This window comes from Pyrus communis, chromosome 13, assembly GCF_041283825.1.
Source record: "Pyrus communis isolate YQ-2024b chromosome 13, ASM4128382v1, whole genome shotgun sequence".
Lineage (NCBI taxonomy): Eukaryota > Viridiplantae > Streptophyta > Magnoliopsida > Rosales > Rosaceae > Pyrus > Pyrus communis.
The window spans coordinates 26,865,042-26,921,082 of record NC_142577.1 but is presented as its reverse complement, the minus strand read 5'-3'; the positions used below and the strand labels follow the sequence as shown (position 1 = coordinate 26,921,082).

General features: G+C 35.8%; 6 protein-coding genes and 1 long non-coding RNA gene across 11 annotated transcripts; 4 read left to right on the top strand and 3 right to left on the bottom strand.

The window, feature by feature from the left end:
• The first annotated feature begins 3,261 nt into the window (after positions 1–3,261).
• LOC137737084 (homeobox-leucine zipper protein ATHB-13-like) lies at positions 3,262–5,375 on the top strand. Its single transcript, XM_068476445.2, has 3 exons — positions 3,262–3,809; positions 3,941–4,317; positions 4,797–5,375. The coding sequence occupies exons 1-3, from the start codon at positions 3,680–3,682 to the stop codon at positions 5,157–5,159; spliced, it is 870 nt and encodes a 289-aa protein (XP_068332546.1). The 5' UTR covers positions 3,262–3,679; the 3' UTR covers positions 5,160–5,375.
• A 4,405-nt stretch (positions 5,376–9,780) lies between these two features.
• LOC137737085 (uncharacterized) lies at positions 9,781–10,608 on the top strand. Its single transcript, XM_068476446.2, has one exon. It carries the CDS (start codon positions 9,892–9,894, stop codon positions 10,504–10,506), a length of 615 nt encoding a protein of 204 aa, XP_068332547.2. The 5' UTR covers positions 9,781–9,891; the 3' UTR covers positions 10,507–10,608.
• A 12,634-nt stretch (positions 10,609–23,242) lies between these two features.
• LOC137737081 (transcription factor MYB124) lies at positions 23,243–28,024 on the top strand. Of its 4 annotated transcripts, none has more exons than XR_011068814.2 (13): positions 23,253–23,924; positions 24,063–24,109; positions 24,236–24,292; positions 24,434–24,506; positions 24,867–24,922; positions 25,011–25,190; positions 25,276–25,445; positions 25,673–25,821; positions 26,088–26,230; positions 26,308–26,528; positions 26,653–26,798; positions 27,245–27,481; positions 27,585–28,024. XR_011068814.2 is itself a non-coding variant. In XM_068476443.2 (12 exons), the coding sequence occupies exons 1-12, from the start codon at positions 23,868–23,870 to the stop codon at positions 27,353–27,355; spliced, it is 1,410 nt and encodes a 469-aa protein (XP_068332544.1). In that variant the 5' UTR covers positions 23,243–23,867; the 3' UTR covers positions 27,356–28,024. The 4 variants fall into 4 exon arrangements, 2 of the variants coding, with proteins under 2 accessions (XP_068332544.1, XP_068332545.1); XR_015954875.1 differs by having other exon boundaries at positions 23,337–23,924; positions 26,317–26,528; XM_068476443.2 differs by having other exon boundaries at positions 23,243–23,924; positions 27,245–28,024.
• Positions 26,874–28,513, bottom strand: LOC137737083 (uncharacterized). The gene is made up of 2 exons (XR_011068815.2): positions 28,373–28,513; positions 26,874–28,265 (listed from the first exon to the last, which is right to left on the bottom strand). It is a non-coding gene; the product is annotated as an uncharacterized LOC137737083 (long non-coding RNA).
• A 4,324-nt stretch (positions 28,514–32,837) lies between these two features.
• On the bottom strand, positions 32,838–35,635 carry LOC137737712 (UDP-galactose/UDP-glucose transporter 3). Its single transcript, XM_068477258.2, has 7 exons — positions 35,230–35,635; positions 34,972–35,069; positions 34,733–34,863; positions 34,310–34,340; positions 34,042–34,145; positions 33,764–33,885; positions 32,838–33,472 (listed from the first exon to the last, which is right to left on the bottom strand). The coding sequence occupies exons 1-7, from the start codon at positions 35,331–35,333 to the stop codon at positions 33,064–33,066; spliced, it is 999 nt and encodes a 332-aa protein (XP_068333359.1). The 5' UTR covers positions 35,334–35,635; the 3' UTR covers positions 32,838–33,063.
• A 4,217-nt stretch (positions 35,636–39,852) lies between these two features.
• LOC137737222 (putative serine/threonine-protein kinase PBL3) lies at positions 39,853–44,318 on the top strand. 2 transcript variants are annotated; one of them, XM_068476645.2, is made up of 6 exons: positions 39,853–40,425; positions 41,498–41,844; positions 41,932–42,067; positions 42,269–42,405; positions 42,502–42,625; positions 43,539–44,318. In XM_068476645.2, exons 1-6 carry the CDS (start codon positions 40,362–40,364, stop codon positions 43,988–43,990), a joined length of 1,260 nt encoding a protein of 419 aa, XP_068332746.1. In that variant the 5' UTR covers positions 39,853–40,361; the 3' UTR covers positions 43,991–44,318. The 2 variants fall into 2 exon arrangements, with proteins under 2 accessions (XP_068332746.1, XP_068332747.1); XM_068476646.2 differs by having other exon boundaries at positions 40,059–40,425; positions 41,504–41,844.
• Positions 44,319–44,402: 84 nt separating this feature from the next.
• Positions 44,403–47,569, bottom strand: LOC137736309 (putative serine/threonine-protein kinase PBL11). The gene is made up of 6 exons (XM_088682459.1): positions 47,497–47,569; positions 47,285–47,380; positions 46,688–47,007; positions 45,373–45,645; positions 44,992–45,115; positions 44,403–44,803 (listed from the first exon to the last, which is right to left on the bottom strand). The coding sequence occupies exons 1-6, from the start codon at positions 47,567–47,569 to the stop codon at positions 44,403–44,405; spliced, it is 1,287 nt and encodes a 428-aa protein (XP_088538585.1).
• Between the last annotated feature and the right edge of the window lie 8,472 nt (positions 47,570–56,041).

The window sequence follows — 56,041 nt, the reverse complement described above, 5'->3', positions numbered from 1 at the left end:
ATAAATTATGTTTGGCCCTTTGGCCCCCTCGGTTGGAGATGATTTTTTGTTACAAGGCTATGTTTAGCCTATAACCCTTTGGCCCCTCGATTGGAAATGGTAAGAAATACGGCATGACACTGTTTATTAAAATATTAATTTCTTGGAGGATAATAGGGCTAAAACAAACCCTCTAGCTCTCATTCGATTGAAGATGGCCTAACTCTCTAGTAAAGTGCGACGGAGAAAAGAAAGACCAAAAAAATCTATAATGCTTGTAATTGAAAAAAGAAAAGAAAAGAAAAGTCATAGGCAGCAGAACTCTCATATAAAAAGAGAAAAATCACATCCTATGAGTATGAGGCTATCTCAAGGGGGTGGGAAACAAAAAAACCTCAAATTTTGGGTCAATATCTCTTCAAGGAATGTATTTTGGGTGTGAAAATTTTGGGATTTTCAGTTTGAGGGTAAGAATCTGGGACTGCAACCCATCCCGGATGGATAAGGAAAGCAAGTGGTGGCATGGCCCCCAACTTGCTTGTACACAACACATGAAGAGGGAAAAGGCGGTCTCGCGCAGAAGATGTAACATGGCAGATTGATTGTCTACGGGCGAGTGCACTAGTAGTAGCCTTTTTACGGCTGAGACGCATTCCTAGGTTATGATCTAATGTGGCGTGCCCTACCCATTAGCTTCCAACAGGTCTTTATTGTGTGGCCCATACTTTTTTATCGTTGCAATCCAACGACCAATTTTGAATTTTTTTTTCAACTGTTATTTTTTCAAATCCAACGGTTCAAATCTAGTTTAAGAAATTTTAATGGTAAAGAAAACAATCCAATGACTCAAATTTAAATAACGGTCAAATTAATATTATTAATTAATCCAAATTAGATACAACACCAAAACTCCTCCAAAAAAATTATAAATACCCATACATTTGTTCACTAATCCATAAAATTAAAAAAAAAAAAAATCAATTTTCTCATACTTCACTACCAAATTTCTTCAATCATTCATTTCTCCTTTTAAATTTATCTCTTATGGCAGATAGAGAGCGCTAGAAATGCCAATTGGCTGCCTAGCTAGTGAAGATGTCGCCTTATGCTTAACTTGGGTGTTGATCGCCCAAGACGGTTTTGTTGATCGCTTTCAAACAATTGATACGATGTGGGGGCGTATTTACAAAAAGTTTCTCGCTAACAATCCAGGCATTGTAGGGGAAAACCTCAAATACAAGGATGGTGTAAACTTAGCTTCAAAACTCTCAACCCACAATGTCACTCTATGGAGTTCACCTTTAAGTGTTGTACATCGTAATCCAGCACGTGGTACCAACGTAGAAGATATGGTAAATTCACATCTTTAAATGTTACAATTTTAATTGTGTTAATATTTTTCATCTGATTAACTTTCCTTTACTATATGCGTAAGGGTGGAAAGCACACCAATTTTTTGAAGATGGAAATAAGTCATGCAACCATGCAAAATTCAAGTTGCAATGCTTGGGAGGTTGTAAACATTCTCCAAAGTGAGTTGAGCTTGGGGGGAGCAACGAACAAAGTCTTCTGACAGTTCCACATATGGTGTGGATTGGGGGAAGAGGTCTAGCTAGCTGTAACGCCACTCCCACGGCTAGATGGATACGATAAACAGAAGGAGGACAAGAAAAAAAATGATGGGGCTTCTTTTATTCAACAATCTGGTGAGTACTTGTGTTTAGTTCAACAAGGAGTAAAGATGAGAAACGACAGAAAAGCGAGGATGCAATTGCTTAAAGAAGAAAAAGAAAATAAATTATGAAAGGAGGTATTGGCAAACTAAACAAGATGCAATTATTGCACAAAACTCGTACCCGGATTCGAACACCGCATCCTATACTCCCAGTCCATAGATCTCGGAAAGTGATTAATTGGTGTCTTTGATTGTCGTCTTTAAGTATTCTTGTGCAATCCTTTTGTTGTTCTTGTAATGTTATTAATGTTATGTAATGTCAAGGAATTGTTTGTGTTTGCCATCACAATTTGTTTTTTAGAATTTGATTTTTTTTTTATATCAAAATGTTCGTAAAAATAAAACAACATAAATTATATAAAAACTAATTTCAAAACTATTAGCCAAAAAAATGTGACAAAATACAAAAGTTTAATAAATTATAAAGTTGGGAGTGGAAATTATAAGTCTCTTACTGTTGAAGAAAAAACTGTCTAACCTTATATGTATAAATAAATAGTTAAAAATACGGGGTTAAAATTTAAGGAAAACTAATGAAAAGTTAAAAAAAAAACTTTAGTTTTAATGAAAAAATGACAAATAAAGGTGTAGTGAATAGTACCTGGGAGAGGTTAAAATGTGGTTTTTTAGTAAAAGTGAACAGTACCATGAGTGTTTCATTAAAATTCCCTAAAATTTAAGATTTCTCACTATTGAGTTGGAGATAGCCTAAAAAAAAGTATATAAGAAGAGTCATTTTGGTTCCGGTTCCTAATCAATCTAATTGTTAGAATTAAACCTTATTTGTTTAAATAATTTGATCAAAGTCCTTGACATTATTTAATAAATTTAACTCCTACATTTATGCATTCAATATCTCACAAATTATAAAATTTAAGCAAATTTAAATAATATTTTTACAATATAACAATTACTTAAATATCAATAATAGAGTAATATTATGCTTCATATAGTTCTAGAAAAAAGATAATGTACCCGTGTAACTATTGATATATTTTGGGGTGTGCTATCCACACACCCCTTTTTACTTCTCACACACCCTTTGTTAATTTCTATCCGTTGATCTTCTTTAATTCATAGCACACCCCTTTTTACTTCTCACACACCCTTTGTTAATTTATGTCCGTTGATCTTCTTTAATTCATCAGATCCGACGATCGAAAATTAGAAGGGTGTGTGAGAAGTAAAAAGAGGTGTGTAGATATCACACCCCTATATTTTAAGAAATAACTATTAACATATTTAAAACACAAAATAAATACATATAATCAGCATGGGTACATTCACAAAAAAAAAAAATATGGGGTACAAATTAAATAAAAAATATGGGTACAAATCAAAATTCAAAATTATGGGTACAAATTAAAACTAAAAAGAATATTGGTACAAATTAAAAAAAAGGTATAAATTATAAATAGAAACATATGAAAATAAAATACTAAAAAGATATATTTGGAAATGATTAATAAGTTTTTCATTTTTAAAATTGACAAATGATGACTTGTAAATAATTTTGGTATTCAACCAGTGACATGAAAATTAGTCAAGGGACCTTAATCAAAAATAAAAAAGAAATAAGGTTTCAATTAATGAGAAGGAAAAATGAGGAATGAGAACCTAATTTATCCATATAAGAATCATGCACTCTCTGTCCTCTCCTACAGCTAGCCCTCAAAAACTAATGTGTGTGTGTGTGTATTTATATATAGAAAAATACATGAATTCCTAGAAGCTGCTGATGAGGTATACAAGCCACCCACTGCAACAATTTCTGCATCCCCTTCCATTTGAAGAAATTCATATTCCCTTGTGAATATTTCAGCAAAAAATCTATCATTTCCTTCTGTGATAAATCTACAAACCTATCTTTTCCTTCCCCAACAGTTAGATTCTGTGCCACTCTCTGAACATGACAGCTGCTAGATCATTAAGATTGGTGGCAAAAGCTTGATTAATCATCAAGCCATGACTACCAATGGGATGGCCTTCTTCTCTACAAATTTCATGCTTCAGACCCCCCATGGTCACGATGACTATCAACCTCCCACTTCTCTCAATCCAATGCTGCCTTCCTGCACACCTCAAGATTTCCATGGTACGTCTCTGAAACTTTAACATCAATTTGGTTTTTATCAATCAAGTTCATAAGTAGTAGTGGGCCGCTAATCCGTCTCGCTGGTCTGTCTTTTTGAAATCTTGACGTTAATATTTGTTGTGTTTATGCAGGAGTGGCATCGTTTCTAGGAAAGCGATCAGTGTCGTTTTCAGGGATTGAGTTGGGAGAAGACGCTCATGGGGAGGATGACTTATCAGATGATGGGTCACAGGTAGGGGAGAAGAAGAGGAGGCTGAGCATGGAGCAAGTGAAGACACTTGAAAAGAACTTTGAGTTGGGGAACAAGCTTGAGCCTGAGAGGAAAATGCAGCTGGCCAGGGCCCTTGGTTTGCAGCCAAGACAGATTGCTATATGGTTTCAGAACAGGAGGGCCAGGTGGAAGACAAAGCAGTTGGAGAAAGATTATGATCTCCTCAAGAGACAGTTTGATGCCATCAAAGCTGACAATGATGCTCTCCAATCTCAGAACCAAAAACTTCAAGCTGAGGTTAGTTCAATTCAAATAAAGTGATATATAAAAGTACGCATTAAACCAAATTCTTCTCGTAGTCAAGTTGGCTAAAGCAGTTTTGAAACTCTATTTATATAGTTTAAATTATACTAAAATATCGCTCAAATCAAGTTTTGCATATGATCGTGCTCTGGTTCTGTAGAATATGGTTTGGAACTTAATCATCTGCCTTTCATCACAATGATTTTTGCTTTTTTTACTTTAAAATTATTGTGTCATGATTTTAAGAACCTTTATAACTGTTGATCATTTGGGGTCCCTGAACCAATAAACTCTGGTTACATAAAGTTGCTTTTTCCAAGGTAGGTTAAACTTTTTTATGCACTGATTAATTGAACATGATTTGGGGGTTAAAAGGGTAACCATTAGAGATCTGTATTTTTTTCAAACATCTATGAATTAGTCCGGCTACGAAACAAACTTGAATTTTTTACTGATCAATTTAATGGGTGCAGATAATGGCATTAAAAAACAGAGAGCCAGCAGAATCCATCAACCTCAACAAAGACACGGAGGGATCCTGCAGCAACAGAAGTGAAAACAATTCCGATATAAAACTGGATATTTCGAGAACGCCGGCGATCGACAGCCCTCCATCTTCTCACCATCATCACCATCATCAAAATCCAACCCTTTTTTCGTCTTCAATAATTAGGCCTGCCCAGCTCTTCCAAAACACATCAAGGTCTGAAGCAATGCAATGCCAGAAGATCGATCAGATGGTCAAAGAAGAAAGCCTGACCAACATGTTCTGTGGCATCGACGATCAGTCTGCAGCAGGGTTTTGGCCTTGGTTGGAACAACATCAGTTCAATTAAGCAATGAAATAATCAAGAGGCAAAAAATCCAAATTACCATGTTAATTTCTATCAGTTTTTAATTAAAATATTCCATGCTTTTGGTGACTAGGTTAAAGTTAATGGGATGAAAAAAATATCTAAGTGAATTTGAATTGCATGGTAGCTAGTGACTGAGTGTGGCAGCAGCTCCTAGCTAGCATGGACCATGAAATAAAAAAAAGGATTACTCTCCTCCGTCCTTTTGTGTATTTTTTTAGTATATTGTCGATTTTTTCCCTAATTTTCTGTCAAAAAAGATTAACATGTTGTTCATTAAATGTTATTCTTATTTGTCCCTTTTACTTTCTTAATATTAAATTTATCAGATAAAATTGGACAACTATAAGTTTAGTGAAAAAATTAACCAAATAAAAGTTCTAGAGATTTTCCTTACTTTGGAATCATGCCATTGTACTGTCAAAGAAAATTTGCTCACAAGTGCTGTGAAAAAAAGTCCTTTTGCAAAGATTTGTTTGCTGATTTCATCAATCCAGTACAAAACGGAGAACAAAATCTACTACATTAAGTTTTTGCTTAAAAAATATACTTGAAGCTGAATTTATATAGAGAGGGAGAGTACTGAGAAGGGGAGAGTATCGAGCACACATTCCAAGAGGGAAATGAAGACAAGGAGATGGAAGAGAGTGGAAGAAAACAGAGTTGGAAAAAGGTCATACTCGTGAAGGGGACGTTGGCAAGTTTAATGTTCTGACAATCGAAGGGAATGGACAAAAACCCAACTATGCTGTGTCTCCACCACCTCTTTCACCACTCACCTATCTCTGTCTTTGTTAAGAAGACAATTTTGGACACGATATCGTCGATAAATTACACGACTCGATTCTTGTAGGAATATAAAATTCGACTAAAATACAATTAACATTTTTTTATTAACATTGTGCTAACTAGTAAGATTGTAGCTTTTCTCAAGTTTGAGACGAATAATATGAGTTATTATATTGTTACTTTCATATCCTTGAATTTACGAGTTAATACAATTACGATACAAATATAAATTGATAAACTTGAACGCGATTCATTGAAACCCTAAATTTAGTATATGGGGAAAAAAGAAAAGGGCAGTGTGTCATGTGAACTCACTATCACCCACTCTCTAAAGTCCCACAAGATCCTTTTTCAACTTGCTTTTAGAAAAATACATCTCCCTTCCCACACTTACCATCTCCTTTTTCTTTTCCATGATGTAATGCTTTACTTCCAAGTTCCAACACATGTCCATTTTCGAACAGTTATTTTCAAGTGACAGGAATTCATTCATCCTCATCCTCAATTCTGTCTCTTTTTTCCAAGATATTTTGAGCTCAAAAGCGGTATCTTTGACCTATATATGCAGTCGTTGATGCCTATAATTGGTTTTAACAGTAAGATTGACCTTATCGATCAAGAGATTGACCATTAGAAAATATATAACTATCTAACATTTTTTGTATTTACTTGTTCTTGGTATTGAAACATTCCGTCGTTCTGTAAAAAAAAAAAAAAAAAAAAAAAAAAAAAAAAAAAAAAAAAAAAAAAGAGGCCGGACAATCCTTCTAAAAAACCAGCTTAGCGTGACCGACCAGACTGACAAAGATTACTAGTGCATTAGTATTTACCCTGACATTGCATGCATGTCGATGTTTAGGTCGGACAACACTTTTAAACCAGCTTAGCGTGACTGACCAAGTCGTCAAACCCTACGTTGCATGCATGCATGCAGAACGAGAGTGCATTCCAGAGCTCAACAGAACAAGTTTCGGATCAAATACATGAAGATTGTCATCAAAATTCTTAATGTAATCATGAGCATCTCTAGGATGTAGATTTTACAGTTGTTGCTAGCAACTGTCACAACATAATTAACGGGATCTATTAGCCACTAATGGCAACCCAGTTCATTAAAACTAGCCAGTAATTAAAAGGACAAATCAACAAATTAAATGTGACAGAATCTGCATAACCTTCTCCATATCTGCATATCAAAATAAGTTGACGCAAAATATATTATTTGTATTTTTTAAAATTTGTAATTCGTGGGATCATGTGATGAAGCCATAAATAATTTTTGGCCGCCATGGCTGGAAACTTCGGCATTTTGCAGACACTTTGAGATGCCAACTTATATTACACATAAAAATATTGTTAGTGGCAAAATTAACAATTCCAGTTAACAAAAACTCGCTAAGTGGCCACGTGCCCTTGTGGCTTCACATTCACACCTCAACTAAATAAATATACTAAACCAAATAATTTATTTGTTTGAGAATATTAGAGTATTGTCCTTGAACTTCAGTTTAATTAGAGCTTTGGATTTTAAATTAAAAATTTGTGGGTAGTATTTATTGAACTCTTTATTTTGTGAAGCAACAATCATTTTGGATAACATTGATAAAACTCTCTGTCTGAAATAAATATTTTAAAGAATCAAATAAGAGAAGAAAATTTTAATGTAGTTACCCAAAATGATCATTATTTCTCACTGTGACAAGTTGAATAACCTATACTCAATATTTAGTTCAAGGCAGTAGATGACGCTTTACCATAGGCAGAAAACAATAGTGCCTATCTACCCTGATGCATATTCGATCTCCACTAATGCTATCATTTATATATATATATATATAATAACATTTAGTTTAAGGCAAAGCTTAATTGGATATTGAATGAAAATTCAAGGACCAATTAATAATCAAATTTTCTCCATGTGTTAAGCTAAATATTTGTTATTAGAAGAGAATAAGAGCAACCCAGAAGCATGTTTGCCATTTTTGAGACCAAAACATGTGCAGGGTTATATATATTCAAAAAGAATTATGCATTATTGCGTTTTAAAATATGTTTGGAAATGCTTTGTGTATCCATTTATGTTGAGATTTACCATGGATTTGAAGCTCTGTCAACGGGTAGCATAATATTTTTGCAGTGACTTTTTTGGAAGACGACTTAAATATTCTAATTTCTGGGAGGACTACGTATTACCATTCCACGTGGAACAATCATTTTTTTCTTATCTCGAAGTTGATCCTAGCCATTTGAAAAATCAACAAATTGAAAAATTAAAGAGAGACAAAAGTGAAGTATACATTCAACATATGATTCATATGTTGCTTCCGAGCAAGAAAATTAGGTTTGGGCCTAAGTCTAGTACCGTGATGTTATACAAGTTTGGGCTTTTGCCCGTTTGTAGTCGAATTTGTATTCAAGTTTGGTCCAACTGTATTTTTAATTTTTACTTTTTAATTTTCGGACGAGCCCAAATAAGGCTACAAAAAGCACGTGTCTTGTTTGTGTGCGTCAATCTATGGTTGATAAATATGATTCTCGTTGTTTTATATCTCATAGTCCAAAGTAAATTGTAGTTATTCACCGTTTTAATTCAACGGTGGAAGAGAAAATACTTTCTTACTAGTACAATAACAAAAATTAAATGAACTCTTACTGTTGAATTAAGACCAAAAAGTGAGAGACTAAAACCTTTTTAGGAGAACAAGACCAATAAAGACGTAGAACAACATAAAAACAATAATATATAATAAATGTAATATAATTTGAGTAGTATTTATTGTGTTTTTGTAAGAACCCACATTGCCTATGGGTGAGAATTCTGTAAGTCTTATATGTATATTCCTATCTCTACCTAGCACAAGGCCTTTTGAGAACTCACTAGCTTCGGGTTCCATTGGAACTCCGAAGTTAAGCGAGTTCGCACGAGAGCAATCCCAGGTTGGGTGACCCACTAGGAAGTTCTCGTGTGAGTGTCCAGAAACAAAATCGTGAGAGTGTGGTCGGGGCCCAAAGCGAACAATATCATATTACGGTCGAGTCGAGTCTGGATGTGGTGGGGCCCGGGCCAGGATGTGACAATTTGGTATCAGAGCCAATCCTGGCCGGATGTGTGCCGACGAGGACGTCGGGCCTCTAAGGGGGTGGATTGTAAGATCCTACATCGCCCAGGGGTGAGGATCTTGTAAGCCTTATATGTATATTCTCATTTGTACTTAACATGAGGCCTTTTGGAGACTCACTGGCTTCGGGTTCCATCGGAAATCTGAAGTTAAGCGAGTTCGCACGAGAGCAATCGCAAGTTGAGTGACCCATTGAGAAGTTCTCGTGTGAGTTCCCAGAAACAAAACCGTGAGGGTGTGGTCAGGGCCCATATGGGACAATATCATGCTACGTTGGAGTCGAATCCGGGATGTGGTGGGGATCCGGGATGGGATGTGACAGTTTTAATTGTGACACATAGGGTCTTATATTCGGGTGAATTTTTGTGTTGGTATTAAAATTTAGACGGTAAAATTTTGAAATTTTAACGGTTAATATGTTTGTGGAAGGGCATAGTTTAAATTTAGTCAATTAAACTGAACTTTTATTTCAAAGTTATTGTTTAATTACTTATGTGTACAATACACACTTAACTTCAACAAAATATTAATATTTTATTTTATATAAGTGATTAAATGGTTTCTAAATTGAATAATTTTTTTTTAGCATAAATAAGATTTTTAAATGATAACAAAAAAAAATAAACGATTGTAGTTTTAACTTTTGTCCAATAAAATGAGGTCAAAGCTGTCTCAACTGTAGCCAATAGAAACCCAGGGAAATATGGAACACACAATTTCAGCTACCAACCCAATCCTTATGCGACACTCCTTCCCTTTCTCTCTATCTTCTCTCGCAAATTTTCTAACTTGTAACTGATAGCCCAATGGCCTCCACCCCAATCCTCTCCCCCACCACAACCACCACCACTTCCTCCTTAGTCCACCACCACCACCAATCTCTACACTTCTGTAAATTACCCTTTCCCAACTCCCTCATCAAACCCAGCACTCTCAATTCCAACAGACCACTTACCAGACTTCACGTGTCCACCCCAACAAACAAACCCAGCAACACCACCGCCACATCGACCTCCACCTCCAAGAAACCCACGACGGAGACCATCTACTTCGACGGCGGAGCTCACTATGGCGACCTCCTGGCCAACCTTATCCTGGGTTTCACTCTTCTCTGGCTGGCCTTGACTTTAGCTGCGGTCTTCAGGGCCTTCTTTTTGAGGTACAGGTTCACCAACCTGCGTGTGACGGTAATCTCGGGACTGACAGGTCAGGACAGGAGCGACTTCTCGTACAAGGTGATCAAGGATGTCCAGGTGGTGCCGCGATTCATCGGCGAATGGGGTGATATTATCATCACCCTCAAAGACGGCACCAAGGTTGACCTGAGGAGTGTGCCCAAGTTCAGGGAGATTGCCAAGTATTGCCTCTCTTTGGCGGAAAAGCCGGCCGTATTGAAGGAAACGGGAACCAAAGGCTTTTAATTTAATTATTACAAGGTTTAATTTCATGCAAAAACATTGATGGTGTTTTTTTTTCTTGTATAAGAATTCTCAGAGGTATGCTAAATCAATTTTTGTACATAATTAACTAGTTCTCGCACTTTGAAGATTGAGATTACTATACTATTAAGAATCTAAATTATCTCTTTCTCCAATTAGTAATGGTACAATACTTGAACCGATGTCTTCGAAATTGAATGATTTCCCATGTTTTCTTAAAAAATAAAAATAAACTATGAAATTTGAATGGAAATGTATTTTGGTTGTGTAGAACTTCAGTGTAATACTAAGTTTTTTTATACCAGCAGTATTTTACTTTTAACGAGTCTCAACTGCAATCGATGAGGAGAATTCGAATTCAAGTGAGGAGCATATTTGTTCTAGCTAATATTGCTACAACCACCTCTACCAGTGACACTGTCAGTGTGAGTTAACCTTGTATGGTGGTCTATAGGCGATTATAAGGTGTCTAGGCAAAATTTTAGGGTTTTTCATATAATCACCCTATTTGGGAATGGACTGAAAATGGGCCCCGACGCAACATTAAACTTAGGCCCAATATGTGGCCCAATCCCACACCGGTTATGATTTTCACTCTCATATGATAATGATCGTTGTGTGAAAATTATTTCCTTCACAATATTATTTAGAAGCGGCACACTTTTTTTCTCATATGATGAAAACATCACATGCATGTAGATAGGGATGAGTTCACATAAACACCTGTTCAATCGTAAATTCACATAAACATTTGTTACATATTCATGGTATGTGACAAATGTTGGATCTACGATTGATGGGGGCTAGTGATTTAACACCTGTTATTCTTTGAGACCTGCAAACAGAAAAATCAAGAAAAATTAAAAAAAAAAAATCCAAATTGTTAGGTAGCTTGGAGCATCCAGGCCAGTTATGGGCCTTTGAATCGTGGCAAGGCCCGGTATGTCGGACTTTAATTTTTGTCCTGGCCCACCCAAATACAGGCGTGGAGGTGCTACTGTGGTTTTTATATACACAGCCTGAGCCATTGGCCATTAATTGTCTGCAAATGAAAACGCAGAAGCAGAAAAATGGCCCCAATATCATTTATCTTCGGCTAATTTCAAACTGTTGATGGGTCACCATTTATAGTCATTAGGTTTCACGTCCTATCACTTCAATATTTATTTTTTCTCGTTTTAACTTCTTTTATATATAAAAAATAAAGCTTCTTTACTCTCAACTCTCAGATATATATTATATAAACTATAACATATATATCCAATATTGATCACAAGAATGAATTCTATATGAAACACGTTCATCGCCTTTCCCACCTGGTTCATGAAAGTTGCTCTTCTTTTATCACAGGATCAAGTAGTAGACGTGCTATTCAGATTTTGAGCCGTTGAGATAAGTTAAATCATAGCAGTTAATTAAGTACAGCTGATTACAGCATGATTAACTTGTGATTTTCACTTCTGGTAAACATGCACTTGGTTCAAAGTTGGCTTTGAGTTGGCTGCTTGTTGACACGCATGGCCTACGCATTGCTGGTAAGTGGAGACCGAATAGTCTGTTCATAAACACGGACTGGATGTCAATATCTCATAGTTCACATGCATTTTATAGCCTTTGGCTGTGGGGGGACGTTTGCTTTTGTTTGCCTCATATTTTCTGTGCTATATATGTTTTCGTTTTTCTTACTTGTTTTCTTCTTTCTATAGACCCCAAAAATGTATGAAGAGCATGTGACACTTTGTTCACTAATGTTACGTCTTAGTTCTTTAATATGTTAATTTTGTTGTCTACTCATATTATAACACGTGAATTAGTAACATCTAGTGGCTATGCAACGGTGAAACTCTAAAATTTGTACTAAATTTGATCCCCTGACTGGCTCAATAGATGCTTAATTGGTTTTGATTTCAAAGACAATGAGAACCAAAAGTCCATCTCTGCAATCTTCATAGTAATTGGGTGAAGAAAAGAGACATCAAACATGAGCTTGCAACTTGATTTTGTGACTCGGTTAGTGCCCCATGGGGGCCCAACGGGAACTTTGTAAGGAATCATTGATTTACACAGACATAATCTTCAGTTAAAAATACTTTTAAAATCCTCAATCAAATAAACCAACTGGCCTGTCAATTACATATGTGTATGTGGGAGCAGCTATGAAATTTCACAGGCTCTGACAAAAACTCATAAAAAGTTGACACGGTGAAAAGTGAGCAATCATCCAACACAACCAGCAGCCGTACTTAGAGTTTAGTCCTACAATCCCCTTCCTTGTTTGAACTTGCCTGTCAGCAGTGACCACCAGCATCTTTACCTCAACTTTTAATATTCCCTCATCCACCAGGAATAATAGTGACACGAATCGAGTGGGGTTGAGGAAGTACGATCTTTGGAGACCTTCTCTGAAGTTTCTCTAATATGTTCAAGGATTAATCCTCAGTAGCTAGCCCTAATTAAACCTTATGTTTTGGACGAGATCGCCACCCATATGCATGCCAGCATCAATTAGACTAGCATCCATGCATGTATCGTATTTAAAACATACGTAACCAAGGTGCACCAGCATATGGACATGCCATGCCGACTAAGCCAGAAATATACGAATCACATGACAAGCAATATATATGTAAGCATTTTTGTCATTAAGTAAAACAATTCTTTTGAAAAAGTGTTGTTAATGTAGCTTTAAAAAATATACTGTAAGTGAGAACATGACAAAGGATTTTCAATTTGAAATATTGTGACAGTGGATTGGAGGTGTGCATCACTCTTCACTCAATGTCGTTGGTCTACCAATTGAGGTCCTAATCCATGGCTACCAAACACATTATGGTCCCTAGTAATAATAATCGACCCTTCCTGATCTAATCTTTCAAGAAAAATAATCGATAGTACTCCTAGTAGGGTTTTGTAGGACGGCTGACACATTTTGTAAGTTCGATTTATTTAAGTTTGTATATACTTGAAATACTTCTACGTTATGTTATTAGTTTATTTAAATTATAACATGTATATTTAAATTTTTATTAATATATTCTAGAGACATATTAATAATATTATTCATACATATTATAACACGTTAATGAGATATAAAATACAAAAGGAAAATAGAATAGTATTATAACAATATTTTTCATCCATATTATAACACCATGTCATATCCCTACGTGCTCGGGCAGAGAAAAAGAAAAGGAGAAAAATGGACCGACCTCGAGTCACAAAGGGGAACTGATCATGAAGCTAGGGTTACTACTGCTCCATTGGAAACCTTTTGACCATATAGAGATTGCAGTTTCTTCTTTTTTTCCTGCCATTTTTCTTGATTTGGTTTCCTCAGAAAAGCAAACACATGTATTAGTGTGGGTTTGGGGGGAATGATCAGAAAGAATGAAAGAGTAGTGGAAGGTGATGTCAAGTCACGAGGCAGAAGGAGGTCCTCCCAGTTAGGTGAGCAAAACTCCTCTCTGAAAAAAACACTATCTTTATTGAAAGAAGCTAAAGAGAGATAGACCCCCATTCTTAATTATATATGACCAGAGGGTGCTTAATACTTAGGTCCCCTTTAGCCCTTTGCAGGTTTTGCTTATATGACCACACTTGTTTCTGAATGTTTTGTGATGATCAGGATCAACTTCCTAATTAAATTCATTTTGTCAGCAACAAAACATGGATAAGTTCTTTCAAATCAGTAAGGCTTTTATACGGAACGAAACAAGCAAAGGAAATTTAAACAATAATCCTAAAACATAGAAATGCGGAGTATTGGGGATATATGAGAGAAACCTCAAAGTTTAATATTAAATGATAATCATAATAACAGTTAAAACTGTTTATTTAGCTACCTCAAACCCTAGAATCGCTTGAAACCTAATCATGTTTTGGGAGCCAGATTCTCTGCCCTCCCACTTCCCGTGCCCTCCTGTGTGCTCCTGTTTTGTATGGTCACGGTTAAGCCACGTCAACATTTTATATTATTTTTTTTATAGAGATAATAAGAAAAAAATGAATAGTAATATAAAATATTGACGTGGCTTAAACGTGATCACACAAACAGAAGGGCATGGGAAGTGGGAGGGCAAAGAATCTGCCTCCTCCCATGTTTTGACCTAATAAACGGAAGATGTTAGCCCAAAATGCATGCCCATGTATTACAACAAAGCTGCGAGTTTGACTGTGTCATTTGTTCCACATAAATAATCCCACCAAAAAAAATGAACGTATTATCAATTTAGTGGCATCTAAGAGGAAAACTTAGGCTCCTTAAGTTTGAGGAGAGGAAGATTTCGTCCTCAATGCTTCGTTAGCGATTTATGGAATCTTGTTTTTATGTTTTATATTATAAATGACTCTGTAAAAACTATCTCAGCAAAAAAAATTAATTTAAAATAATGTCATATAGTCAATTAATTGTAACAAATAGAAATAGACAAACGGTTTGTAATATTTTACCGTATCCGATCATTTGCTTTTATACAGTTTTATGACTAAACACTCTCATTTTTAATTATTTTTTACATATAAATAATTTTTACAGAATGGTTTACAATATGAATAATTTCGATTATAAGAACGAAATTTCATAAACCGGTAACAAGACATCTTGAGGAGGAACTTCTCCTAAGGGAAGTTAATTCCGACATCTAATCATTAGACAAAATTCATAAAAAATAGTTGTTCAATAAAAATAGGTTTTTAAACTCAATGCCACATTGCCACATCAAGAGAAAGTGCACGCACGAACACAAGTAGTATTATTTTAATTAAACTACTCATTAGTTTATCAATCTGGTATTTCCAAGTTCCAAGCCACACTTAGCCACACAGCTCAAGTGTATACACCATAAAATTGTGGCGGGAAATTCAAGTAGTGGAGCTGTGGGTTTGACTAGAGCAAGCAAATCCCTTTTTGATTAATAGGATTTTCTATCTTAGAGTACAATATCTTCCTAATCACAGGGGGCCTGCAATTCAAAACCAACTCGTCTCGGTCTTTGTTTAGCACCTAATTTCCCAAATATCTTAAATTAGATTCTGAGGTCGATCATCTATATAGCTAGGTAGGTCCTCAAGCATCTCCAATTCTCCATCATGAATCAAACTATGTTAAAAAAGTGGATTCAGGCTTAAGAAAAGCTCACTGCTTCATTTCATTAATCAGAATAAAGGTAACACTACAACTTAGTGAATTAAGCAATGGAACTTGTTTAGTATATATGATATATCTAGTGTTGGACTGCATCGGTCAACTACGATTATCATAAAATGGTCAAAGCATTAAGTTTGAACTACAAATTCATTAATTTCTATTAGTTTAATTAAAGATAATAAGAAGTATTCAAAGGAACGCTAGCTATACCAATATGTAGAAATTTATAAAACGAGTAAAACTTAGGTATGGGATAGGAATCTTGTAATCTGCAAGGGGACAAGACCCAAACTATGGGAATATAAGGAAGAGCATAGGATTCCCAAAACCCTTTCTCTTTACAAGAAAGCCTACAGTTTGTGTTGAAGATACGCAGAGAAAGTGAGGGAAGATAAAATCCAGAGGCTCTCTTGAAAAGGTGGCTCCAATATCCAAAATGGGTTCCCACAGCCCACAAGCATGTAGGAATCCCAAGCAATAAGAACCCCAACATACACATAAAGCTAAAAAGATAAATTTTTTGTATAAGCTCCATACTTTTCCTTCCACACGCGGGGCCTTTGCCCCTAAGTTTTTTCCTTTTATTTTTACATGGGATCGGTCACCAGTCAAGGAATATTTTGCCACCCATGAAATAAAATCATCCTTTAATTGTCATTTCAAAACAAACCCTAGAACAGGGTTGTAAAGCTATATATGCTTAGTAGAATCCAGGCCTCATCTATGTATGGTGGTATGCACGCTATAGCTAGCTTAGGGTTTATGGTATCGTAACAGTCAAAGTTCTTTAAATCTCATGATCAATAAGGTGTGAATGTGTGTCTAACCCTATATAAAAGTGTCTGTGTGTGTATATATATTGTATGCTGTATATTTTTGATTTATTGTGGACTTGTTTGTAAAATTGGCAACATAGGATTCAAGAGCTCTCTTGATATCTGCATTCAAAGTTCTATATTGAATCCGCGGCTCCTACTCATTACAAACTGGAGAAAGCAACACAACGCTACTGCAAATATTGACTCGATCAATTAGGAACGGGGAATTTGCCAAGAAGTAAAGATTAATTATAAATGACAAATTGTAAAAAGTTAGTTTGTACTCTTTCTTGGTGCTTTTATTGATTAAGTATTCAACATGAGACTTTATTTGTAGGGTAAATCACCCTCTCTTTTTCAGCCTTCTTTTTCGACCTTCATGTCATCTTTTCGCTAAGTCTAGCTTGATTTAATGAAAAAGATAAATTAAGGGAGCGCTAAGCAAATCCCAGATCGGGCCCTCTAACACAAACAACAAGACGAATGATCATGCATGTACTTGGCAAACAAATAAAACACTGTGCGTTTTATTGAAGAGGGATGCAGTTTTGGCCAGTAAAGTTGTTTTAGACTAATTACTTTCCGAAAGTCATGTAGACGAAGTGACAAAGGGATACATAATGTTTGAATACACACGTCTTTACTCATGATGAGGGGCCTAAAACATGTTTTAAGTATAATTAATCTCTTAAAATTATATATGTACGCTATTTATATATCCAACTTAACTAATGTTTGTAAATTCTAAATTCTAGTATTTATATTAATTATTATTCTAAATTATAAGTTATGAAGAATAATGTGTTCTAGACAAACTTCATTTTTAGTGTTTTAAAACTTTTTCAAATTGTTTTTTCTCTTTCCTTTTCTTTTCCTTTCCCTTTGTTTTATATTCTTTGAAAATGGAGAGTAAAAGGATTGGTTATATATGGACCCTTTTGGTGGGAAGTATGTAGAAAATTGTTAAATTAAAATGGAACCTTTTCACCCGTAAAGGGTAGAAGAAGAACTAGGGGATGTACTTGAGCATAATTAGGAGAAAACGTGTTCGAACAAAACCCATAAAGCAAAGTTAGTGAATGTTTTTACCCCCTTTTTGGTGTTGGAAAGTTCATATATGCTACTAAACTAAAGCAAGGAATCTGTTTATGCGTTTCATTTTTTTTCGTACATGCACGGTTATGTGAAAACTCAAATTATAAACAAATAAGGAACGTAAATAAAGAAGGATGAGATTGCTAAAGATAAAATGAATGCATTTTTTTTGTTTGCGTTGATTATTTATTTATTTATTTATTCAATTCAAATAGCATAAATAATCAAGAGTCCGTAGGAAGAAAAGAAATGTAAAGTGTTCTTTTCCTAAGATAATTTAATAATGTAAATACATATATATGCAATTTTAATAGAATTAAAATCATCATTCATTAATTAGCAAAAATAAATTGAAATGATGAAAAGCATAACAAGTTAAAGCTAGAATAGCTCTCCTCTTTGATAGCACTGTAAGATACGGCCAAAGCAAAAGTAAGTTATGATAAGCTTATTGAATATTTAATAGCGATGATTCACCATTGCCCTTTTGTTGAGAATGGGAGCCTCAAAATTGGCCCGTGTTTTTTATTTTCTATTTTTTGGCTTTAAGGGGGAAATTTTTTTGGAGTGGTGTTATTTACACATCATTTTTATCTTTCATATACTCTTCTCAATTTCTTACCTTCATTGAATAAATTGAAAAAAAAAATAATGAATAAAAATTAATAAGAATATATGAGAAAAAAAATATTGTGTGAATAACGCAACTAAAAAATTAAAGCAAGGCAAGGAGAGCGGAGGGACACTTGGCGCGTGGTAATTGATTGAGTGGCCGCTCAGGTTGGGATTATGGCTGAGCAAAATATATCAAGGGGTAAGCCCTGCTGCCCCCACCCCCATCTAATCAACCATCAATCTCTTTGGGAACTTGGGCCTCTCTCTTCCCTACCTAGTTAAGCTCCACTGCAGACAACATTATACCTTGCAAGATTTTGGTTTTGGATTATATTTAAGGTTTAAGTGCCTCAGTGAAATGAGTATAATTGCATGGTTTAGAGTTTAGTCATTACATAATTAACGTTTTGGCCACCCAACCTCATGGCTTGCTCATCCTGATCATTTCCTTCGATTTCATATGTTATGTCGTCATATAATCACATTATTATTATTATTAGATACATTTTTATTTTGTTATTTGGTTCATATTGATAGTCTGGTAACATATTACTAGCATGCTAAATTATTTAGGAAAAAGAACACTATTCATAATATATATATGCATGTGCGTGTGTGTGTGTGTGTATGTATATGTGAGTGCATTGCTTAATGATGAATAAGGCATGAGAAATGTTTAACTTAAAGTTCGAAAACAAAGGAGAGATATGTTTTTCAAAAGAATGTTACTGCAATTATGACTTTTGATCCTCAATATCCATATCTATCAACAAAACTATTTTATATGTTAGATTATAAATGTGGGGAAAGGGAAATGCTTAAACATTGTCCAATTCATTTTAATTTCTTCCAAAGTCTTCTAGGTTAGCCGTAAGGTATTAAATTGAGAGGGACAAGACCGCCTATTGTCTTGCGTAACGTTGAAGTCGTAGCCAATTATACACAAACACATACCATCTCTAAATAGTATGGTTCTGTCAAATAAGTTATGCAGTTCAGCTAGTATATGATGTGCCAAAGCATGCCCTACTGGTTTTAGATTTACAAAGTTTAGAAACTAAAAGTATAATATTAATATAGGTAATTGACCAAAAACATAAGAAGTCATGCATGCTATACTTTTTTCTTACATGCATCCGATGCATATGGGACCAAATGGACCTAAATTCTGATAAAACCGCGTGAAATTTGTCAAAGGTGACGATTATATATACCAGCATAAGAAGGGCATTTACAAATGTCCAGTGGCGTAGCTAAGCCATATAGCTAAGCGTCAAAAGATAAAAAAGTCGAGGGAGGCAGGACAAGAAAAAAAATGAAAGGTTTCACTTTCAAGGTTCAATCAAAGCTGAAAAATGACAAAATTAACGCACAATGGGTGGAAGATGATCGAAGAGGGAGGGAACTTTGCTTTTTGAATATTAGGGTTTCATGCATGGTCCTGGGAGTATTGTACGTTAGATATATGTACGTATTCGTTCTGAAGTCTTTAAAGCTTTTAAAAGTTTTAAGGGGAGAATTCATATATATAATTATATATCTATATATTCATGTTGAAATACTGAAAATTAGTTTTTACATAGGGTTCCACAAAGTCGGTCTTTTTTTTTTCTTTTCCTGGGTCTTTGCCCTTCAATTTTATGGCTGGCTGTGGGACAAATATCATCGACCCTCTTCCTGGCTAGCTACATACTCCCACTATTTCCCTTTTACATGAACATGTTTAGATTTCCTTTCCAATAAGTTTAGGTTTATTCTGCACTCGTTCTTAATTCCAGTACTTAATTCTCTTTTATTTGTTCGATCTAATAACTTATAAAAATATAATTAATGTAAGTGCAATAAGCGAGCAAAATGATGCGCAAAAATCATTTTTTGTGTTTATACTATATATCACCATAAGTTATATATGTGTATGTATGTATATAAATATATGCGTCCCATTCTTTTCTCTGACTCTGATTGCATCATTATTCTCAAATAGTATGCAGAATGAGTAAGCATAATTCTTCCTTGAATCAATAGCTTGTTTTGGCGGGAGACTTCTCTGTCAAGAAAGAGACCATTGAGATGCCAATTTCTGGTATTTTTGCCGTTTGTAGGGCTCCACTAATTGAAGATTTCAAAAGTTCGACAGGATTACGCATTTATCTTTTTACTGGGCCACGTGGTGGATCGCGGACTTGCCCACCTGGCAAAGGTTAACGTGCAAATAGAGAATTCAGGTTGGTTGAAGGTATAAGTGAAAGTTTTGTCTGTATAATAAATGAAGAATTGTTTTCCTATTCTTAGACAAAGGAATGGATGGATGTTTATACTTTACAAGAACACAACGTCCGATCAGAATATTATCTGAACAATATTAATGTATGGTTTACAATAGTATTATAACATACTTATGTTGTAAGCTGCTTAAATGGATAGTTTAATAGCATGACGTATCATAGTACATATACTATATATTAGAAGTTCAAACCCTATGTAGTGCTAGTGCAATGCGAAGAAAATTGAAGTTTTATTATAAAACCAATTGACAATATAATAGTCCAACTATTTATATGCACATGAAAGGTCTCGTTTCTTATCAATGTGAAACTTATTTTCAACACAATCATCCTATCATTTTGATACTAATTAGAATAAGATTATGTCAAAGTAATGGAATTATGGAAGCATAATATGAAAATGCGGAACTTTTACTTTATTGTGTTATATATTTTGGATATAATATGTCCGCCAGCAACCAGTCCGCTACTTAGTTTTGAGGCCCGCATGGATTTTCAGTCTAAAATAACAAATCGGATTTAATATAAACATAGTTAGGTTTCTGTCACTTCGCGGAGAGAAATGTGGGGTTATATCTTTTTCTAATTTCTCTCCTTTTTTTCTCATCAATTTTGAATTACTATCGACAATTTAGTGTCTGTCCAAATACATGGAGTACGGATAATTAACAGCAACTTGCCGCCTTTGGCTTTGATGAAGACCCGTTCCTGGCTTTTCTTTTTGACTTTATATATATATATATATATATATTGCGGGAGAGGGTGAACAATTTCTAATTAATTTGCATATACAATTTACGGTCCAAACTAGCTAGTTCTTAGGGCTAGGTGTATTAACTCTATTTAACTGTTTGGATATTGCATTGCGATAATTGATAACACAAGAAATACTAAGAAGATTATCTAAAAAATTAGACTTTTCATGAATTTTTTGCCACATCATGTTTTTGGCATAATGTTTTATGATGTTGACACGAAAATTGACGTTAAATTGTGAAGTAGCACAGAGTTCATGAAAAGTCCTACTTTGAAAGACCCTAGATCTCAAAGCCTCTCAGCCGTCGGTCCCTTGCTTCGGTTTGGGGCTGGCGGCAGCCTGCTAAACACCCTAATAGTCCTTCCTCCAGTCTCTCATTTCCCCTCCATTGCTCAGTCCCATCGCGTTGCCTATCACAATCCTTCCACCACCCCCCTCCCGTGTCACTCTGCTTCCCTCCCCAGTTTTTGGACCTTTGCATATCATATACAAAAGCGTATTATATCGTAACAAAAAAGTTAAATTGATAGTTTTTGTCTCATCAAAACCCTATCAATTTTAACTTATAAATACTGAAATCAATAGTAATTATGTAAGAAAAACCTATCATAAGAACAAATAAGGGAAAATCTAGTAATACGATTAGACACCATTAATATGTGATTGAAAAAAACTCCTTTAGCATGAATCATGCGTGTATGGATCTAAACAATTGGTATGGTCAATGATACCTAAAATATTTCAATTTTAAATTTTCAAATGCTCGTGGGGAATAGGAAGTTTGGAACCAATGGAAACAGAAGGTTGTGGACACGCGCCTCGCATAAGCGTGGGGATGAAGAAAGGCCAACTGAAATCACAGTAAAATTGAAGTCGGCGTAGAAGAAATAGCAAGATTAATGTGAGTGAGAGTGAATAAGTGAGTGGCTGAATGGGAAGGTTAGGTCACGAAGATGGTCACGTCCCCTTTAAACAAAAAAACGTATTCAAAAATTTGAAACCAACAAATCAAAATGCTCTCATATACATACATATATATATATATATATATATATATATATATGAATATGATGGTGTTCATCATGCATGTGCCACTCGCAATCATATCAATTTTTATTCACTTTAATTAAAAAAAACTGTATAAAATATACATGAAATTCTTTCAAAGTTGGCCTCTCAATTATTAAGTTTATTCCAGTTTGGTCCCCAAATAATAAATTCCTTTGTCATCATAAGCCTAAACGTATGCAAGTGTACAAAGTAAGGACACGTGGTGACTTCTACTTAAAATACCAACATAAGTCTAAGGATATTATACACATTTTGAGTGTTTTGAAAGGAAGTCAAATCGCACAAATTAAAACCCTTCCAACCTATTTCTTCCATTTCTCAATGTTGTTTCTGCCTTGTCCCTACTAACTAAATTCATTAAAACTAAAATATTAAAAACGCATGCATTGGAAAGAAGGTGAAGCCTGTGTAAAATTCATAAAATAACAACACACTACATAAGGCTACCATTGCTTATGTATCCAAAACCGGGTCTACAATGTTGAATGGTGTTGGATTGTAAAAAGTGAAGACAATAAGCTCGCCTATGAACCCCTAATGTGAATCAGGAGCTTAGAAGTGAGTGACTTGGTTGAAATGGAAGTCAAAATTTACATCACATGCCGCTGTCTTTTAACTTTTCTAATTGAAGTCACTGTATGTCGTCATTAAACACACTTACAAAAGTTTGAAGACTAACTTGGGGCAAAAATAATGATCAAAGTGAAAAAATTCAAAAGTTTAGGGGTCAAATTTGTATGCAACTCATATATATTATTACAAAATATATAATGATATGAATAATAAATATTTAAAAAATAATAATATATATATGTGTATGTATGTATGTATAGTGTGGTGCGTGGCCCTGTGGGGTTTTAGTCTACTCCAGCATCATCCATCCATTAATATTATCTCATGGAATTCAGCGTTATTTTTCAAACTTCCCCTCATACCCGCGCACTACAAACTAAAGCAACCAAACAATCCGTTGGTGTTTATTTATTTTTTATTCATTAAAATATACGATTTTTCCAGACTTGCTTGTAAGTTGCAAATTTATTGGTTGCAAAGACACAGGGAAACTTTCAAAAAAGCTCTCCCCTCTCCCCCTCTTCTCTCCACCCTCTCACTGTTCTGTCCAGTCCAGTCCACTCCCACCCCAAAACTCTCACGAACCCTGATCGTATTTTTCATCCCAAAATCTCTGTAAGCTGTTGAAAATCGATACAAATACAAATACCCAGATCCAATCTAATCTGTTTTTACAAGTACATGCACTGTTTGAGCATGTACTTGCGATATAAACTCCAAACTCCAAAGGGTGCGGCTGAAAAGGTAGAATCCGAGGCAATTAAAATCCAATCCAGGAAGGAGATAGGATAGCTTTTGAGGTGTGGCTGTTTTATTATATAGCTGGAAAAACACTCTGGCTTTTGTAGTATTATGCAACTTGGTTTTGATAAAGGGATCATCTGGGAGCGTCAGAGAGAGACAGAGAGAGACAGAGAGAGAGTGAAAGTGAGGAGTGAGAAATTGTGAGATAGCTAGAGAGAGAGGTGAAATTAAAAACCCAAATGCCGCAGGAGGAGTCAAAGAAGAAGGAGCGCCACATCGTTACTTGGTCTCAAGAGGTGTTCTTTTCATCTCTCTCTCTCTCTCTCTCTCTATTTGATTGGACTGTTTTGAGTTCTGGGTTTTGATCAAGACACCCAATTATGTTTATTTGGTTTTTCTCTGACATGGGTTTTGGTTGTTTTTATGAGTTGCAGGAAGATGATATACTGAGGAATCAAATTAGCATCCATGGAACAGAAAAGTAAGTTTCTTGGTTTTTAAACCTGGGTTGGTTTTACATTTTACTTTACATTTATTCAATAAAATTACCATTTTCTTGGTAGAAAATGAATTAAGGGCTTTGTTTTGTGATCAATTTGTGTTGCAGTTGGGCTATCATTGCATCTAAATTCAAGGATAAAACAACCAGACAGTGCAGGAGAAGGTAATTTCAAACCCAATGATATTGATATTTGAATTTAAGTTCTGTTGAGAAATCCTCTGTTTTTTATCCTACTCAATTATTGAGGTCTAATTGTTTTGACTGCTAATTTGTTTTGTCTGAAATTTGACAATAATGTTGCAGATGGTACACATACTTGAATTCCGACTTCAAGAAAGGAGGGTGGTCACCAGAGGAAGACATGCTCTTGTGCGAGGTAATTGATTACAGTAGTTTAGAATATCGCCTTATTCCAGCCTCCTTACGCCCAAGTTTTAATTCCCATCGCCGTAGATTAGACAAGTTTTATATATACCAGCATAAAAAGGGATGAAATTCTTCTGCTTTCTGCATCCTTAATTGGTTTAAGCCGAAAAATAAATCATCATAACTTGATTTTAGAGAAGCTTTAATCATTTTCTTTAATATGACCAAGTAGGCCAGACCAAGTGATTGGATTGTGCGACTTCCTAAAGTTGAACAGAAAACCTGACCACTGTTTATTCAACATTAAACATTATTACCCTCATCATTGGATGTGGTATCAACCTAATTTTCTAGGTGATCTGATCTGCAGGCTCAAAAGATATTCGGAAACAGATGGACAGAAATAGCGAAGGTGGTTTCGGGAAGGTATATTAACTTTCTTTTCTCTCCTCCTGTTATAAGATAGCTTCGTCTAATGACGCGCTTAAGATCATAAGTTGTGCTACTGATGCAGAACTGACAATGCCGTGAAAAACCGGTTTTCCACCTTGTGCAAGAAGAGAGCAAAATATGAAGCCTTAGCTAAAGAGAATGCCGCTTCATATATCAATCAGAATGACAAAAGGGTAATAATCCGAAATGGATTCAATACAGATGGAACAGCAGAAACTACAGCACCTTCTAAGAAGATGAGGTATAGTAAAGTTTATATCTTTATGTACAAAATGTTGATTAGATTACTACTCAAAATCGTAGAACTCATTCTTTGTGCGACACAGGAGAAGCCACATTCCTAGTCTCTCCGAGGGGGACAGACTACTCGAGCAGTGTGGAAAGATGAGTCAGCAGCTAAGAGCTCCATTTGCAGTGTTGATTCAGAATGTCCACAATGTAGAGAATCTGCCAGACCAGAATAATGTGAATAGCACCAAGGAAGTCCACGTGAATGGTAAATCACCTCAAATTAAAACTTGTTCGGCAACTCATCAGATTTCTGTTACAATGCCTGATAAGCACATTGCAGGAAATGTGTGAGAACATAAGCATATTCCTTCTATTTGGACAGCAGAAAGTTGGCCTATTTATCATTTGCAAAATTAATGATGCATTGATTTATATGTTTTCAACTACAAAACTTAAGAAGAATCTAATGTCACTCTTACTTTCATTTATCAGCGGTACAAAAGAGCAAGTTTCAAGGATCATTTCTCAAGAAGGATGACCCGAAGATAATTGCTTTGATGCAACAAGCAGAATTGCTCAGCTCGCTGGCATTAAAAGTTAATGCAGAGAACACAGACCAGAGTCTTGAAAATGCTTGGAAGGTGAGAAAAGATTATCTATTTGCTGTGGTCCTGTGGACTGAGCTATCAACATTTAATTACTTGGTTTTTGAAAACGGTCTATCAAGTAAAATCGTAGGAACATATAAATACAATTATACATATAACTCGAATATATTGTGAATGTAATGGTCAGATGCCTTTAGTACTTGATTCCTCCATATCTGATTCATAGAATAAAACAGATTTATGTCCGGTGCCAAATTGCATCTGCAAATCCTCTAACAAACATCAAATGTGATATTCAGGTGCTGCAAGATTTCTTGAATCAAAGCAAAGATGGTGACATCCTCAGTTATGGAATTAATGATTTTGATTTTCAACTCGAAGATCTTAAATATCTGTTACAGGACTTAATGAGCACCACTGAAGGAAGCCGACCATCTTGGCAGTAAGAAAAGTAACTTAGACTACTATTCTAATATGAGCATGCTTAAACCCCTGCACAACATCTAATTGATGACACAGACATTGCAGGCAGCCTGATTTATACGATGAGTCTCCAGGAAGTTCCGAATACAGTACAGGGTCAACTCTTCTGTCCCAAACAGAATACTATCAAGTGGAACAAAATAAAGTTGAAATAGGTTCACTGAACCAGGAGATTCGACCAGGGTCACAGTCAATTCCTATTGAAGGGAAAAATGGTGTTGGTGATTGTGAGAAAGGGAATTTTTCCAAAAAGCAAGGTAATGGATTAACATATAACATCTTACATATGTTGGCTGATGATAACTTCTGTTTTTGAATTACACATCAAATTTGCTATTCAATCAAATTTCCTGATAACTTATCTAATCTTTCTTTTCGCAGAGATATTTCCGTCGTGTGATGAAGCAACAAAAGACTATGCAGTTGTTTCTGCATTGTCAAGTACAGAGTTCAATTCTCCTATTAAAGTTACCCCATTGTTCAGATCCTTGGCAGCAGGAATTCCTAGCCCAAAATTTTCTGAAAGTGTAAGTTGTCTCAGAAGTTCAACTTTATCAAACAAAAAGATATTAGTCTTAATGGTTGCAGAAGAAGTGGTATTAACAATGATGCTTAATGTTGTTTCAATTCACCCCGCTGGAATCTAAGTGAAGCTATGCAATGCCTAACCAAAGTCCAGGTGGTGCTAAAAAAAAGACAAGAGTGTTCCCATCCTAAAGAAAAAAAATTTAGGAGCTACAACACTGTGCTTTCATTTACAATATGCACCACAAACTATTGATATCCAAGTACATTACCATGCTCTTAACTTCTTCTACCCGCAAACTTGAATTTGGAAACCTCTGTAGCTTCTCGTTTGCCTCATAGAATCTAGGTGACGGTTAGTGTATGTATAACAAGTTCTTAACTTCTAGTACGAATGCATGATATTATATTGGTTCAAGACTGACCACTTATGTGTTGGATTTTTCAGGAAAGGAATTTCTTGCTCAAAACGCTTGGAGAGGACTCCCCCTGCCCCAACCCAAGCACCAATCCTTCACAACCGCCACCCTGCAAACGATCCCTCCTCCAAAGTCTATAACCAACCTTTTTGATCCACCACCTCATCTCTAGTAATTTTACATGGCCTACTGAGTTCTTGTCCGTTTTGAATTCCTCTTTTCTGAGAATTGCAGCCATTCCAGCCTAAAATTTTACAAATGGGCAGGTAAGGATCTGCTTCCCAAAACCCAGATCTAGAATGCAATGGTGCATTTTAGCATTTGCAAATGTATCTAACACAGTTTTCTGCATTCTTTTGTCCTAAGCAGAGTTACCTCCTTCAGAGTTCCCAATCGGTATTCACTTTTCGTGTGTTTGGCGTGTCATTCTTTAGTTAGTCTCTTGTCATCCGATATGTTTTCCGAGTGTTCCATTTTTTGGCCTTGATTTTTACAGTTGTACAGAACTTGCTGTATCCCTAGTTCCAGAGTGTGAGACTAATGTAAGCATACATAGGCAGCTCGCCGATATTTTCCGCTAGAGTATATGATCAAAACAAAACAGAGAGAAAGAGAAGAAAAAGAAAGATACAAAAGGAGAGAGGATTAACCAGTTCCAATGGATTCCTGTTTATCGTTTTTCCGGTGTGGAAAACGGGTATAGAATAAATTTATATTTTTTTTCTTCTTTGGTTTGATTTCCCCCATGATTTCTGATGTAACTAAACTTTATGCAATTTGAGTGAAAATAGTTTTGGTTTTGGCGTGCACTACTCTCTTTTGTTATATCCTTCCTTCCTAGAATTAAGACATGAAGTGATGAACACATCTCCAGGTAAGACACTCGTAGCTCAGTTGGTCAAGAGTATTTACCTTTGCATCTGAGGTTACTTCGTTTAAATCTCCCCTCCCCCACTATCGCTTGTGTCAAAGACGAACACATCTTTAGGAAGTGTAGAGTAATGTCCGTACATTCAGCATCAGGGAAGTAAGACACCGACTCGCACACAGCTGCAGGAATGCATGAACTGCATTCAAATTAAGGAACAAGAAATCCGAAAAGAAAACGGCGTAAAAGTTGACGAAATTTGAGCTAGAAAGCCACTGGTTTTGCTTACCAGAGAGTTATGGATGGCGTGAAGGAAACTCCCAGTCTTCAGTGCTTCTGTGTTGAGAGCAAGTTGTTGAAGTGGGGAGGAAGGGTTGTGAGAGAATTGTGTTATTTGGTGGTGGTGGTGTTGGTGGTAGACCAGTATGATTAGGAAGAAAGCAAAAGCAAAGAGGTAAAAGAGGGAGGGAAATCCCTACAAAATAAAGTGCACATATAATTATTTGCTCTCTGTAAACTTTCTCGAGTGAAGGTATAGTAGCACAGATTGACAATTTTGACCTCTCAACTCCAACTTAAAATTGTTTGATCTCAAGGATAAACTAGTAACAAAATTATATGTTTGTTCTAGTAATGCTTTGCAATTTGCTTTCGAGAAAAAAAAAATGAAAAAACCGAAAGGTCGTACAAGAAGCAAATTGAACATGGTAAGAGAAAGAGGGGAAAAAAGAAGGAAAAATGAAAGATCTTACAAGAAGCGAATTGAACATGAAAGGAGAAAGGGACTGCTTGATGTTCAACTAACGTTTTCATTAAGTAGATGACGCTTTATTATAGCAGTGAAAAGTAATTATATTTTTGTATTTTGATATATGTTTGATTCTCAAAGGTTCTCATCCTTAACATCTAACAGTTTAACTTCTTTTTTTTTTTTTTTTTTTTTTTTGGCCGTATAGTCCAACTCACTCCAGCATTGCTATCATGGGAAGTGACTTTGAGGAGAATTTATTGATAAACAAGCAAAATACAATATGTCAAGGGGGACATGAGGCCAAACTCAGACCATTAAAGAATTTATAACAACAATTCAAAACCTCATTCAGCAAAACCTATAACAAGGAAGCTTATAAAGATTTGTGAGAATAAGTAGTTGCAGCACAAGGAGGGCATGAATCCCACCAATGGACAATAGGGTGATCAACACCATAATTGGCCAACCAATCAACAACTTGATTACCTTCTCTAAAAATATGAGAAATCTGAACCTGCATGGAGGATAGTAAAACTCGACAATTATGCCAATAGAACAAAAGCCTCCAAGGGATAGATGTCAAAGAAGGTGAAGATGAACAACCAGTGAGGAGTTACATTTAATCCATAATGATTGCCAACCTATATCCCAAGCTAAAGATACAACATGAATAATAGCGCGTAGTTCGACATCCAAAGAGCCTATTGAACCGGCAAAACAACCAAGAGAATGACCGGTAAAATCTCGAAAGATACCACCACATGCAACCACACAAGGGGAACCTCTTGCATCACCATCATTATTTACTTTGATCCAAGACTGAGAAGGCGGGCGCCCCAACACCTCAATAATTTTAGGAGCCTTAGCAGGACGTCCATGAACACCAATAGACTGAAGAATGCAAAGCTCTTCCACATAATTCTTCATACAACCAAAATTGAGAGAATCAATTTCAAGGAGTTGAAATTTAATAGACCTTACAACATAATTAATGGAAACAACCTCCTCATGAAAACAAATAGCGTTGCGAGCATGCCAAATAGAATAAAAACCAACTCCAATCATACCCCACCAAAGTAGCTACACTTGGGTACCAAAACCTTGTTGTAAAGGATAATGGAAAAAGCTAAAAATATCTTGAAATAAATATTGAACTCTGAATAATTCTAAAATAGTAGACCAAAAATTTGACATGCAAAAAAGCACTCAAAGAAAATATGTGAAGCAGTTTCCATACCTTCACAACAAATAGAGCACATAGATGCTATAGCAAAACCTCTTTGTTGCAAGAGATCATCAGTTAACATCTTACCATGTAAATACTTCCACAATATAACCAAATTACAAGGACGAAAACAAGATTGGCAAACCCATCGATCCCATTGAACCAGTGGTTGCTTATTTATTATGCTTAAAATCATAAGCCAAAGATAAAGAAAGGTCACCATTTGAAGCAAACATCCAAACTATTTTGTCATCAATCCCATACTCTGAAGGAAGTCCAATAGAAGAAATATCATCCGAAATGGGATGCTAGCCATGAATGTAAAGTAGGTGGGGGAGTCCAACAACCATCCACAATAAAATCAGAAACTTTAGCTCAAACAACCTTGAAATCTGGTGGAATACCATCTTGCATGCCAAAAATTAATATTTTCACCAGTACCTATCACCCATTTTGAGCCATGGTTGGCAATGGCATCACTGGGCATCCAACAATGGGTCGCCAAAAGTAATCTCCTTCGCTGACCAACCAACCAGTCAGCTTCTCCTAGCGGTTTAGGCTCCGTGAACACAAAAAAAAAAATTAAAAGCGGATGTTTTCTTCGGGCCGTACCGAAAGAACCCTAAGAAATAAAGAGCAATTCTTAATTAGATGGTTACTTTTTCGGAAGATTAAGACAGATTATATATTTTAAGACCTCTTCCTTTCTTATTTACCCGAAGGTATGTCGAACAGAAACAAAGGTATTTTAGCAGTAAGTGCTAGTCGTCCAACAAAAAGTCCATTTCGACCGAGCAAAATCGTCAGCTTTAAGCAACAAAGCATAATTATCAAGGGATTTATCCATAATTTCACTAAAAATAAAAAGAAACACAATAAATGTGAATATTCAATAAATCTATGTGACTTGACTACGCAGAGAAAATAAAATAATAAATAAATAAGTGCTCATTAATAATTTTCCGTAATTTCTCAAAAGCGAATTTCAACTAAATTATAGGGACCAAATTAAAGTGAGCTTGACCAAAAGTGAATGGCATCGTTTTATTTTTTATTTTTTTATTTTTTGCATCTATATTTATCTGATAAAAGACAATTTAAGCCCATTTTAAGTTGCCCTAACTTCTAGAAACAAATAGTTGTGGGCTCACTTGAAGCCCATTTTAGCACCATATTTCTCGTTATTTCTCCCACTTTGGGCTATAATGGGTCGTGGTGTTGGGTTTTGAATTATGAAACCAGACGTAACCCTAGTCCGTCTAAAACGGGCCGAGTTCACAGGTCCAGTTTTCCTTTTAAAAAAAAAAAATAATAATAATAATTATCGTCGCCCCCGACCTCTGTGCTCGAACCCCTTTCTTGGTGGTTTGCGTAATTTCGATCGTTATTTTGATCGTAGAATCGATGGCAGCCATCCCCGACGGTAATGGCATCAGAATCCGGTTGATTATCGTTGGAGTTCAAAACCCTAACGTTATAATAACCAATCGCCAGTTGACATTATGAAAGATGAGATAAAAAGGATTGCAAAACTTTAGTTTAATCTCTCAACTTTTACTCCTCGAAAGCTATTCCCTCTTTATATAAACCATTTTAATATTGAGAAAATTGTAGAAATGGTCATTTAATTTTAACTCAATTGTAGCAATGATCCTTTAACTAAAATTACATGATCATTGGTTCCTTAATTCATCAAAATGTACAATTGTGGTCCTTTTAATCAACTCCATCAGAATTCCGTCAAAATGAGTCATGTTAGAAGGACTATTGCTACAATTAGGTTAAAGTTGAGAGACAATTGCTCCAATTAGGTTAAAATTGAGGGACCACTGCTTTAATTTGGTTAAAGTTAAGGAACCATTACTACAATTTATTGTATTTGGTTTTCCATATATTTTCTTTTGATTCAACCTCACACAAATGACATGTCACTTGTATGGACAGAAGTTCTAACAAAGTTGACGAAAATGACCATAGCTACACGTTTTGATGAGTTAAGGGACCCATGGTTACATATTTTTAGTTGAGAGACCATTACTCCAATTAAATTAAAGTTGAGGGACCATTGCTACAATTTCTTTTTTAATATTTTAGTAAAATATTACTTGTTATTTCTAATTTGCATATGAATTCCTCATTTTTTGTAATTAAACTTGGTAAAGAGAGAAACAATATTTGTTTATTGACTTTGTATCCAAACTTTTTTAAAGCAAATAATGATCTCAAAAACAATTTCGAAGATAAATGGATAAATGCTTATAGGAAAGGCTAGTTGGGTATTGTGACGTTTAAAAAAAAAAATATATATATATATATATAGACACACACATATATATATTTGTTTGTGAGAATAAATAAATGTAAAATAAAGTTGTTGAGTGTTTGTTAAACTTTTTTTGTAAAAATGCTTTTAACAAAAATAAAAAACAGTGTCATAGTGCTTGGTAAATTTTTATATAAAACTGTTGTGAATATGTTAAAAACTAAAAAGAATATGATAATGAATGTGATATTATAATTACCAAAGATAATAAGTAAGGGCAAAAATTGGAATTTCATTAAATGAGCATTGTTCACTATGCTTTGAATTTTTATTTTTTTTAGAAGCATAGTAACTTGCTTCTACTTTTTTTTAATTTTTTTTAATGCTTTTCTACCATTCTTGACACTAGGTTTTTTCTTTTTTTTTGAAAAAAAAAAACACTTTTCTGTCTTTATCTCTCTAGTGTTAATGTGACTTAATTGTGACCATTCAAATAAGAAGAAAGGCGAGAAAAATTTAGAGAAGAGAGAATCTTCATCCATTTTTGTCTGACTCACATACTTCAATTAATTTCTCAAAAGAGCAAATTTGGTAGAAGGTCTATTCAATTACATTACAAAGAACCTTGAGTATTTAACTATATAAGGTTCAAATATATGACCAACGAGGGAAAACAAAAGAGATGGAAAATTTTGGAAAGAAAAAAGAAGGGCTTTTGAATATCTAAATTCAAAATTGTTGTTACATTGGCTTTCTCTTCTTCGGCGCTCTCTGGGATTTCCTCCACTTGTGGTAGATGTGATATGACAACCCAGAAAACACCATGAAAACAGACCCCCACTGCTTTGTTGACAGGGGATTGCCACTCAGCACCGAAGACACCACGATGCTTACAAACTTGCGGGTAGTGGTAATGGTGGTGTTAGCTAAGGAACCAAAACGACTTATGGTTAGGAAAATGAAGTTCTGCCCAACTGCACCGCAGAGACAATAGAGAAGAATGTCCCAAGCTGCTTCCGGATGCAGCTTGCAGAACTGAACCGCCTCAAATCCGCTGCCATGCGGCCAGCCAAACATGTAAATCATGTTGTATATGGTACCCCATAAATTCATGCCCAACATTATTTCCCAGGCGCTTGTTTTTGGATACCTAAGCAAAGACAAAAGCAACAACATTTGAGACTCAATTCTTTGTATCGGTCACGTATAGATGGCTCTAACAATTTCATGCATTTATTCCCATAAAGAATATATAGAGGATTGGAATGTAAATTGCCTCGAGCATTCTTAAAAGCTAGGTTTTTCGTCAACGACAAATGATTTGGGGCCTGGGGTTGCAAATTTTGATAACTGGATTAAATAACGTCAAGAACAAGTGAATAACAGAAAAGCAACCAGTAGTTAAATGGTAGGAGAAAGATGATGCTGTTCTGAAGTATACCTTGCAGTTATTGAATCCTGGGTGGCATTTGTGAATCCATCAAAAGCGAGGTTGAGAAAACATAGTCCATATCCAAGGGGAGCATTCGGGTGTGCCAACTTGCTAATAGTCTTTGAGCTAGTCTAAAATGGACCAAATGAGAAAAACGTAAGAATAAAAACAAAAATTGCACATATTTATTGGGGCCAATTTATTGAAGGAAAATTGAAATAGAAAATGTAAAAATTATTTTGTTCTTGTTCCATTCTCAAGAAACACGAACACACACCAACCCTCACCTTCAAGAGTGCAAATATGGATACCCCTCCGGCAACAAGGAGAGTACAAACATATTCAGGAAAGCTGTATCTTTTGCCGTAGACTAGAGTACCCATCAGCATCACTGCATACAAATAACAATCATTTATTACCTTATTTATTTACAAAATGCAATGGTTAATCTAATTAATGTAATCAATATAATAGTCACAATCTTAATTGAACTTAATGAGTAGAATGCGTGCTTTAATAAGATATGGAAAAATAACAAACTTGAAGATATCTGACCTGGTATCATTTTTGAGGACTTTGCCAAGACCTGCAAGTAAAAAGAACAGCTTTAACATCCAAAACTACGGATCCATTTATTTAGCATTACTTAAAAACCACAAGAACGAAACTTTTCACAGTTCTTGTCATCCCTTCAACAACCAATTCAACACCCTTATCAACTCAGCTCAACTGACCACTTATCCAAAAGATGGGATCGGTCCTAAACCATTTTTCTGCCAATGATTTTTATCCAGAGGAAATGAACAACCCCATAACATGTATGACAATCGCTTGCTTCTGCACTAATTAGATCCTAAGAAACTCAAATCTAGTAAACTAGACTTAGGACACAAAACCATCAATTTTTCCTATGACCATTACTATATATTCTCTAATGCTGCTCATTTGGTAGATCAAACCCAAAATTGGAAAGCAAACCTGAGCAGGATAACTGATATACTTCAACGCTTCGATCCCCATAGCGGGTCCAATCGTATTAGTAATCCCGGCACTCCAGTACGTCCACATAGGTGCGCCTCCAGCATTACTGCTAGACCAAAGCTTTAACACTACTCAAAGAAAACCACATGACAATATTATCGCCCAATTCATTTTTTCAGCTCAAATCAATCCACACTATTAGAAATTCAAGATTTTTCAGAAAGATTGAAACTTACTTATATATGACCAGATTAGACAAACCACATTCTGAGCTAGGTTCAGGAACGCAAGGTGTTCGAACCTATCCCCATCTGGCCCGAATCGCTTCGTGGACCTAAAAACAAAGATCAAGGCATCACCAATTTGATTAACTTCAACAATCAGCTCTCCGAATTTCGGAAACAATTTCAGGAGCTGAAAATCCCCAAAAATAAAAAATTTTGCGTGATCTGGGAAATCCCCAAATGCAGAGAGAAAGAAAAACGAAGTCTTACAGAGTTTCCTGAAGCACGCCTTGGTAGATATAAGCAGCCCAAATTCCAAAGACGCAGAAGCCGAACACCAACACGCGCCGGAGCCCCGACCCATGCGCTTCCATTTCAGCCGCCGGTACAAATGTGGCCGGAAATACCCCTTCGGAATCTGAATCCGGCCTCTCTCTTTCTCTCACTCGTCTCTTATTTTTTCCCCCTTTTTTCAAATCAAGCAAGATAATTAGGGTTTCAGATGAGCAGTTTCAAGAGGAAGCTAGAAGCAGATTAGCAGAATAATTTTGCGTAAATAACTGCCACGATTCAGACGAAGAGACCGTTAATACAGGCGGGAGCGCCAAGGCTACGTGGGTTTGTCTACGTGGAGGCTTTTGATTGGAGTAGGTGACAGTGTGACACTGCGTCGCGCTTCTCATTGGCTGCGCAAACGCGGACCCCTGGCACTTGGCACGGTATTGCATCATTCTGCTTTGCTGCCAGTTAGCCATCTCCCACCGAAAGGTTCAGAGGGCTAAATGACCGAAAATAGTCCGAAAATCATGTTCAACCGAGGACTAGGCCAGAAGACTCTGGAATCTGAGAAGATCCCACGGAATCGGAGAGGGCTAGAGGGCTAGCATTTTTTTTTGCTTATGTTAGATTTTTATAATCGACATGAATTATTTGAATATTTTTTTTAACAATTTTTTTATTATTTTTTATTTACAAAAAATAATAAACAACATTTAACAACATAAAACTTAAACAACATTTAGTTGTAGTTTTTAAATAATAAATTACGTTTGGCCCTTTGGCCCTTTAGCCCTTGGTTGGAGACGGTTTTTAAATAATAAATTACGTTTGGCCCTTTGGCCCTTTAGCCCTTGGTTGGAGACGGTTTTTTGTGACAGGGTTAAAATGAACCCTCTGTCCCTTAGTTGGAGACGTAGGCAAATATAGTCCTATATTGTTCATTAAAATATTAATATCTTAGAGAATCTTGGAAGACCATAGAGCTAAAACAAGTCTTCTGCCCAGTCCTCGGTTAGAAATGGCGTTTAACTCCTCAAAATACTAATATAGCATGATGGACGACGGGGCCCAGAGACGTTTGTATTTAGGCCCACTAAGCGTTTAATGAGTATTCAGTTTTCTGTTTGTTTCGCTACGTAGCTCCTGCACGAACAAATAAATGAAGGCTGTGGTACTAGGCTGCAAGGGTGAGGAAGATTAACTGTGTATGGTCAAATTTGAAAGTTGCATGGCGCCCTTGAACTCTTCCATCTGAGAAATTTTTCTTTTCATAAAACCCTAGTTTTGGACTGAAGGAATTATGAGAAAAGTGAAAACGACTTAAAATTTCAAGGGATGATAATGTGATTTTCCGGAAATCCAAAGAGGTTTCGTGAATGTACAAGCGATAGTAGAGAGGAAGGAAATCAAATATAAGACTTCGAATGTATGGATGAGCTCTTAATCACTTGAACTACAAGTCTTTGGTCAATAGACCGAACCATTCAGTATAAGATATAAACAATCATGATTGAATTGAGAAAACAATTTCCAAGTGAAATTATGTATCATTACACAATGTCGTTAGCGTCTTTATGTTCATCTAATATTGTTTTGAACTCACGCCATTATGTAAAGATTCAACATCTTTCCACGATTGTGGTAAAGGGCAATTTGCATTCCCTGATATAGTTTGAAAATACTAATGTCGTTTGACTTGACCCATGGAGGTGACAGGTGAGGTCAACATTCTTAGATACTAGCAGCGCCATGTGACTTCGTCCGGTTACTTGGATTGTCCGCCAAGGCTACTGTGTCCGTTGATTGGAGGACTTACTAACAGTCTTACACCGCAAATGTTACTATTGTCATATAACATGCCACGTCAAAACCATTGACACAGCAACTTAACACATTGACAGATGTCCTTGCTGGAAATCAAGGTTGGCATTAGGCAGGTGAGAGGTGGATACGGGTTTCTTTCCTCGTCGACTCCTCTAAGTCCTCTCCCTGTCATTGTCTTTCCAGTTTCCATGATATTTTGCGCCTCCTGCAGTAACTACTGTTCGACAAGTAACATTTATCCTCTTCCCTTTTTTTTTCTTATTTGCACACTACAAGTGCATTAAAGTATAACATGCATACGTAATATTTCAAAAAAAAAATTGACCCTTATTCATTGTATACTTTCAATGGAATGCAAAATACACATTTTCTACATTCAAACGTATTATGTGCTTATTACGCACGTACTTTCTTAGTTTTCATTTTCAATCTAACTATAAAAAATAAAGAATTCAGGTAGTTTCGCATATTTTTTTAGAAATACATGTTAAATTCCCAAATTATACCCTTTCCAATTTTTCAAAATTACACGGAATTAACTGATGGAACCATAATAGTAGCAGGTCCAGTGTGAAAAGGGTTATCGAATGCAAGGAATTTGCAGTCAAGGCATACATCAAATTTGAATTTCAACGCTATCAAATCCCTATATATATATATGTATGTATTTCTATTTGTCCACGTGATGCTTCCTCTCTATTTATCTATTGATTCTTTGTTAACCAATAGCTTTCACATGACTCATTATTTACATTTCCAAATATACCCCTCAATTATTTCTAAATTGATCGCATATTTGGAAGTTATTGGAGGAGGGTATCAAACTATCAATCCAAAGTGACCAAATGAATATAAAAACAAACAGAGCACCAAAAGTTTTCATTGACCGAATTAAAAAGATAACCACGATGAGTCAACTAACACCATTCTCTTTCACACCTACTTCATAAAAATAAAATAAAAAGAAATTGCAAGGGTTGTAAAAGCGCTATTAGATTGGATTAAAAATCATACTCTTAACATGTATCTGTATGATTATTTATGTTATTTTTATAATAAAAATAACACTCACATGTGTTGTGGGTTCTATTTTTTATTAGAAAGATAGTATAAATTGTTAATGCTTAAAACTTGCAGGTTAACAAATTAAAATACTAAACCCTTGGTGGGCAGGTATGGAGGGAAATGAAATGGACTAAAAGGTTTGAGTGGTTCACCCCTTAAAACTGAGCTACATGCGCTCGATTAATACATAAACTCTCTCTTATTTCAGTTGTCCGACGCACTACAAGAGTTTGCTACCACTTTATATAGGTTATCAAAAAACCCCTTACCTTGGGTTCTCCCAATTTGGCATTTAATGCGCCACCTTATTAGAATAGCACAGTGACACATTTTCACCTATAAACCAGACATTCGTGAAGTGACATGTGTTCAGTTGAGATGATGCGCATTTTCAAAGTAATGGGACACTTAGCCTTGGTTATCCAACCCTCTCTTTGAATGCCGTTCCAACCACCTTTACGTCTCATCCTAGGTCCTTGCTACTAATTGTGAGTCGTCGTCACATTGTCTGACGTCTGGGTAGACATGTCCCATAAAGTTGTCAATCTGCTCATGTACCCTTGGCGATTGGAAAACTCTCCACGTATCCTGGTCGGGCTAAGCTCATAGGCAATCAACTTTAATGCTTGGGAGTATCCTCTAAAGTGCCCAACACTACTATAAAATAAACATATAGTAAGTGTAACATTACTCAGATTAGATATTACCCATATTAGATGTGCACTAATTAAGCACAAGTGGATGAAGAAAACTTCGGATAAAGCGTTGGATCACACAAATATGTAGTAATACTTCTTTTGTGTGAGCAATCACAACAATATTGTGGCCGGTCTACCATATATATTCTCTCTATGATAATGAACACGCCTTTGTTCTTGTTCTTACTTCATTTAAATTGATGAGTGTTGTTATTTTTTATATGTTTTACTTCACTATCAAGTCTCAAAATATAAGGGATTATTGACTCTTACAAACTCGAAAAGAGGATTGAATTAATTAAAGGATGTACACAAACGCAAGCAATTATATATATATATATATATATATATATATATATATGTGCACACAATCACCTCCTCATTAAGATTAATTATTATAATTGTGACAACAATATAGAATAACATTAAAAAAAATCATATTATCATTCTAACAAGTTATACATTACTAGAATTTGAGGTAAGCTCTTCACAAACTGATAGGGACTACCAGTTATTGTGCGAGATCATATATTGACTTTAGATAGGGACCAACAGTTATTGTGCGCGACCGTATACTAAGATCCTTGCATTAACCAGTCCTTGTATGCGATTAATGAATCGATTATATTATAAAGGGAGTGTATACAATTGAGATTTTGATGGATTTATAATCGAGTTTAATTGATTTGTAGAGATTTCATGTAAAATCGTGATATTCCTTTAAAATCTCATAGGGAGAGATGTGAGGTTTGTATGTGAATGTTCAAATTATACTATAAAATCTTTCCAATTGAATACACCCGTATTTATAAGGATTGTAATAAACTGTTATTATATCCTTATTAATTATGCGTTGAATTTCAAATTATCACTTTAAATTTTGATTGAATACCCCTTGATTTATTAAAAAAAATTAAAATATCTTGAAATCTCAATTGAATTGACACTAACCAATCATCAATTGACATTATAAAAAATCTAATCAAATGGTTGCCATCTTTGTTGATCAATCTCGGAACCTTTATTCGTGTTACCAATGACGCATTCATGCACATGACAACGTACGATGGAAGCATACAAGGGTACTTTCGTCATTCAAACTAATGCAATCGATATTTGACAAGCTGCAAGTCCACAGTACACGGGGTACACAAGGGAATTCACACACGAGCAAAGGTGTAGACGGTAGACCACGTCATTGGCTAACAGCGTGCCTCCACACGTTTGTCGCGTCTCTTAGCCAAAGACGAAGCCAAGACAGACACTCATTCCCCCGCCTCTGCCAATTTCTTCTCAGTTTCCATTTCTCACCTTCGCCGCTCTTTCTCCTTCTTCCTCCCCTCCCAATTTTCTAATATCATTTTTTTTCCAAGAAATTGAGCTCGATCGAAGAGAACCCAGAAGAAGAACAAGTCAGCTGCAGTTTCTTACACGGATTCAGGTTTTTTTGCCATGGCTTGCTGATTATTTATCTTGTGCTTGTTAGAAGTCGTGAGAAAGTAAAAAGAGAGCGCCTGTGAGCTTTTGGAGTAGCAAATGGGCAACTGTTTAGGTTCTTCTGCTAAAGTCAATACCGCACATAGCTCCTTTGGAACTTCGGGTGAGTTTCAATGCTTGCTTTGAAAAAGTACCTTAATTTTCATCAGCTGGTCTTGTATTTTGATGGGTATATTTAGTGTCTTCTGAGAGTTTTTATTGGTTTAAAGCAGTAAAATTTTGGTGGGTTTGGTTGGTTTTACTGAATTAGAAAGTGGTTTTTTTTTATTTTTATGGATTCTGGGTAGCTTAGTTCATCTCTGGAGGAAATTCTGCTATGTATTGAAACAAATCTCTCTGTATTTCTGGAGATTGGTTAATTTATTCTTCTTTTGTTTTCTGTTAGTTATTAATTCTTTGTTTTTGCAATGGATTATTGGTTTTGAATATCATTTAGAAAGATGGAAAATTTTCCGGGGTTTTTCCATTGTTAAGCAGTTCTTTAATCTGCAAAGAAATAGGATATTTTGCCTTTTTGAGGAGAATACAGAACGCGTTGAAGACAGCTTTAGATATTTTTGTCATTATTTGGTGATGCGCAATGTGCTTTTAGTAATCTTTTAGCTGATAACTGTTACAATTTTACTCGGTTTGTTTTTGCCCTGAAATGGGGGCAAACTGTGAAAGTGATTTCAACATTCATTTTGTACTTTACAATAATCACGTGAAGGATGGGCGTTAATGGCACGCTAAGATCTGTAGAATCAAAGACTTTAGTGACAATTGGGGCCTCAGGGGAAAAGTATGGTGGTCCTTTGTACGAAAACAGAGGTTTTTTTTTTTCTATGCTCCACAAAATTCCACTTCATCATGTACTAGTGATCATTGGAACATCGAGCAAAGATGCTTAATTTAAGGTGTTTTGTGAACCGGGCCAGCTGGTATCTTTCTTTGAGGCCACCTGATCACTCAAAACCCTGTACCTTGATCGACAAGTTTACATCGGTCCTCTTAGAAGTCATTAAAAGAATTTACACAATCGTTTCATTTTGTTCCTCTAAAATTTTGAATCGATTAGTTTGCTTAAGTGTCTTATTACTCTAGTAGATTTTTGCTATATATAACATTTCCTGAGGAATTCTAGTTGGTGTAGGTTTCCAAATTGATTGTTGATTATTGATTACTTGACCTGTCAGGATCAGGGGTTTCCAAAGTTTCCAGCAAAACTAACCCTTCCTCAGTTCCCTCCACTTTGACCGTCACATCGTATAGTGGAAGGAGCAATGCTTCAAGTCTTCCTACCCCAAGAACTGAAGGTGAAATATTGTCATCTCCAAATTTGAAACCCTTCTCATTCAATGAGCTAAAGACTGCCACCAGAAACTTTCGCCCTGACAGTCTTCTCGGTGAAGGAGGATTTGGTTATGTTTTCAAAGGATGGATTAATGGGAGCACAATGACAGCTTCAAAACCGGGGTCCGGAATGGTTGTTGCTGTCAAGAAGCTCAAACCCGAAGGTTTCCAAGGCCACAAGGAGTGGTTGGTAGGTTTCTTCTTAACAATTTTCTTTATGTGTGTTGTGTTTCAATTCTCATGCTTGGCTTATGTAGTGATAACCAATGAATTTCAGACAGAAGTAAATTATCTTGGTCAACTCCATCATCCAAATCTGGTTAAGCTTATCGGATACTGCTTAGAGGGTGAGAACCGCCTTCTGGTGTATGAGTTTATGCCAAAAGGAAGCCTAGAGAATCATCTGTTTAGAAGTAAGTGATGTATTCTTCTACCATTAATAGGAAGCATAGTTCCCTTCCCCCTCCTCTCACAATTGTTTTAAGTTATCTGGAAGTTAACTTTTATGCTTATTTTCTTGCAAATAAGCAACAGTTGCGTTGGCAATATGAAGAAACACCTTGGTTTTTGCCTTGAAAACTTTGTAATTTTGATCTTTTACATATGTTTCACAGGAGGGCCGCAACCACTTTCATGGGCAACAAGAATGAAAGTAGCCATAGGTGCTGCAAAGGGGCTCAGTTTTCTTCATGAGGCAGAATCACAAGTCATATATCGTGATTTTAAGGCTTCCAATATTTTACTAGATTCGGTATGTTGAACAAAGAGGAAACTAGCTCATCATGTTTAATAATCTTATCTTTAGATTGGATAAATCATTGACATAAATGTTGCATTGTGGTTCCAGGAATTCAACGCGAAGCTTTCTGATTTTGGCTTGGCTAAGGCTGGTCCCACTGGTGACAGGACTCACGTGTCTACTCAAGTCATGGGTACTCAAGGCTACGCAGCACCCGAATATGTTGCTACAGGTCTGTTTAATGTCTATATGCAGTATTATTGGTGTTTTACTTTTGTTATGTATGACCAATGATTGCTGGCAAATATCCCTGAGTCATAGACTCCTTTTAATAGTACATGCGATGTATCTTGTTTGAGAAAGCTGATATTGTGAGTCTCTAAATATGCTATTACTATGGAATTTAGTACAAAATAAATTTTAACGAAATTTGCATTGAACTATCTCTTTGACGTTGCACCAGATTACCTATAACCGGATTGGTCATCTCTAACCTTTTGATTAGAGGATATCCACCTTGGTGCCAGTTGACAAACTAATAAGAGGTTGTTTCAATACTTTCTCTGAGGTGAAATTAGAGAAGAATGATTCGTTAGACCTATATATAAGTACTAAGTAGTGTGATTTTACATTTGGAGTTTGCTCATCTATTGATTCACAAGGTTGAGAAAGAAAAAGTTAAAGCTTTTGAGTTGCATATGATAATTGAACGGAACAAATTTGATTATTGTAATTATTTGTCATTAAGATTTCCTTAAGGCGGAACTTATGTAAACTGGGCTCTGTAATGCAAAAAAAAAAAAATGGTTTTGCACTGGTCAATTACGACCTTTTGAGTTGCCGAAGCGGACTCGAGGTTAATAAAAGATTGGATTTGTGCCGCCATCTCGGCAGGAGGGGGGGCGCGTAGACAGTTCAGGGATAGATGTAGTGTAATCGGAGGGCAGGGACTGAGAATATTCGGTATGAGTTGGTGTTCAGCGTAGAGTTACCGCTTCACTAGGTATCTGCATCCGTTCCTTAAATTTTTCACATTGTTGTAGCAGATACAATGCAGAGAATCTTAAGTGCTTGAATTCACTATGTTCGCAACACATGATTAATGCGTATGTGGATGTCTAACATGCATTTTCACTGTTTAACAGGTAGATTGACTGCTAAAAGTGACGTCTATAGTTTTGGGGTTGTACTGCTGGAACTACTGTCTGGAAGGCGAGCTGTTGATAAAACGAAAGTTGGTGCGGAGCAGAACCTGGTAGACTGGACAAAACCATATTTGGGTGACAGAAGAAAACTATTTCGGATTATGGACACCAAGTTGGAGGGCCAATATCCCCAGAAAGCAGCTTATACAGCTGCTACCCTTGCTTCACAATGCCTATGCCCCGAATCTAAACTCAGGCCCACGATGTCAGTGGTATTAGCAACGCTGGAACAACTTGAATCCCCAAAGACTGCAGCCAGAAACTCTCAATCAGAAAAGCAGACACTTCCTATTCCTCGGAAGTCGCCAATGCGACGACACCGTTCTCCTCTCAATGTACCACCAAATGCATCCCCATTGGCATCCCAAAGGCAATCTCCACGCGTGCGTTAACAGAGTTTTTCCGTCTGTAAATTACCTGTTTGATCCCATATTATGTTTACAGAGAATTGAGTTTGGGCATGTATTTTTCACAGTTTTGAGTCATTCTGAATAGGTTACCACCGCCTGTAATTCCAGAAGCCATGTAGCTATTTTGTATTGGTAATCTGCTTGATGGTAGTTGTGTAAAAAGTTAGCTATCAGTTTAATTCTGCAGAATGACGGATGTTCTTATCCCGTCACAACTGCCGGTGTCAAATCATCCCGGCGCGAATACATGCTATTCTCGCTCTCGTAAATGTTGTATTTTCTGTAATTAGAATTTGCTAATTCATGCAAACAGTTGCCCTGCTTTCATTATATAGTTTTAGTGGACACTTGCGCATTGTAGGATAGCATTATGAAGGAAAACAGCTTCCTAGCTTTATGCCTGACATCCATTTCGTGTAGGGAAAATCCTTCTGTAAGGAGGGCATGGTGTAAATGCAGTAACATGGTCTGAAATCCGATTGCTGCTTGTGTTTTCATGCAACTCCTCCAAATCAGCCACGACTTCAGTCATCGTTGGTCTGCTCGTGGGGTCTGAATCGAGGCATCGGAGAATTAGTTCAGCAAACTTGTGAGCTTTTTCCACCGGGAAGTTATTTCCGAGTCTCTGATCAATCACGCAATGCAGTTGTTGGCGGTTGCTAAGATATGGTTCAGCCCACTTGGTAAGATCACCAGCCATTCCATCCGAATATTTCTTCACGGCGCAGGAGCCTGAGAAGATCTCTAAGAGCACCACGCCGAAGCTGTATACGTCCGTTTTGAGTGTCACATGCCCTGTAAAAATGAAAACCAAATTACCCCCTAGGGCAAATGAAATGTCTGGCAGCATGTGCTAGGTGTATAAAATACCCTTCGCATGTAAGTTGGTCAAAGTGACACCAACTACGTGAAGTGATGAGAGGGACGTTGAATACACCAATTGTATGTACGAATTGTTGTATATTTGGTGGTTGGTTGAGTACCTGTCCCTATGTACTCAGGTGCGATGTAGCCTTTGGTGCCAAGAACCCTTGACATTACGTGGTCATGGTCATCTTTGGGTCCGTATTTTGCCAGGCCGAAGTCTGATAGCTTGGCATTGAAGTCCTGCAATGTTTATTAGCTTCTTAAGGTTAGATTAATTATTGACAAATACAAATGAATAGGACCCTTACGACTTTTGATTACAAATAGAACTCGAGGAACAGTAAATCGACAAACCATATAAACCATGTTTAGTATTCTTTTATTGACATCTTAGTGTTCTCATGATTCACTTAAAATTATATATTGATACGTAACTGGCTCTATTTGTATATATTTTCCACAATTAATTGTTAAAAAGTATGATGACATAGCCTCACATCGTCCAACAGAACATTTGAAGCTTTGAGATCACGATGAATTACTGGCACCCCACGAGTGTGAAGACAATGCAGAGCCTTGGCCACGCCGAGTGCTACTTTGGTTCTTCTCCTCCAATCTAACCGTGTCGCATTTTCTGCCATGAGTTGGGCCTCCAAGCTTCCTCCGCTCATGTACTCATAAACCAACATTCTGTGCTCACCTTCACAGCAGTACCCTATTAGTTTCACTATGTTTGGATGACTTATTTTGCTCATAAATTTCCTCTCATTCTGCACCCACAACATAAATCTCACACACGCAGAAAGATAGATATTGAAAGAAAGAGAGTGCGTGTGTGAAAAAGGGCTAATTAGATTTACACCCTCCATATTTTCGGTGAATTTCAAAAGAGTTATGGGGTTTGAGTTTTCACATGTTGCACCTGATGTCTTTCTCTAATTTGACCATATGATACTCGGTAAATTGATGATGTTGCAGACGTTAGACATGCTTTTAAGCGGAGTAGGAGCCACACTCACATCAGTGAGACTAAATTGTGTGATTGTTTGTCGATTGAGGAGAAGTTAAAGTTCAATGATGAATTGTTTGGGTGTGCGCAAGTGTGATTTCCATGTCAACTCCTAATTGAATCCCACACTTGTTATGTCAAATCAATTTAAGAAGGATAATGCTAGGGAGGTCATCTATTTAAACTATATTTTATTAACCGTATGAAGTGGTTGTTGATGATTAGATTATGACTTAAGTGTTAATTAACGTGCTTATATTTTCCATTGATGACACGTTACATGATTTGCAAATATGAACTAAAGAATTAGTCTACCTAACATTACTCATTTAAGAACGATCATATACCAAAAGATATAAATTAAAACAATTCAAAACCTCACGGTGTAATATGGAAAATAAAACCTCGTTGTCAAATTGAAAACTGCTCCAAACCTGAAGGGTGAAATATGTATTTCGCCTTGGGAGAAAATTTTATAACCAAAACCATTCAATTCCTTAATCTTCATTTGAAGATCATCCATACAAAAAATTAATCGAATCTAAGATCATTTAGTCATTCAAATGTATAAAATAAATTAATAGTGTAGATACTAAATACTATATTGGAATTGGAAGACTAAACCGTCTCCAATTGAAATGATTTTTTGTAAGTATGATATCCAAATGAAGACTAAGAAATTGAGCGGATTTGATTACGAAGTTTCTACTGGAAAATACGTTATTTATAAGTAGGAGAATAAGCTCATTTCCCAAAGAGGAAGTACAAGGATTATTCAAAAATAAAAGAGAAAACAAACTGACCTCCCATTGTTCATCGCCTTGTAGTGCTGTCTTTCTAAGCCTTTTGATAGCAATTGGAAACCCCTCACTTGGTTTTGCAGCAGCTTTCATATTACAATACCTCACGTACCCTTTATAGACATCACCGAATCCGCCTTGCCCGATCAAGTTCTTGCTGCTAAACTTGCGTGTGGAAGCTTTCAAGGCACTGTAACAGAAGCAGTATAGCTTGTAATCTCGCAACACTCCGTCCTTCTTGTTCACTCTCTCCAAATTCCGATCTTTTGGACTCGGAGTATTGGAGTTTGTGGTGGCCCTTGCACTTTTGCTACGGTTTTTTTCTGCACTTAAACGCATCAACAAAAGAAGAAGAGAGCAAAGTTTTGTTGGTTAGCAGAGGAAAAGGAACTGCATGCTTTTGGGATGCATGCATGCAATAACAATACCTATGTGTTTATAGAGACAGATAAATTCCTCTATTTAAGTGATGATCTTCGTTTCTCACGTTTTCTCATGGACCCAGAAACATAAAATTAACCGAAGGATACAGAAAATTTATACAAACTACCCAAAAAAAGGTTTTTTTCTTCAGACAAAAAATGAGATATTAATAAGTACCTTGACCTTGTAAGGAAGTTGAGGAAACAGTTGGAGCTTTCTCTCGAACTGTTTTATTAGTTTTCTTGGGTAGAGAAATTTGCAACCCAACGTCTCCTTAATTACCCAAAAGAAAGAAAAAAATAATTTTAATTTTAGAAACATTTTGACTATAAATATTCAACTTCAGATCATTAAAAAAAAACACAGAAATTAACAGTGTGAGTGCAAACCAATGGGATGAGGTTTAGGAATGACAACTGATGAGTCTGTCTCTTGACGGTGTTTCCTCAAGCAGTTTCCCATGAGACCCGCTGATGATGATTACGTACGCTAGAAGAACCAGAACCAAAGACACGAATTGACTGTAATTATAAAAGTGTGTGAGAGGAAGCTGATGAGAGAAAGAGAGAGATTAAGGAGGTAATTAAATTAAGTAGAAGGATAAATAAAACACGATTAGTATTATTAATACAACCTAGTAAAAGATGATTAATCAGGTGATGTGGGCTAGGTGGACAAATACATGTCCAGAGTTTCAGGAAGAAGCATCTGTGGTCGATTATTTCAAGAAATCTTCTCTTATCACAACTGTAAAAGCTGGGAGATGAATAAAAAATATAATATGTGCAGGTGGTAGTTCTATGCCTCTAACAAACAGCTTATTAGTTTGAGATAGATATTGATCTTAACTTCCAAAGGTATTGGTTGGTGGACTTAGTGGATTATTAAATTCTTCTTAAATTATAGCTGGAAGAGGTGGTCTGGTCGCAACTTCACAGGGTCAGATTGGAGGGAAAAGACGCAAACCAAACGGTTCTAATAAATTAGTAGAAGGCGATGAAGATTATAATAGAGTTAATCCAACTTCAGCTGTCTCAAATTTTTCCTTTTCTAATCCTGTAAGCCGGATATGGTTCCCCATCGTTGGTGGTTCTGTACTATTGAAAAATTTTAACAATTTCTAAAGCAAATGAGAATATGAAGTGTGAGCCATTGGGAGTGAACCATACAAAAATTTCGAAATTCATCATTTGTTATTAGGCGGCATATATAGATGTTCTTACGATTCTACGGACAACAGGTCGTTTATTTACTTTTAAAATTAGCATATGGAGTAAATATATACATCTTGGTTATGGTGAAAATGTTATGTTTATGCCGAGAAGCAGGGTATAAACTGTCATGAGAGATGGAAAGAAGCAAATAGACACAAGTATATCTAAGGCCTCCTTTGGAGTTTAAACACAAAACAAAAGAAATTAAGAAGAAAAAGTATTATATATATGGTTCATTGGGCTACTAAGCCAGAAGAGTGATGGAAAAGATTTTAGGGAAATGGCTGTGAATTTATAAGAAAACTAACCTTTTTCCAAACAAGAGAAACAATATAGCATGTTAATGATCTCGAGAAGATGAGAACAGTAAGTAGAATACAGAGAGAATGCTAATAATGAACCCAAAACCCTATGCTGCCATGCATACGCTAATAATCAATTAGAGAATTGATATTTGTTGCAGAGAGTCAATAACATTGACTTAAAACCAGGGTTGGTATACTTAATTAGGTACTGTAGTAATAAAATCCTAGCCATCACCTCCGGTAATTTGTGTTGAGATACGATCAAATGACACCCGGAGTTCCCCCAAACACTTCAGTAGAGACGGTGCAATCCTTCAAAGAATTTATGTATTGATCCTAATGAAGTATTCGGGGGAACTGTAGGGGACACCTGATTCCAGATGTATGTGCACAGTAGCATAATTTACCACGTGCTACATACTGTTTTTGATTGCTTGGGTACTTAATTATGAAATGCAAACCATGCGTGGTAGCTATATATTTAATATAGTGGTAAGCTGCAACAATTGTTATGTTTGAGTAGTGATCCTGGAGAGGACGACATAACACTAGTAGTATTGAGCAGTGAACCTAGACAGAAGTGTGGATTAAATTGAATTTGAGGTATGCACGTAATTAAGGAAAAGAATCTTGAGGCTGTGATGAGATTGAGAGGCCAAGGCCATTCGTTTTCAGGTATCTTTACCAAAATCTAGTTCATGCTGGGGGCATGTGATCATGACAAAGGGCTTCTTATTCTTAACCTAGAATACCAGCTTGTATGGTAAGCACTGTAAAGTCTCTCCATGTGGCCCACACGCGAATTCCTTCGTCTTCTACCTATAAACAAATCTTAGCTTAGCTTAAGATGATCATAATTTAGGACAAGAAAAATTGCTATGATGTGTGATAGATCCGTTATTCCATCATTATATATCGAACTAACTTGCGCTTAGATCATCTCTAACCCTGACCTAAAACCTAAAAATATTTAACCCAGAAAATTTAGGTTTTAGCTCAGAAACAGTTTTTCTGCTCTAACTCTTCTGGCCTAAAATTTTAGCCCAAGATTATCAAAGAATAAATTAAGCCTATTTTTTTTAAATTAACTTTAAAAAAAATGTAGACTATCCTAAATTAATTTTATGAACATTTTAACCTAAAAATATTTAAATTCCGATAAATTTTGAAAAATCACTAAATCAATACATGAAAATCATGGTAAATCACATAAACTTAATACAAACAACATTTAATAAACCACATAAACTTAATATAATCGAAAACTCATAAACTATATAAACTTAATAATGATATCCACCATCTTGACTTGGTGATAGACTTGGGTGATAGTCTTGAGATGAATCATCATCTTGAAATATACTCCTTGTGGCATTCCTTTGTAAAATGTCCTTTTGCTTACTATGTAAGTATTTCTTCCTCTCTTAAGTGTATTTGTGGAGGTCCTCCACCATCAAATTAATTTCGAACCTTTCTTGCTCCCTATCCCCTTCTTCCTTCATGGCCAAACACATTTGGGCCGATTCTTCTTGCCGAGAGATATGGTTTTCGTTCGTACTTGCAAATCCGCTAGCAAGTTGTGCCCGTATCGGATCTTGGGACTTCCCTTTTCTCTTTGCTTCCTTTTGCTTATCTCTACCTGGGGGCCTTGCAAAAGAAGAAGTTGGGGTCATTTGTTCGACACCTTCATTGTCGGCAAAATTCACACCTTCATTGACTTCATTTGGGAATGGGGCTTCACGATCATCCCTATTGTTGGTCCGCATCGGTTCCCCACCTTGGACAATCCTTGAGGATGTTCCAAGCATGATGCAACTTAAAAGCTTGATTTTTTGGTGTAGTTCTTGTCTTGTAAATTGCCATTACTTTGTCACCCTATGCAACAAATACATAAAAACAAGTAGTTGCAAAATACTATTATGTACATGACAACTAAAATATCAACAAAGAAACTCACAATTTCTGAGGCGCCCCGTCCACTAGGCATATCATCCATGGCTCTTTCCAAGCCTCCCTTCCATAGAGTGCACGCTTTGTTGATAATCTTCCACCGATCATAAACACCACCAGCTTCCCTTCGACTGGCGTTGGAGTTTTCATGGAACTTATAAACGATTTTACCCCACAAAACCTTTCTATTTTGATTCGTGCTGACGACACCATCTTCGCTAACAAAAATCCATGCCAAACATAAAGCAATATCTTCGTCAAAGGTCCAATTACGACCTCTAACATGCTCTTTTGCCATCTTGAAAAATTTGGAAATGAGAAGAAATGGTAGAAAGAAAAATTGGAAGAATTGTAGGAGAAAAGTGAGTTATGTGTGGATGTTTAAACAAATACATAGGTATTTATAGAGTTTTTGGTTGAATTTTAATTTAAATTATTTTAGCCGTTGGATTTAAATTTGGACCGTTAGATCTTTTTTTTACCGTTAGATTTGATTATATTCGATTTAAGCTATTGGATTCAATAAATATATATAAATAAATAAATAAAAAGAACCTGGACCGTTGGATTAACCAACGGCCCATTTAAATCCAGCTACTGGATGAAGAAAAGTAGCTGTTGGGATACATAATTGTCTAACACTCAGAGGAACAACCCCACGTAGGTTGGTTGGGCTGCATAAAAAGCCTAGCTCATGCAGCGCGTAGCCATTTAGGTTTTGGGCAGTGGGCTTCACAATCCCGATTTCAATCTCATTTGTTAGGGTCCATTTTGTTTGGTGGCCTAAAGTTGGGCCGGTATTTGGCCTCAGATTAAGTTTTAGGTTTTAGGTTAGTTTTAGGCCATGGATTAGGTTGGGTTTTTTTTTGGTGGGGGGGTGGGGGGGGGGGGGGAGGAAGGGGAATTTTAGGTTATAGGGCAGGGTTGGAGTGAGTCTTAGAGTTCCTTAAGGTACTATAGCAAGCTATATAGCTTTTGCACCAAAATTTGCAAGTGTATGTTGAAGATTTTGTTTTTAATTCATAGACCCTAAAAATATTATGCGATGAAAGTGACCGAAGAGGATGTATGTGCAAGAATGGAAAAGGTATGGCCATGGGGAGAGCTTGTGACCACTCATTGAGTGTATTTGAACAATATTCCCTCCCTCTCATTTTCCCGCAATACTGACCAGGTTCATCATCAATAGAAGTCTGAGGATATCATGTTTCTAATCTAATGGTTCTCCTACATGCCAGAAACCGCAACAATGTAAGAAAGAGATTATAGGCCAGTTTGCTACAAGTTTTGTTATGCATAGTAATTAATTTCCCTACATTGCCTTGCCAAGAAACCACAAAAGTGAGAGAGATTGTCAGCTGTTCCCTGGAGTTCCCCTGATCACTTCACTGGGACAGTTCATATGATCATTGCCCGTAATTAATTAACTTACCAGATTAAGGGTGCACAGCTTATTTTTTACCATGCATCTGAAGTGTTTGGGGGAACTTCGGGTGCCATGACAGTGATCAACATGATTGACAGCAGAAAATATATACTTGGTGACAGCAGTCGGTGCAGGACAAGGATGAGATAGATCAATAAATTGCCAGTAATTTTGGCCAACCAAGAAGGGTTTTCACCTGACATTCCCATTGGAGGTAATTCGTTTCATAAAGGTTGACAAACACCAGATTAGAAATATTGGGGATACAAGAGAAGCCATGAGATTGGGAAAAAAATGATCCTAGAAGAGGATCAGAGGCTCGAATACCATGTAAACCTTGTGATTCACATTAATCTATATAATGCTGTTGTACGATCTTTCTATACAGGAGATACAAGAATATTATCTCATCTAGACAAATACATCTGAAGTTCAAAATACAATTCAAATATACAAAGATAATTAAGATAATTGAGAGAATTATATCTAACTGACTGCCCTTACTAACAACTTTGATTATCTAACAAAGTAAGTTATCTTGTTGAACTCATTGGAATTTGGGATGAACTTGTCGTCCTCCCCTTCGCTGCTATAAGCTTCTTTTTTTTTTTCTTTTTTTTTTTTTTTCCCAAGAAAAAATTCCTTGAACATGAGGCTTTGATTTGTCATAGTGCGCAATGATGAACAACACCGTGCTGCTGGGCTACTAATTCCACGCTATTTTGTCAAGGCTCTCTATAAGTTTCTGGGGATCTAAAACTACTATTTTTGTAGCTTTATGGCTATTTTTTTTTTCAGGTCGTTTTAACTTAACGTTGATTTGACGGAACAACTGAAGAAGCTTATTTTTCTATAGGCAAAGGGATCCTCTCCGGATCCCTTCTACCTAATACTTCTCATCAAATAATCCGGTCCTTCAAATTTGATCTAATGGCTAAAGTTATTATAATTTTTAAAGTAGGCCTGTGTTTTTAGCCGTTGGATCAAATTTCAAGGATCCGAATTATTTGATAAGGAGGATTAAGTGGACGGATCCGGAGAGGATCCCTTTCCCTCGCCTCCTATAGCCACCAAATCGGCAAAAAGGAATTAAGAAATAAAGAAAAGTTTGAGGATATTCTTTTGGTGTTGGTTCGAAAAAAATAAGGGCACGTTTATTAATCCGTAATCAAATTGAGAGAAATTGAATTGAGGAGGAATTGGATTGAGGAGGAATTGAAATGAGGTGGAATCAGAATCAGATTCTTGTTCAAGTTATTTACTAAAACTGTCTGGAATCGGAGTAGGAATGATGTTGAGTCCATATAAATTGTTTACTAATTCACTATAATCGGAATGAAAAGTAGGTTGATTACTATATTGCCCTTACCTAAATAAATTATTTTCATACTAATTAATTATATTAAATTCTTAATTAAATTTATATAATAAAATTCATCTATATAAAAAAAAAATATAAATGAGTTTTATTTATATATTAAAAGATGGCAGGAATGATGTTGAGTTCATAAAAGTTGTTTACTAATTTACTTCAATCGCAATGAAAACTAGATTGATTACTAAATTGCCCTTACATAAATAAATTATTTTCATACTAATTAATTAATTTAAATTCTTAATTAAATTTATATAATAGAATTCACCTATATAAAAATATATAAATAGGTTTTTTTTATTTATTAAAAGAAGGCATAATGAGTGTCAAATGAAGGCCAATGTTGGAATAATTAGAAACAAGTGAGGGCATAATTGGTAGAAGAAATCCATTCCGGATTCCTCAAGTGTCAAGGAATTGAAATACCTCCCTCATGTAGGGAGTCCAATTCCTCCAAAATTAGGAGTTGGATTCCTTAATGTGTGTGGACCCCACATGTATTTTGATTCCCCAGATTACGTAAACAAAGGTGTATCTCGTAATCGGAATCCAATTCCGTAAATTGATTCCGATTACGGGTATGTAAACGTGCCATAAGAGGATTGTTTGATGCATTGATACAAGTGACTTAGGCTCAGTTTGGTATTGTTTTTTTTTTTTTTTTAACCAAAAATTGCTTCACTTTAAATTACTAGTAAAAAAATGTTTGGTAACAATAAAATATAAAGTAACGGTTTTCAGACACTAGCTTTTAAAAATAGTATGTATGTTGTTTTTAAAAGCCTGCTTTAATTAATAAAAAACGGAGTTAAGCTTTTATAATAGTTGTAATTCTTGTAATAAGCTTATTAATCTTAAACAGTGACATTATTTATCCTTCCATTGTTTTTCAAACTCACAACACTTTTATAAAAAAACAGTTTATCAAACGCTCAACTACTTTATTTTGTATTTGATTATTATTAAAGCACAACATAAGTAATTTATTTTAAAAGTACAACAATTCCAAACTGGCCCTTAATGGTTTAAATTTTAAGGATTTTATTGTATTTCATTATATTTCATTTGTTGGTGTCACCATAGCAATTTCGAATCGATTTTAATTTGAGAGAATGTTTGGAATTGCTGTCAAAACCGTTACAAGATTTTCTTGACAATTGAAAGTGTTTTTGGTAAAAAATTGTTAAAAAGTACTCCTCGCGGTCATAAAAGAGCTTTTGGAGAAGCATATCTTAAATTCTTGTTATATGAATATAAAAGTTGATATTAACCATATTTCATTAGAATATTTTAAGAAAAATACACACATATTTTGACTATTTTACGAGATTAAAAAGGGAAGTGAAGATCCTCAAATCGTATCCGTTCATCATACATTATGCGATCAGAAATCATTGTAAATTTTTTTATTTAAAATTGAATATAAACAATACCTAACTAAAACTGACCGCATAATATACGATGAACGAATGTGATTAGAGGATCCGGCGAGGATCCTCTCTCTAAAAAAGGGGTGTGCCTACTTCTCATACACCCTTTATTAATTTCTGTCATTTGATATTCTTCAATTCATCTGATTCAACGGTCAAAAATTAAACAAGCGTTTGAAAGTAAAAAGAAGTGTGTGAATATCACACCCCTTAAAAAACTTACCATAGTGAGACGATAAGGTCAATTAATAGTTAAGGTTCTCGTTTGTCATTTTGTTTCATGCCTATTTATTTTTTATAATTTTATTTTATTTTGTCAATCATCATTTAGTTTAATGTGGATGTGTTTGGTACCAAAGAAATCTTTAAAATGGGTGTTTTGACTGGTCTAAATAAGGCACCTTATATAAAATATTTTTTTAAAAAGCACTTGAATTTTTAATAAAAATTTTATTGTGTTTCTATTGAATACACTTCATAAGCAGAAGTACATTTATTACAAGTACTTCTTACATAAGCAATTTTAAACCATTCACATTTTTTGTGTGATTTTAACCCTAGCTGTGGAGAGATTTTTTTGTGTGACCGGCACACAAGGTGGTACATTACGTGTCATTAAGATTTTACTCGGAGCCATCCATATCAATAGACCATACATATATAAGCGCGTCTATTTCTAATTTATTTTTCTGTATTGAGAAATATTAGCACGTCTATTGCACCTAGGTAACCTCTTCTATTTTTAATTATACACTTTCCAAAACCAAAAGAAATTAAAGTCGGTCTCCCATGACGAGAATGAGACTAAACTTTTCAATGAAGAAACTCAAGTTTGTTTAAGTCGGTCATCCATTACTTAATCCGCTACCAATACGGACTCCACCCGCCACCCTATAAAGCCTCTATATATACGTATTTGTTGTCCCTCAAAAGTACTCTAACTTCTTCAAAATATACGACTCTCTCTTTGTGATTCCAGCCTTGACTAATTTCCATGGAAGACTTCGAAGTCTACCACGAGGAAGACCGCCTCCGATTTGAAATCCGATACATTACCGCAAAACTAGACAACCCTGGCAATCATGACCAGAACCTTACTTCAGTACAACATCCGGTTCAACTTCTGGTCAAATTTGTGCACAATTTCCATTACAAATTCACCAATACTACCATAGACCGCACTGAAACCACCATCAGAGAATATGATAGAATAAAAGAAAGAAGCTGCGGATTT

Coding starts and splice junctions, on each gene's coding strand:
- LOC137737084 (XM_068476445.2), top strand. CDS start 3,680: ATGACTACCAATGGGATGGCCTTCTTCTCTACAAATTTCATGCTTCAG. Junction 3,810..3,940: donor CACACCTCAAGATTTCCATG/GTACGTCTCTGA, acceptor GTGTTTATGCAG/GAGTGGCATCGTTTCTAGGA. Junction 4,318..4,796: donor ACCAAAAACTTCAAGCTGAG/GTTAGTTCAATT, acceptor TAATGGGTGCAG/ATAATGGCATTAAAAAACAG.
- LOC137737085 (XM_068476446.2), top strand. CDS start 9,892: ATGGCCTCCACCCCAATCCTCTCCCCCACCACAACCACCACCACTTCC.
- LOC137737081 (XM_068476443.2), top strand. CDS start 23,868: ATGCCGCAGGAGGAGTCAAAGAAGAAGGAGCGCCACATCGTTACTTGG. Junction 25,446..25,672: donor CAAGGAAGTCCACGTGAATG/GTAAATCACCTC, acceptor TTCATTTATCAG/CGGTACAAAAGAGCAAGTTT. Junction 25,822..26,087: donor GTCTTGAAAATGCTTGGAAG/GTGAGAAAAGAT, acceptor TGTGATATTCAG/GTGCTGCAAGATTTCTTGAA.
- LOC137737712 (XM_068477258.2), bottom strand. CDS start 35,333: ATGGAAGCGCATGGGTCGGGGCTCCGGCGCGTGTTGGTGTTCGGCTTC. Junction 34,864..34,971: donor TCTAATCTGGTCATATATAA/GTAAGTTTCAAT, acceptor TTCTTTGAGTAG/TGTTAAAGCTTTGGTCTAGC. Junction 34,146..34,309: donor GTCCTCAAAAATGATACCAG/GTCAGATATCTT, acceptor ATTTGTATGCAG/TGATGCTGATGGGTACTCTA.
- LOC137737222 (XM_068476645.2), top strand. CDS start 40,362: ATGGGCAACTGTTTAGGTTCTTCTGCTAAAGTCAATACCGCACATAGC. Junction 40,426..41,497: donor TAGCTCCTTTGGAACTTCGG/GTGAGTTTCAAT, acceptor TTGACCTGTCAG/GATCAGGGGTTTCCAAAGTT. Junction 41,845..41,931: donor AAGGCCACAAGGAGTGGTTG/GTAGGTTTCTTC, acceptor AATGAATTTCAG/ACAGAAGTAAATTATCTTGG.
- LOC137736309 (XM_088682459.1), bottom strand. CDS start 47,569: ATGGGAAACTGCTTGAGGAAACACCGTCAAGAGACAGACTCATCAGTT. Junction 47,381..47,496: donor TCCTAAACCTCATCCCATTG/GTTTGCACTCAC, acceptor TGGGTAATTAAG/GAGACGTTGGGTTGCAAATT. Junction 44,804..44,991: donor ACCTGAGTACATAGGGACAG/GTACTCAACCAA, acceptor TCATTTTTACAG/GGCATGTGACACTCAAAACG.